This window comes from Gossypium hirsutum, chromosome D05, assembly GCF_007990345.1.
Source record: "Gossypium hirsutum isolate 1008001.06 chromosome D05, Gossypium_hirsutum_v2.1, whole genome shotgun sequence".
Taxonomy (NCBI): Eukaryota; Viridiplantae; Streptophyta; class Magnoliopsida; order Malvales; family Malvaceae; genus Gossypium; species Gossypium hirsutum.
In genome coordinates this window covers 26,170,519-26,242,607 of record NC_053441.1, presented here as the reverse complement: position 1 = coordinate 26,242,607, position 72,089 = coordinate 26,170,519, and the positions used below count along the sequence as shown (strand labels likewise).

At 33.0% G+C, this 72,089-nt stretch overlaps 6 protein-coding genes, 1 long non-coding RNA gene and 1 pseudogene across 8 annotated transcripts; 5 read left to right on the top strand and 3 right to left on the bottom strand.

Moving 5' to 3' along the window:
* The first annotated feature begins 7,910 nt into the window (after positions 1-7,910).
* On the top strand, positions 7,911-10,629 carry LOC107900796 (RNA-binding protein 38). The gene is made up of 6 exons (XM_016826509.2): positions 7,911-8,621; positions 8,698-8,821; positions 8,932-9,055; positions 9,366-9,402; positions 9,493-9,724; positions 10,388-10,629. Exons 1-6 carry the CDS (start codon positions 8,433-8,435, stop codon positions 10,459-10,461), a joined length of 780 nt encoding a protein of 259 aa, XP_016681998.1. The 5' UTR covers positions 7,911-8,432; the 3' UTR covers positions 10,462-10,629.
* Positions 10,630-11,791: 1,162 nt separating this feature from the next.
* LOC107905866 (uncharacterized) lies at positions 11,792-13,545 on the top strand. The gene is made up of 2 exons (XR_001686624.2): positions 11,792-12,093; positions 13,330-13,545. It is a non-coding gene; the product is annotated as an uncharacterized lncRNA (long non-coding RNA).
* Positions 13,546-20,980: 7,435 nt separating this feature from the next.
* On the top strand, positions 20,981-27,492 carry LOC107905857 (14-3-3-like protein; annotated as a pseudogene).
* A 2,702-nt stretch (positions 27,493-30,194) lies between these two features.
* Positions 30,195-33,663, top strand: LOC107900776 (cytochrome c oxidase subunit 6b-1). Of its 2 annotated transcripts, none has more exons than XM_016826485.2 (5): positions 30,195-30,520; positions 31,911-32,204; positions 32,295-32,377; positions 32,490-32,571; positions 33,307-33,663. In XM_016826485.2, exons 1-5 carry the CDS (start codon positions 30,479-30,481, stop codon positions 33,358-33,360), a joined length of 555 nt encoding a protein of 184 aa, XP_016681974.1. In that variant the 5' UTR covers positions 30,195-30,478; the 3' UTR covers positions 33,361-33,663. The 2 variants fall into 2 exon arrangements, with proteins under 2 accessions (XP_016681974.1, XP_016681982.1); XM_016826493.2 differs by having other exon boundaries at positions 30,302-30,520; positions 32,490-32,594; positions 32,650-33,379.
* A 173-nt stretch (positions 33,664-33,836) lies between these two features.
* On the bottom strand, positions 33,837-38,236 carry LOC107900767 (O-fucosyltransferase 7). Its single transcript, XM_016826473.2, has 12 exons — positions 37,845-38,236; positions 37,566-37,691; positions 36,943-37,042; positions 36,784-36,851; positions 36,225-36,313; positions 35,930-36,110; positions 35,696-35,824; positions 35,469-35,602; positions 35,078-35,291; positions 34,711-34,895; positions 34,506-34,601; positions 33,837-34,254 (listed from the first exon to the last, which is right to left on the bottom strand). Exons 1-12 carry the CDS (start codon positions 38,007-38,009, stop codon positions 34,053-34,055), a joined length of 1,689 nt encoding a protein of 562 aa, XP_016681962.1. The 5' UTR covers positions 38,010-38,236; the 3' UTR covers positions 33,837-34,052.
* Positions 38,237-45,116: 6,880 nt separating this feature from the next.
* On the bottom strand, positions 45,117-45,958 carry LOC107900788 (uncharacterized). Its single transcript, XM_016826503.2, has one exon. The coding sequence runs from the start codon at positions 45,867-45,869 to the stop codon at positions 45,396-45,398; it is 474 nt and encodes a 157-aa protein (XP_016681992.2). The 5' UTR covers positions 45,870-45,958; the 3' UTR covers positions 45,117-45,395.
* Positions 45,959-55,083: 9,125 nt separating this feature from the next.
* Positions 55,084-55,464, top strand: LOC107959762 (classical arabinogalactan protein 9-like). Its single transcript, XM_016895902.1, has one exon. The coding sequence runs from the start codon at positions 55,084-55,086 to the stop codon at positions 55,462-55,464; it is 381 nt and encodes a 126-aa protein (XP_016751391.1).
* Positions 55,465-66,303: 10,839 nt separating this feature from the next.
* Positions 66,304-67,544, bottom strand: LOC107905848 (blue copper protein). The gene is made up of 2 exons (XM_016832623.2): positions 67,291-67,544; positions 66,304-66,777 (listed from the first exon to the last, which is right to left on the bottom strand). Exons 1-2 carry the CDS (start codon positions 67,454-67,456, stop codon positions 66,428-66,430), a joined length of 516 nt encoding a protein of 171 aa, XP_016688112.1. The 5' UTR covers positions 67,457-67,544; the 3' UTR covers positions 66,304-66,427.
* Between the last annotated feature and the right edge of the window lie 4,545 nt (positions 67,545-72,089).

Sequence of the window (72,089 nt, the reverse complement as noted above, 5' to 3'; positions counted from 1 at the left end):
TCTCTAGGAGTGGCGGCTGAACTTGGATAGCGACCTCCCTCCACCTTTGTGCGTATTGCCTAAAACTTTCATTAGGCTTTTTCTCCATATTTTGAAGGGTAATTCTGTCAAGGACCATATCAGCTACATGACTGTATTGTTTCATAAAGGCTTGTGCTACATCCCTCCAAGAACTAATCTGGATACGCGTCAATTGATTGTACCACTTAGACGCTGCCCCTGTGAGGCTATCTTGAAAGCAGTGTATGAGCAGTTGGTCGTTGTTGACGTATCCGGCCATACGCCTACAGAACATAGTAATATGAGCTTCTGGGCAGCTGGTCCCATTATATTTCTCGAATTCCGGCATCTTAAATTTGTAAGGAAGCACCAAATCCGGAACTAAACTCAGATCTTTCGCATCTATTCCACGATAGCCGTCGATACTTTCTATCGCCCTAAACTTCTCTTCAACCCATTTCCATTTCTCCTCAAACTGCTTTGGTAACTCCTCCTTCATCTTGTCTTTCTCCGCTACTTCATCGAAGTCCGGGACAACCAGATTATCGTCAGGACTAGAACCAGATCTGCCCTGAAGGTTCTTCGGTATTGAAGCGTCACCTTGAAAGTGCTGAGGCCTAATCGAAACAGAAGATCTTCGTGGATGTGGTTCAATCTGAATTTGCGCTTGCGGAGGCGTGTATCCTAGAGAAAAAAGTGGCTCATCATTGTTTCCTTCTTCATCGCAAACCACAGGATTTTTCCTTTTATCCACTCCCTTGGTTATTAATTGCGTCAATTTAGTCATTAGTTCATCCTGAGACTCCTTCATCTTTTGTGCCATGTCTTTCTGGATCTTTTCCATATGTTCTTTCATTTGCACCTGTAACTGGTCTTGCATCTCTTTTTGCGTTTGCTCCAGTTTCTCTAATCTTTGATCCATTTCTTTGGCTTTGCGACGAGTACCGTAAGGATGTTTGGTTGATTGGTTTTCCAGATTAGCTGAAATAATTTTATATAATTAGGGTCACTTCGTGAAAATCTAATGCATATGATGCAATGTAATGCAGATGCATGAAATGAATGCCTAAAGAGACGTTGATTCTGATTCAATTACATTTAGGAAACTTTTCTATAAAGCAAATTCCCTTACATAAAACGGATACATGTACGACCTTACCCTCATATTCCAAGAAACAACATCGATTTTTTCTTCATCCGCATGTTTGAGGTAATCTCACCAATAGATGCCATTGCTAGCTCATTTTCTTGATCTTGGTCGCGATCCATCATCTGCCCATCTTCATAAGGCTCGTCAGCTTGTTGAAGGCTTTTGGACAATCGTCTCGAATCCCCAGGCCACCAAGCAAGGTCACGAACTCCTCCATCGCCATTCTTGTGTTTCTCAGAATATGTTTGGGAAGTCGTATTGTTTTCCACTTTATCAAGGAATTCGTATTCCATGACAAGCTTTCTAATTTAGTAATTGGATTTGAATCCATATCTCTTTCCTAAAATGCAATGCAATCATAATCAAAACAAAACAAGATCGGTTAGTAAAAAATAGAAGCAAACAAGGAAAACAAAAAGTACCTAATCGGGTAGATACTAGGGGTTTGGAGTGGCTCTACCTAGGTTAAGTTCCTAAGTCTACTATATGAGGGTTGGTTCTAAAGTAAGGGTACCCGAACCAGCAGATTCCTCGATCCTCACCCATTATAGGCTCATACGGACTGAGTTCAGTTCAGGGGAATACATTTCCCTATGGCCCTGCGGAGATGAAAATCTCACGAAGACATAGGTACGGATGTATCCCGAAAGCGATTCACTATCCCATGCGGAGGTGAAAACCTCACGAAGGCGTAGCTTCTCACTCCCACTTAAAAAGGGTGTGACCAACGGTCATGCAATGCAATGTGCAAAAATAAATCTGAACTTAAACACAGCAATTATGAATCACAATGACGAAGATCATAATAAAGATAAAAATACAATGAAAGGATCGTATATTTAAACTAAGTTTTTGATTTTTGACAAAAAGACAAAAAGTAATCAACTCATGGCTTGACTCTCGTGTTTCGTCCCCAGTGGAGTCGCCAAGCTGTTGACACCATTTTTTTGATGAAAAACGGGGTCGACTTGGGTTTTGACGAAAACGAAAAAAAACAGGAGTCGCCACCAATCCCTTTTTAATAGGTGTGATTGGATCACCTCGAAAGTGGTTGTTTTTAATAAACAATTTGATTTTATTAAAACAACAAGTTTGGTCCACGAAATTCAGAAAAATGGGTTCGGGAGTCGGTTACGCACGAGGAAGGATTAGCACCCTCGATACGCCCAAAATTGGTACCTAGTTGATTACTTAATGTCTTAATGTTGAAAATTGAGAACTTTGAAGAATTTCAAAAAATACGATCCTTGTATTAAAACGTTGAAAATTTTCAGGAAAAGAAGCATATTTTGCGTTAATCGAGAAAAAGAATCATATCCAATAAGTTAGGACACAATGTCTCGGACTCCCGAAACGCGACCGAATGCTAAAATTTGCTTATTTAAAAGATATTTAGCTATTTGGTTGAACGAGAAAAATCGACACCCAGCACCTTAGGGCATGTTTTCTCGAATTTCCAAACGTAAAACATTGCCTTATTTTAAAAAAATTTTAGAAAAAATTCTCATATCAGGAAAACAGCATGTCATATCCAATGCGTTAGGACACAACATATTGAATTCTCGATAATGTGCTTTTTATTATTTTTAAGAGAGTAATCTCGATTATTTAGATTCGACGAAGAAAATCGAAACCCAATACGTTAGGGCTCGATTCTTTCGAAGATTCAAAATACCGAATATTCCTTATATTTTTAAATTTTCTCTTTTTGAAATCTAAAAAATAGGTGTAATGGAATGATGAGGGTATAAGCAAAATAATACTAGCAACAATAAAAAAGACACATAAAAAATTTATACATGAAATAATGAGTAAATAAAAGAACTAAAGCATTTCATAATGATAAGCAAATAAATAAATATCAAATAAAACCATCGATAACAACACGAATTAAAAAAATGAAATATTTATGTATGTGCATTTATATTTAAATTATAAATTATAAATTATATGAATGTATATGCATATAAAAAACAAATATGCATATCTATGTATATATATAAAAATTATAAAGCATAAAAAACATAAGTATGTATATATATAGATATAAATTAAAAATATATACATATGCGTACATATATATGAACTGTAAAGTTTATATATATCATATAAGTATTTATCTATATAAAATAAAAAAGAGGTTATGTATGTATATATATTATAAATATGAATGTATGCGCAATTGCGCACATATATATATATATATAGATGTAAAAATAAAGCTAAAAATATATATATATTACTAATTAATGTATTGAATATAATAGTAACAAATAGGTAAAAGGAAAATAATAATAATAATAATAATAAAGTTAACAAAAATTGACTAAATAATAAAATATGCTAAAAAAGGGCCTTAAATCGAAATGAAATAAAACATATAGGGCCAATTCGAAATAAAGGAAAACGAAAAGGATCCAATTGCGACGCGCGTAAAAAAGGGAAGGACCGAAACAGAAAATAAACCCAAAATCCCAAAACGCAGCACCTCAATGGACTAAAATAAAACAAAAGTAAAATGTTAGGGCTAAATCAAAATAAAATAAAATACCAAAATAGGAGCAAATTGAAACACGCCGCGAATCAGAGGGACTGCGCGCATAAATTGCCCAAAAAACTAAAACACGCGGATCCTTCGGGTCGGGTCGGGTCGACGCGCGGATCCCCCTTTGCTAAAACGGCGCCGTTTTGTGTTTAATATAAATATAAAAAAAGGCTAAAAATAAAACTGTTTCATCATTTTGTTGAAAAAACAGAGAGAAAACTCTCTCTTTTTTCACTTTTCTCAGGCTCCGATTCCGGAGATGGCCCGGCCAAGGCTTCCGGCGAGTCTCCGCCGTAGAGCCACCGCGTGTGGCGGCCGGAGGTCCAAAATCGGACCTTTTCGGTCCCTTTTTGAAGCCTAGCGTCCCTAGGGTACGGATCTAAGGCCAAATCCCCGAAAAAGGAGCCGGAGACCCGAAGATCGAGGGGAAACCGCTCGTCTTCTCTCCTCCGGTGCGGCGCAGGTAAGGTTTTTTTGGTTTTTCGTTTGTTATTTAGTGTAGAAGATAAAAATAAACAATAAAAATAAACAGAGAAGAGATTCGGACACCAAAAGGGTCACCTTTTTATTTCTTTCTTTTTTCTTTTCAAAAGGGCTCCGAACCCCCCCATTTACATTGAAAATGAATGGCTCTTTATAGCCGATTATACAAAGTCCTATTGTTGTTTTGTTACTGTTTGCTGCGTTTCTGTTTCTGTTGCTGCTTCCGTCATGTTTGCAGGTGTTCAAGGAGGTGATGGGAGCAGGTGGAGGAGAGATGGCTATGGGACGGCTGTGAACAGAGGGCAGGTGAGGCGGCCAGGAGCAGGTGCGGCACAACAGGGGGCTAGGGTTTCTGCCCTAGTCTGACTGGGTTTGGGGCCGGTTGGGCTTATTGGGCCGTTTGGGCTCTGCCAATTGGGCTGATTGGGTTAGGCTAGTGGGTTGTCTTGAAATTCGAGAAAACATGCCCTAAGGTGCTGGGTGTCGATTTTTCTCGTTCAACCAAATAGCTAAATATCTTTTAAATAAGCAAATTTTAGCATTCGGTCGCGTTTCGGGAGTCCGAGACATTGTGTCCTAACTTATTGGATATGATTCTTTTTCTCGATTAACGCAAAATATGCTTCTTTTCCTGAAAATTTTCAACGTTTTAATACAAGGATCGTATTTTTTGAAATTCTTCAAAGTTCTCAATTTTCAACATTAAGACATTAAGTAATCAACTAGGTACCAATTTTGGGCGTATCGAGGGTGCTAATCCTTCCTCGTGCGTAACCGACTCCCGAACCCATTTTTCTGAATTTCGTGGACCAAACTTGTTGTTTTAATAAAATCAAATTGTTTATTAAAAACAACCACTTTCGAGGTGATCCAATCACACCTATTAAAAAGGGATTGGTGGCGACTCCTGTTTTTTTTCGTTTTCGTCAAAACCCAAGTCGACCCCGTTTTTCATCAAAAAAATGGTGTCAACAGCGATCATTTCTTGTAGAAAGCGGAAATTCCTTTTTACTTTAACCTGTGTAATCGGCCCCGCTTTTAGGGCCAGTAGTAACTTACCTTCCGTAAATTATGTAAAGAAAAAAAGCTCTTGGTCCGCCTTCGATTGGTCCCTCAGTTTCAGTTGGTGTGGAAGGGAAGCCCCAGTAGCCTATGGTTTATAGTAGTAAGCGGCTATTTCCTTTGTTGAGAATTGAAACCTCTTCAATGAAAAAATTGTCAAGTAGTGCAGTTCCTAAAGTGGGTGAAGCCTTGCCCAGTAGCATATAGATATGGAAGCTACCCTTGGCTTCCAAGTCAAACGGTTGTTCTTCCTTCCCCGCTCCCTCTTTTTCTACATATGCGGTGGCGGGGTACCAGAGAAGAGGGGACAACTTCTTTCTCCCTTGCCTTGCTCAACTTTCCTTTTCTGATTGAAAGTAGCAAGCCACTCCACTACTAGTACAGAGGCAATGAAACATGGCTTGAAGTTGTCACCACTGTTTCAACCACAAAAATAGCCATAGAATCTTTCTTGCCATAAAATATGTCAACAATAATTATTAAGTCAAGCTCAAGCTTGAGTAGCTCGAGCTATTTGTCAAGCCGAATTTGACTATATGTTGTGGAATTATTTGGACGAATTAAAGCCCAAAACGTGAATACTAATTGTCTTGAAATTGAAGACTTGAATATTGATGTCTTTCGATTAATTCATGTTACTTGCGAAACAATTAAAACCACTTTCTATAGTTGAAGACTTTAGATTACATCGGGACTCTTATGAAATTATTATTTTATTTTGATTTTTACCCTTACTTTATAGAAAAGTGATTAGATTACAACTCTTATGTAAACAAAACTTAAGTTTTGCCTGGATTAAAATAAACCGAGAGACTGAGATGTTAAGAGAGTACAATTTTGTTCAAGTTAGGAATGTTAATTTCTATGTGCGCATTGTTTCTGTAAATAATTAAGAGAGTCTCTTGAGTTGCAAAACTAAGCTTTTGAGAGGTATGCTTAGTAGGAGAGTGATCTAATCTTTGTATAACAGTGAGGTCACCAAATCGGTGAGTGTTAGACTAGTGTTAGGACATAAATTATTAGTTATACTATGAGAAAGATAGTAGATCATTGCTTTGGGCTAGGCCCCGCGGATAAACTGAGGTTGAGCTGCGTAAACAACCTTGGTGTTCTTCTTTATTGTTTTTGCACTTTTAGTTTTGTGGTTGAAACTGTAATCACAGTTCCAAACACTATCGCACCCATAATTTATGTTTTCAAAGCAAGTACCCCTCGTTTCTACAATTATCAAAACTAATTTAAGTTTTTCTCGAATCAAATTTTAGGACAAAGCCAGAAAATTACTTTAAAAGAACTAAAGATGAACCACATATTATTGAGGGAGGGAAGTATAATTTTACTATTATATTAATATATAATTTCATTAAAAAAAATTAAGAGATTAAATGAGAAAACTACCAACATCAACAAAAATCTGCATTATTCTTCTTAAAAGAAAGCGTATTATGATTAATGGGATGCAAATTTGCAATTTTTCAATATAATTATTAAATTATTTATAAATTTATTATACACTTCAACATCTACAAGTTACGGGACAGACGGCAAACATTTAAAACCATCGATTGGGTGTCGTTGACGGGTCTAGTTTTGAATATTGTCCTCTATTTTTATATTTCTATATTCATATCTGGCTGAGATTTTATATGTACTTACTTTCTTTTGTGTCAAAGGAAGAAATCCAGCTCATTATTGTGAATGTGTGATAGGACCCAACGTGGGGAGACCTGCCAGTTTACCCATTTCTTTTTCTCATACTACAACAAATTCCATTTTCATATTTAGCTCAAAAATTCCTTTACATTCCTATACGATAAATAACTGATGGTTGATGGTTTAATTCTCGTATTCAAGATGAAGTAGATTTGAAATTCTTTATCAATATCTATCAATAAGAAGGTTGGTTTTCCAAAAGTGATGTGATGACTAAAACCAGGGGCTGGCTGGGCTGGGCTTACAAAGAAGCCATAAAATGACAAACATGCGATTTTCCAGTAGGGAATTGCGCGTGGAACATGATCATGCTCTTCCATTAACAACTAATCCCCCATCTTTGTTTATTACGATTTGAGGAGATGAAAATGCCAGTTGAGAAGCTTTTTGAGATTTTGTTTCCAACGCTGCCGCCCCATTTCCATCTGGTTTGTGATCCTAACTGTTATATTCTGTGCTTATGATTAGTGGAGTTTATGAACATGGGTTCATGTGAGAATATGCATCCCTATACCCATAACATTAAGCACGATTTGGTACCAAAATTTATACATGTCATGATATAAATACATAAATATATGTCCATAAATACATGACATTTATTGAACAAGTCCTTTGAATGATGATTAAACAACTCTGCCAGTGCGTGCAAGTCTGGCTCTTTTATATTTTCTCAAGGAAATAGGGGCCACTATCACTATTTTTATTACACTTCAAAATGAACTCATCTATAAGTAATCACCAATTTAATTTCTTCTATGTTTGGTCAAACACACCAAATCACATAGAATAATATATTTCTTTAAATCCCAATTTGTTATTATTATTATCTGACAGATTGTTCGATTACATGAACAGTAAGAAACTAAAAATCCAGGATATATAGCCACAATGAAATTCACAATCTTACAACCTAAAATGAAATTCACAATGAACAGTAAGGGACCAAGGTGTATTGATTGTGGAGTTGGGAGGGTATATTAATGCAGAGACAGTGAAGGACAGGCTTGAGTGCATACAGTCACGGAGCTGTCATTCTTATTTTACCAACCCGGCCCTCTCCCTTTCCCCCACTTTCAACATCTCAAATAGTACTGTGGACAGCAAATTAACGTTAGCAGCTGTCTGGTCTCTCCTCTCTCTCTCTTTCCCTCTTACAGCAACAGCAACAGCAACAACAACAATCAACCAACCAACCAACCAACTTCCATAAGATATTTTAAAGTAAGCTTCATCATCCCATTCTCAGACCATCTTCAATGATTCATTTGTTGTGAGCTTATAGAGTGGGGGCGGCGCCTTTGGAAATGGATAAAGAGGCAAGTATCGTAAAGCAAAAATTAGCAAAAGTGATGAAGATCATCAACCGGAATTGCAGAAGCTTCAGCTTGTTACTACATCAATCTTGTCAACTGTAAATATAAATCCGAAAAAGGAAAGTTACCCATTTGTTTTTGTTTTGCTTTGTTTAAAAAGGCAATGACGGCTGCTTATCCATCTTACCGATCACCATTCGGTGACACGACGTTGACGAAAGTGTTTGTTGGAGGATTGGCTTGGGAGACACCCACCGACGACATGCGTAGGTATTTTGAACAGTTTGGAGAGATTCTTGAAGCTGTTATCATCACTGATAAAATCACTGGGAAATCTAAAGGATATGGCTTTGTAAGTATCTTTTCTCTAATTAATTTCTTCTTATAATATATATGTATAGTTCATTAAGATCACTGCATTTCTGTAGGTTACTTTTCGTGATCCAGAATCAGCTAGGAAAGCCTGTGTTGATCCAAACCCTATAATCAATGGAAGAAGAGCAAATTGTAACATTGCTTCACTTGGAAGGCCTACACCTTCACCTCCGCGAGGTTGATCAACTTTTCTTTTCTTTTTTATTTTTTTATTTTTAAAGTATTTCCGCCGGAAACCTTTATTCGAAACATATAATGAATTGGATATGGTGAATTCATATATGCAGGAAGTATTCAAGGTAGCAATCCTTATCAGGTTGTTGGACAGCAAGGTGCACCATCTTACAGTGGAGTTGCAGCACCACTGCCACCACCTCTACCTCCGGCTCCGGTCTTTTATGCACCATACGGGTATGTACCGCACTTATTGTTTTCATTCAAAGTGGTCCATGCCTTCAACACATTTCTTTTTTTTTCTTTTGCTTATAGATATGAATATTAATCAATTTGGCAAAACCGGTAAATTTTGCAGAAAGCATGGCTTTGCTTTGTCGGGCTCAAATGTGTTTGTCAAAATGGTCCCCCAAATGATGTTTAGATATATGAGTTTATACCAACGGACCCATTTTTAGGCTTTTAATTAGTATGTTCAGATTTTATGCATTCTATCTCATGCTTACCGGGTACTAATTAGAGTGTTTGATGAATTCTGTGTTTACAGGTACACAACTTACGGTCCTGAATATGGGTATCACCAAGTAAGTGATTATAAGTTGGGTTTTCTTTTGTTCAATATTAAGTCAAATGGTTCATCAGCCAACAATGTTGATTGAATGGTGGCATTGCAGGGTGTCTATAATCCACAAATTCAGCAGCCACAATACTATCATCAACTGTATGGATCATTGGCATCGTCATCATCAATGGGCTCCCCATATTATTATGGGTATTGTTTGCAACCTCCAAGGGGGACATTTTCTGTACAACGCTTCCATGGACCTTCCTATCTTTACTATCCTACTCCAATGGAGGGGTCCTTCTCCACCTATCCTCCTCCCCCACCCTTTCCCTCTTCCTCAGGTAATTATTTTCTAATATTATCTTCTACCATCGATATTTACCGCAATGATCAAGGTAGCATTCGTTACAGCCATGTGAATGAGCTGTATGTATTGTTGACTTATTGCCATTGCCCCAAATGATTGATCCATAGAAAGTCATGACCATGTTATGCACTATGTTTTTATTTTTTTAATATGCAAATGTGGAGAGCCCCAAATTACCATCATTTTTCATCCTGCCATCGTATTCTCACACACAAATGCAGATATAATAGATAAAAGTATTATAGAGATAACTTTATCAAAAGATAAGGATGTATTTTGGTCTTTTCTTTATTAAAATGAGAAAATTAGTTTTAGTACATTAAATCAAAGAGTAAAATAATTTTTTTATTTAAAATTTTTATTCCTTTCTACGGTTAAAAACTGACATAACTAACATACACATGGCGTGCTACTTGTACCGCATGTTATTGTACAATACCCAATTTTTAATAGTAGAAATGGGTAAAATTTTTAAACAATTCACTCTTTAATCTAATGTATAAAGATTAACTTACTCATTTTTTTAGTAAATAAAACAAAACGTATTCCGAGTCTCACAATAAACTTTATTACACTTTTACCACATATAACATATATGACAACATTTTTTTTTCCATTTTACTAATTTTGGTTGCAGATTCTCAGACTCAACAACATACCACAACAGAAACAGAAGGTGGTGCCACTACATCTGAAAGTCCAAAACCCTAAAAAGATGTTCAAACTGTATAATCTTGATGTTCTTCAAAATCACCTTATTTCACTCTTATATTTCTCAACAATTTAGCCATAGGTGGATACTGAATGCCCCCTCTTTGCAGTAAAAAGAGCACTAATCAACCACCCTATATATGCAGATTATTTTTCCCTCTTCTTTAATTCCCAAGAAAAAAAGGCCATTAATTCTTATATTTTTTGTTTCCCAAAGTTTAACACATCTTTTTACACAATTGTATGAACAGTAAAGGGAATTGGATTACCTCAATAATCATTTTTTGTTGTTGTTGATTAACAATTTAGCTCTCAACATGTTTTTTTTTCCGTTGATTTTAAAAATATTAGCTATATTTTGAGGACAAATTAGGTATTAAATATTGAGTTAATGAATTATGTCATTATTTTGTTAAAGAATTAACAACAGTTAAAGAACGAGTGATTGGAACGTTACAAATCGATAATCGTTTGTGATATTTTTATATGTTTATTTAATTCTTGTTATTAGATAATAATATGTTTTAACATTATAAATTGGGTAAATTACCATAATTAGTCATACAGGTGTTCTCATTTAGTCACTTGAACAAAATTTTAAATTTAACCATTGTTGTTAAAGAAATTGTATATTTTGGTCATTTTGTCGTTAAATCCCTAATGGATGCTGGCGTGATCTTTTTTATATTGGCATAATAACAAATTTAGATCTCAACATTTACACGCTATGTCAATTTGATCATGATTCTAAAAAACTCAACAAGTTTATCCCTTAATATTTACATATTCTGTCAATTTAGTCATCATTCTAAAAAAATTATAAAATATAATTATAAAATATTTAGAAATTTTATATAGAAAAGAAAAATACATAAAAAAATTAAAATCCACGTACAAATCAAGGTTTTCAGGATAAGATTGGTGGTCCAATTGGTCAAACTACCAGTTTGTTGATTAGTCTAGTCTGGACGATTCAATTAATAAATCATTAAAAATCATAAAAAATTAAAAAAATTTAAAAAATATTAAAAATAAGTTCAACATGTTTTTTAACTTGATTCAAGTGGTTTGTATTGGTTGGCGACTCAATTGGTCTAAAGTCTTTCTTCGGATTGATACCTTGACTAGTTTTCAGTCCATCTAATTCGATTTAGATAACTGTAACATCCCAGTTTAGACCCTAGTCGGACAGTAGTTTCGGGACCATAAATCCGAGTCAGAAAAATATTTTAATATTATTTTCCGTGCTTATAGTATTTGAAGTGATATGTGTGAAATTTTCGTGATTTAATTTATCCGTTTGCGTGCTTAATTTGTGAAAAGGGCTAAATCGCATAAAAACTAAAAGTGACATTCTCATTATTAATATGCTAATTTGTTATGATTTAATTTATGGGAAGTCTTTAAAAGGTTATCATGCCATTATAAGGTTAGCGGATATTTATGTCCATGATTTAAGTCATTTATATTAATATATCATTAAGGTTAAAGTAGTAATTCATTAAATCAAAATGAATAAAGTAAATAAAACCAAAAATGCTCATCATTTCCAAGTGTTCTTCCACCGAAACTAGAAAGAAAATAAGGGTTTTAAAGCTTTTATTCATTCGACCTTATTCAAGCTTAATCAAGGTATGTTTTTGTTTCGGATTTTGATAATTTCTACGTTTTTGTGATCGTTGCTTTGTGTTCTAGCTAACCCATGCTTTAATTTTTGAAAGTGTTGATGATTTTGAAAGTTGTCATTGATGAATGCATGTGTTTTTGGATATTTGATGATGAATTATGAAAGCTTAGTGATAGATATCTAAGTTTTGTAAAGTGATTTTTGATGAAAATATTAGTTAGGGATTAAACTGAGAAAATGTGAAACGTAGTGGTTAAAAGTGTGAAATAAATGAAAATATGGGCTGCTAGGAAGCTATACAAAATTCGGCTAGCATGGGTTGTCTCTAAATTTCATGAATTTATAATTTTATGAAATAAAGACTAAATTGTGAAAAAATGCAAATTTCAGGGGCTAAAGTGTAAATTGTCCTAATTATGAGTTTATTTCTTGAATTGAATAAAATGTGATATTAAATAGCTAAATTTGAATTTATTTAGATCAAGAACAAAAGAAAACGGAATTAGAATAGGGAAAGTCAAAAGTGGTCTAGTAGTCGATTCCATCCGTTTGTCTTCGTCCGAGGTAAGTTCATAGTAATTAATTGTTGTTAAATCCATATAGAAATGTATTTAATTGTTCCAAATTGAATTATTGTAATTATATATGTGTATGTCGAATTGATTTAAGTATGGGAGAAGTGATTATGAGCTTGAATCAATGGATTTACGATGTCCGAAAGCCCTGTACGAACCATAGGAATAATGGGGATATATATATGTCATGACATAAAATTCTGATATGAGTTATCGTGTAAGACCACGTCTGGGACGTTGGCATTGATTTGAGATTTACGTATAAGACCATGTCTGGGACAGTGGCATCGATGTTTGATTACATGTAAGACCACATTAGGGACGTTGGCATTGTACGAGCTTTCCAAGTTATTCTAATATCCTTATTGACTCCGAATGGTTCAACGGGCAATATTGAGGAATGAATGATTATGCAATAAATGTATCCGATTCAGGTACGTTAGGTTTGTTAATATAATTTAGAAATGAAAAGTGAGTATGATTTAAATGACTATATTGAATTACATGACAATGTATGATGCCTATGTAGTAAGTGAATATATATATTTGAAATGGTTGGTATTCGGCTTATTTGAATTGAATTGTTAACAATCTCAAAATGATTTATTTTCTATGACTTACTAAGCTTTTTAACCTTACTTTGTGTGTTCACTCGGTTTTTTATAGATTTTGGAAGCTAGTTACGAGCTCGGGGATCGTCGAGAAAATCCATCACACTACCGAACACTATTTTGGTATTTTGAAAGCTTGAAACTTAGAACATATGGCATGTATAGGCTAGCACTTGTTTTGGTTGGTCTTGACATTTGTATATATTTAGCCATGCGAAAATGGCTCAATCTTTATACTAATGATCTAATGTTTAAGTAATTTTGGTCATGATATATGCGTGTAGTAATCTTGATATATAAATGTGTTTTGAATGTCAATGATGTTCATGTTAATGCATTTTCAGTCATGGTATAGATTATGTGGCTTATGATTTGTTCACTTTGGTATTTGCTTATTACTTGAGCTTATTATGGAAACAAAATGTCCCATTGTATATATGCTTGTGATTTTTTGAAATATAATTCAGTATTAGACAATGAATAGCTTGGTCTATATTCGGCTATGAAAATAGCTCACTTTAAAGGTGTGTTTATGGTATATGAAACATAGGTTAAATTATGGTTATGTTTTTTGGTAGTTTGGTTTGGTCTTATGAGTTTGAATTCAGGAACCGAATATATAAATAATGAAATGGTTGAACATATGTTATTTGGTTGATTTTAGTTTATGTGAATTTGGGATACTATTGATATGTTCATTGTGGCTTAGTTATTTGGATTCGGTTTGTGGTGTCAAATATATACATATATTATATTTGAATGTTTAGTCATGTAAGTTCGGTTGTTAAATGATAAGTATTGAATATGTTTCATGATTGTTTTAGTAATTGTTTTGGTACAGATCTAAATGGCAAGTGATGATTATGATTTAAGTATATTTTGGGTAGCTTAAATGGATAGATTGAAAGTATTAAGTTAATGTGAAATTTTGAAAAATAGGTATGCGCATATGTGTACTTGTAAATTCCGTTTTGATATGTGGTTTTTGCTTTTAGGGAAAGATGCGTATTATACATATACATATACATCCATAATATGTTCAGCCAGGTTGCATTGTTACTAAAGTTGCATATGAGATTGCATAATAATATAGTAATTTAGTTCGAATGACTTTAGTGTTTGCGTGTATAGAGGTTATGGAAGGTTATGTTGATATTTAGCTAATGAAATAAATGAATGCAGTTAATATTAAAGTTATGTGGTTTGAACATTAAACTGTATTAAATACATGAAATTTGGTTTTGTTGCATATTAGTTAAATTCGAATATGTGGTTATATAGATTATATTAATAAGGTTGAAATTTGAAGCATAGTTTGTATAAATCATGACAAGTTTTATCTGGTTACGTGTTCCATGTGTATAAAACTGATAAATGACTACTGATCTGCATTTTGTCCGGTAATGCCTTGTAACCCTAATTCGACGACTGATACGAGCTAGGGGTGTTACAATAACCATGATGCAAATGACGATAAGACACTATGTTTAGATTTATAATTGTGAAGGAAAAGAAAGTAAAAGAAAGGAAAGAAAGGAAATGATTAAATATTATTTTGTTTGGATAGCTAAAATTAGTAAAGGAAATTTAAAAGTTTTTTATTTGGTTAAACTGTGAAAAGGGAATGAAGGAATATAATGATCTATCATAATATAATTATGTAAAAATTAAATAGGGTAAAAATGATATTTTACATCTTAAAAATATGTTTACTTTCCTTTACTTAACTTTCCCTCCAATTTGGGGCACATAAAAATTGAACATTTTGAGAGAAAGTATGGGATAATCGCATTCCTTAGTTTTTGCTTAAAAGGAAAAGGATCTTTCTTTACTCAGCTTTGCTTTCTTTTCCTTTATATTATGGGCCAGTTCTTCATTACTTTTGAAAAGTGTTATGGAAAAGTACTTTTGAGAAGTACTTTTGAGAAGTGCTTTTGAAAAATTTGAGTGTTTGATATTACTGTCAAAAAGTGCTTTTTAAGAATAAAATGTCCATTTTAGACATGATATTATAAAGTAACAAATATGTATTTAAATAATGTTCAAATTAGTTAATATTATGATATTTTAGCAAAAATATAAAAAATAATTTATTATAACTTATTGTTAATATTTTAATATATAATATTAATTTTAAATATTTTAAGTAATTAATATTAATTATTTATTAAATTTAATTAGAATATATAAATAATATTTAAATATTTAAATATAATAATTAAATATTATATTCCAATAGATGAAAGCAAAGAACCAGAGATGAAAGCAAAGTGCTTTTTGGATAATATTCCAATAGATTAGTTATCCACAGGAACAAAGATGGTTACGGTCAATCTCCAGGAGAAAATGTAAAAGAATCAGTGTGTGTGTTGGCTAAAAAGGTAAAAGACCAGCCCAAAAACACTTTTTGGCTGAAAAAGTTTAAAAAATTTGCGTTTTCATCCGCCCAAAAGCACTTTAAATAAGTTAAAATTTTACTACCATCGAAGTTTGTTCTTTATTACTTTTCACCCAAAAGCACTTTTATATGTAAAAGTACTTTTCAAACGCCCAAAAGAACACAGCCTACCTCAATCCAAACATTGAGTTATTGTAAATATAATGCGAGGTTGGCTAAATTAAGCTTTATTATTTTATTTTAGGTAATCATTCGATATTTAAGTTTGACATTTTTTTAATGTAGTACTTATATTTTTTTGTCCAATATGGTACTTGCATTTGACAAAAATTAGACATTTTGCTACCCAAAAGTAATGGTGTTAACTTTTTAATTTTTAATTTGGATTTCAAGGAAGCTTTGATGAAAATTCACAATTACCTAATAATATTAGCAATTAACTTTCGTAAAATCAACCCTAAATTCCAAAACAAGAATTGCAGCCATCAAACTGTATTTAATAAATTAAAAACAAAATTAAACAAATTCACATTTAACATTAAATTTGTTCTATTAACAAAATCATGAAGTTTCAAACTTAATACATTTAACAATTGAATTTCATCAAATTAACCTTAAAATCTAAATTAAACACTAAAAATTAATATTGATACCTTTAGTACTACAACAAAAGAAATTTATAAAGGCATTTTCTTTATATCTTTAACAATGTTTATAATCAACACCAAAAGTTTAATAGCACGGACTTGAAGTGCCGCAAAAAACGTTGCAAATTTCGTCTTTTCTACTCTGATAATATCAAAAAACTAATTAAATACCAAAATGGTATCCCCATGACCTTATTTACCAAAATTAGGTGAAATGAACAGTGCCTAGGGGTGGAGGGAGAAGGGGTGGCGATACCACCCATTTTTTTCTGCTCAATCATACCTCTATCATTAGCCTATGATATGTTTAAAAATAATAATTTTTTAATGATGGAGGGACATTATACGACAATATCGGTATATAAAACAAAATACAGGACGAAATATGAAGCAAAATACGGGTAAAAAGGGGAGGAGGATGCTAGACTGACGACACCTCTTGTCCCTCCATTCTTTAGCATTGTTCATTTCACCCCATTTTAGTAAATAATGTCATGGGGATACCATTGATTTGTATTTGCTATAGACAACTATATTCTTCAAAATTCTTCTATAATGTACATATATGAATTCAAAATTAACAAAAGTTAAGCTTGGGTACTACTTTGGTTAACTATAACAAAAAATAAGCACTTAATTGGAAAAAAAAACCAGGTACCACATTGAACTTTCAATTCAAACTCAGTTATCATTTGGTAGATTAACCTTTTTATTTTTACTTAATATTGATACAAAGGAGTGGGTTAGAGGGTGAAGACTGCTCACTTGGGGTAGAGAGTCGTACAATGATGTTTGGATGTTGGTGGAGAGCCATAAGAAGGTCAATTGGAAGTGTGGTTCGGACAAGTGTGTACACAGTCTTGACGTTGGTCGACATAATGATATTTAAGGCAAAGTGTTTATTGAAGATTGAGAGCTTACCGCGTGCATGCTTGAGAGTTTATGTGTAGGATATGAAAGAGAAGGGTTGTCCCTTGACGAGATGTTGGTGCGTTGCTAGATGTATCTAGTGAGAGAGGTTCTCCCAATGAGGTGTAACTATATAACAATATTTGATACACATCATCTTAAAATTTTAAAAGTAAATCCACTAACATTAATTAAGATAATGCATTATTATTTAGTTCACTAATAGCGCATAAAATTATATGAATTATCCTTTAATACACAGATGGTGGAGTTTTTTTTAACTAGTGAATAAAAGATTTACATGTGTCTCATATATATTTTTATTTTTTAAAATATCAGTTAAGGCTATTTGTCATGCAATATCCTAAATTTTTTATTGGACACGTGGTGCAATGTCGGTATTGAATAAGTTAATTTACATGAAAATCTGGTAAATAAGTAAAAAAAAAGAATATTTTGAAAATAAAATGATTTTAGATATGTGAATTTATAGAAAGAATTAGAAGTGAAAACACGAGAAATGGGCCAAATAAAATTTTTTAAAAAGTTTGAGAATTAAATTGCAATTTTGACAAAATAAAAAAAAAGTGAGTTATTAGTTTTAGATTGACATAAATATAAGTTTGAAATATATATTGGCACGATGAAAATTACTTTTAGGATCAAATTGAAAAAATTAGAAAATATAAAGATTAAATTGTAAATTTCTAAAGTTTACTGAGAAAATAGTAGAAGCACAATTTTTATCATATTAGGGTCTGTTTGATTGCCAGTAAAATATTTTCCGTAAAATGATTTCTGGAAAATATTTTACTTTTCTGTAAAATGATTTACTGGAAAATATTTTCTGATGTTTGATTGAATCTGTGTAAAATATTTTTTGTTATTTGGCAGATTTCCTGAAAATATTTTCCGAAAAAGTTGTTTTTGCATATATTAATATGTATTAATAATTTTTTATATTTTAAATTGTTTTTACATATATTGCAATGATTTATTTATAATAATACTCAATTATTAAGCTACAATATTGATCGTTATAAATTGAAAAAAACTAATATCAAATAAATTATTTGTAATTGTGTTAAAAAACAAGTATTGAATAATTAAAAAAACAAGTTATTGGAAAATCGATAAACAGAAGCAATTTTCTACCGAAAATGAAGGAAGGAATGAAGGAGGCGCTAGAGAGGAGAGCACGGAAAATGTCTTACGGAAATTGAAAGGGTAAGACATTTTCCCTAAAATGTAACCCATTTTCCCTTGTTTTGGAGTTCATTTTCCAAATGGAAAATGTTTTCCGCCAATCAAACGCTGGAAAAGTTGGAAATGATTTTCCGGAAAATCAATTACGTCAATCAAACAGACCCTTAATGTTTTTATTATGAATTATGAACTTCAATAGAAAGCTTTTCAATATAGTATGCCCCCACCACGTATTTCTTTATGTATTTTATATATTTTTCTCATTTATTCTTTTCTTCTCCCTTCCTCTCATGTCTTTTTTCCTTCGATCCATTTCTTTGTTTATTTTTCCATTTTTCATTTTCTACTCTCTCTCTCCTTCCTCCGCTTCTTCTAACCAAACCCTTGCAAACCCTAGTCCACACCTCTATCTAAGCTCCAGTGTGATTGTTTGGTCGACATAAAGCCACTACTTATAATCTTCTTTTCTCCCCTTTTTGTACTTCTTTCTTTTTCTTTTTTTCCTTCAAAATCCCTAAATGAAACCTAGCCCATTTTTTTTTTAAAGTTTTTGCCACCAACACTTTTTACTGGAGCTGTTACGGCCGTAGTTGCTTCTCCACTCTCTAAGGCCATCAAATGCTCTTTTTTTTTTCTCTTTGCTTTCTCTTTCTTTATCTCTTTTTTCTAAAAGCACTTAAGCTGTCAACCAAAGTTCGGTTTGGCGAGCTTCAAGCGTCAATTTGAGTATTGGAAAAGTCAGAAGTTGATCACTAATGTTAGGAGCGACATAGCTCGAAACCAGAACCGATAAGACGAATTGTAGAGGATATCTAGGCTTGGGAAGTTTGAAGCTTTGTCTAGATATTCTCGTGTGTGTGTGTGTGTGTGTGTGTTTTGAGAAATATAGACTAGTGAAAAAAAAGAGAGGAGAGAAAGGATTTTCTTTCAACAATGGTATTAAAGGCCGAAGAAGGCATAAGAGTAGTTGGTTGCGACTTGGAAGTAGGGGGCAGCTAAGGTTTCTATCATGTGAGAGAAGAGAAGATTTTTGAGAGGATAAGAAGAAATAATTTGTTTTTAAAAAAGATTTTTTTGGTTTTGACTTTTGGTTTCTAAATTAATTAGTAAAAAATATTTTAGGTTTTTAATTCCATTTATTCTGATTTATAATTTTAAAAAATATAATTTAAATATTTGGTAATGACATGACATCTACCTAGGCGATTAACCTTTTAGAACTTGCCACGTGCACTTTCCATCAGGCCTCTGACGACGTGTAATGGAATAGTGACTAATTTGTTACAAAACAATAATGCTAGTGATCAAAGTGTTACAAATTAAAGTTCAATTACTAAAAAGTAAACTTAACAAAACATAAGTGATTATTTTTATAGTTTGTCCTTTTTTATTTACAAAAAGACCTCATTTAAAATATCTCATAAGTTCTTATGCTCTTCACAATTTTGAAATATAGTCCTTGTACTTTTATTTTTATGAATTTGACGTAATTGATTTTCCGAAAAATCATTTTCAATTTTTCCAGCGTTTGATTGGCAGAAAACATTTTCCATTTAGAAAATGAACTCCAAAACAAGGGAAAATGGGTTACATTTTAGGGAAAATGTCTTATCCTTTCAATTTCCGTAAGACATTTTCCGTGCTCTCCTCTCTATCGCCTCCTTCATTCCTTCCTTCATTTCCGGTAGAAAATTGATTCTGTTTATCGATTTTCCAGTAACTTGTTTTTTTAATTATTTAATACTTGTTTTTTTAACACAATTACAAATAATTTATTTGATATTAGTTTTTTTAAATTTATAACGATTAATATTGTAGCTTAATAATTGAGTATTATTATAAATAAATCATTGCAATATATGTAAAAACAATTTAAAATATAAAAATTTATTAATACATATTAGTATATGCAAAAACAACTTTTCCGGAAAATATTTTCAGAAAATCTGCCAAATAGCAAAAAATATTTTACACAGATTCAATCAAACACCAGAAAATATTTTCCAGTAAATCATTTTACAGAAAAGTAAAACATTTTCCAGAAATCATTTTACGGAAAATATTTTACTGGCAATCAAACAGACTCTAGTATCTCTGCTTTTTAGATTTTAAAATTTAAGTCTAATTGTTAACACTATTAATTTTTTTTTTAAAATTATTGGTGAGATATTTTGACATAAAAAAAACTCACTTACTAACCATGTAACTAAAAATATGGCATTATAATGAATTTGAATTTAACAAAGTAATATTAATAGTGTTAACTATTAAACTTAAATTTAAAAAATTAAAAAATAAAGAGACTAAATTTTAAATTTATAAAAATACAGGGACTAAATATTAAATTTATGAAACATACAGGGACCTATGGAATCTTTTAACAAAACTCATAAGCATGTGTTTTAATCTTTGTTTTCCCTCTTAAATCCAACGGTCCCTGTTTGATCCCACTTTTTCCTCTCCTCCCTTCCTCAAACGCAATCATCGCCCCTCGCTTTCTCCCACCCTCTCAATAAATTCCCCCCAAAATCTCAGATCCAAAATTTTCAAAAAAAGGAAAAGACAAAGAAAAACTACTTTTCTTTCCCTTCCCCTTCTCTCTACACTGATTCGAAAATTCGACAATGGCGACGACGAAGACTCCGTCGACTCGCGAGGAACACGTCTACATGGCAAAGCTGGCCGAGCAAGCCGAACGCTACGACGAGATGGTCGAGTTTATGGAGAAAGTATCGGCTTGCGCCGAAAACGAGGAACTCAGCGTCGAGGAACGGAACCTCCTCTCCGTCGCTTACAAGAACGTCATCGGTGCTCGCCGTGCTTCTTGGTGGATCATCTCTTCCATCGAGCAGAAAGAGGAGAGCCGCGGTAATGAGGAATACGTCGCGAAAATCCGTGATTATCGCGCAAAGATCGAGTCCGAGCTCTCCTCGATCAGTGACGGGATCTTGAAGCTCCTTGACAAAAGGCTTATTGTTGCGCGGAAGCGTGTGAAAGAGTAAAATTATTGTACTGAAAAATCACACTAAGTTCAATTCCCAGGAAAGAGAGGTAGATCACGAAGATCACTTAAATACCAAGTCTTTCCTAGCCAGAATATCCCTCTATCGTAATTTAATAGCACAATAAATCACTACAATCACATTCACAAAATATGCAAAACAAATAATAAAGAACACCAGAATTTTAACGAGGTTCAGCAAATTTTGCCTACGTCCTCGGGCACTACCAAATATATTTCACTCCAAAAATTACAAGTGAAATTTACAAATAGAGAGAGAGAATAATGCCTTAAGTAGAGAATGGCAATTATGGGATGAAGAAAGTAAGAAATGGTTAGGCCTATTTATAGTTGAGGTTCAAGGATCAACTTGCAATGTCCCTATACAATTAGGGACCAAAATTGCAATTATCCCATGCCAACTTTTAACCCAACTTGCCAACCAATTTTACTTTCTACTTTCGGTGCCCACCCTTTTTGACTTTTCAAACAATGGGTGGGTTCCAATAATCTCCACCTTGAAGATTTGATTAGGATAATCTTATCTTCACACAATTCTTTCTGCCTTTGACAACAATACTTGATAGTGCCTTCTTCAACTGTTAAACTTGCAGGATATTAATCAAGTTCAAACAATGTTCGAATTTGGTTGCTGTTACCACCTTGGTCATCATATCTGCGGGATTATTTGCAGTCTTGATCTTCTGAAGACAAATTTTCCCCTCTTCAATAATTTCCCGCACAAAATGGAATCGTACGTCGATATGTTTTGTACGTGCATGATAGACTTGATTCTTTGCTAAATGAATAGCACTTTAACTATCACAATACACGTTAATATGCTCCTGAACCAACCCAAGGTTTTAGCCATACCTTGTAACCAATTAGCCTCCTTTACAGCCTCTGTTACAGCCATGTACTCGGCTTCTATGGTTGACAATGTAACTGTAGACTGTAGTGTAGACTTCCAACTTATTGGTCCTCCAGCAAGTGTAAACACATAACCGGTGGTTGATCTTCGCTTGTCCAAATCACCGGCATAGTCAGAATCAACGTACCCAATAACACATTTACCAAGTGTATTATCCTGCTTGAACAGTAATCCAACATCCACGGTCTTCTGAATATACCGTAGAATCCATTTCACAGCTTGCCAATGTCCTTTTCCAGGATTATGCATATACCTGCTCACTATACTAACTGCCTGTGAAATGTCGGGTCTTGTACACACCATTGCATACATCAAGCTACCCACTGCATTAGAATACGGAACTTGCAACATGTATTCTCGTTCCGTATTCGTCGAAGGAGATAGTTGTGCAGAAAGCTTGAAATGAGAAGCCAACGGGGTACTTACAGGTTTGGTCTGCTCGTTCATGCCAAACTGCTGTAGTACTTTCTTCAAATACTGCTTCTGAGACAAGCTAACTCTGCCATGAGCTCTATCTCTACATATTTCCATGCCGAGAATCTTTTTAGCTTCTCCTAGATCTTTCATCTCAAACTCGAGATTGAGTTGAGTCTTCAATCTTTCAATCTCAACTTTGCTCTTAGATGCTATTAGCATATCATCAATATATAAGAGCAAGTATATGAAAGTTCCTTCTTGTAGCTTCTGAAAATACACGCAATGATCAAATTTACTTCTTGTGTACCTTTGCCCTTTCATGAACTGATCAAATCGCTTGTACCACTGCCTCGGAGATTGCTTCAATCCATAAAGCGACTTTGTCAGTTTGCAAACCCAATTTTTTTTTCCAGCAACCTTGAATCCATCTGGCTGAGTCATATAGATTTCCTCTTCCAAATCACCGTGTAAAAACGCGGTCTTCACATCAAGCTGAACTAGTTCAAGATCATATTGCGCAACCAAGGCTAGCAAAATCCGAATAGACGAATGCTTCACAACTGGAGAAAACACTTCATTGTAGTCTATTCCTTCTTTCTGAGCGTAACCCTTTGCTACCAATCTAGCCTTGTATCGAATTTCATTTTTACCAGGAAATCCTTCCTTCTTTGCATATACCCATTTGCATCCAATTGCCTTCTTTCCCTTGGGCAGTCTCACCAACTCCCAAGTCCTATTTTTATGAAGAGACTGCATTTCTTCATTCATAGCTTGCTTCCACTTTACACCATCAGAGTTACTTATTGCTTCTGTGTAAGTGGAAGGAACATCATCATCTGCAATTGGAAGTGCATAGGCCACCATATCATCAAAGCGAGCAGGCTTACGAATCTCTCTTCTTGGCCTCCTATATGCAATTGAATCTTGTTGCTGTAGAAGTTCTTGGGTCGAAACTTCATCATTTGTTCTTTCAATATTAGCTGGATCATCATTAACCTTTTCAAACTCCACCTGCTGCAAAGTACTACTGGTTTTGTCATCCTTTTGTGAATCCTCGTTCTTCATCATGGTTGATTCATCAAAAGTTACATCTCTACTGAAAACAATCTTCCTTGTATCAGGACACCAGTGACGGTATCCTTTTACACCACCAGTTATACCCATGAATAATGCTTTCTTTGCTCTTGGGTCTAACTTAGATTCTTTTACATGATAATATGCAGTGGAACCAAAAACATGTAAAGAATCATAATCAGTAGCAGGTTTACCAGTCCACATCTCCATAGGAGTTTTTCCATTTATTGCAGCTGATGGCAATCGGTTAATTAGATGGCACGCATATGTAACTGCCTCAGCCCAAAATTCCTTGCCCAATCCAGCATTGGACAACATACATCGAACTTTCTCCAGTATAGTCCGATTCATGCGTTCTGCCACCCCATTCTGCTGTGGTGTATCTCGAACAGTGAAGTGTCGCACAATGCCCTCATCTTGACATACTTGTAGAAATGGATCATTTTTATACTCAGTACCATTATCTGATCGAAGTCGTTTGACCTTTCGACCTGTCTGAGTCTCCACCATCTTCTTCCACTTCAGAAATGCATCCAAAACTTCATTTTTTCTTTTCATTAGATACACCAATACTTTTCTTGAATAATCATCAAGAAAAGTGACAAAATAGTGCATACCTCCCAAAGAAGCCACTTTGGTAGGTCCCCACACATCACTGTGAACATAGTCCAGAATTCCTTTCGTATTGTGAATTGCTGAACCAAATTTTACCCTCGTCTGCTTGCCCAGAACACAATGTTTACAGAATTCCAATTTGCAAGAATTTGCACCTTTCAACAAGCCTTGCTTCGCCAAAGTCTGCAAAGCTTTTTCACCAGCATGTCCCAATCGCCTATGCCATAACCTGGTAGCCTCTGAATCTGCATCTTTCGCAGAAACTGTTGATGTTGATCCAATAACTGTACTTCCATTTAAATAGTACAAGTTATTTCTTCTAGTGCCTTTCATCACCGTCAATACCCCAGCTACTACCTTTAGTAATCCATCTCTCAAAGTGATTGTGAGCCCTTTAGATTCTAGGGCCCCTAATGAGATGAGATTTTTCTTCAAGCTGGGTACATAGCGAACATCTGTCAGAACTTGGATTGAGCCGTCATGGTTCTTCAATTTGATTGTACCTACACCCATTGTCTTACAGGCACTATCATTGCCCATAAAAACAACTCCACCTTCTAGTTCTTCAAGACTAGAAAACCAGTCCTTATTAGGACACATATGGTAAGTACATCCCGAATCCAATATCCACTCATCCGTTTGACATGCCATTGCCATGCCAACCAAGCTAAAGTCTGACTCCTCATCATGCTCCGCTACACATGCATTAGAAATAGACTTGCCCTTTTGTAACTTAGGACAATTCTTTTTCCAATGCCCTTTCTCACGACAAAAGGCACATTCATCTTTGGCGGGTCTCCCTTTGGACTTACCCCTTCTACCAGGTTTGCTGCTGTGTGAACGACCTCTTACTTTTAAGACTTCTGCAGTTGTATCTCTGTGATCTCTTTTATCTTTCTTTCGAGTCTCAGATCTATACAACGCACTACAGACTGCATCAAATGTGATTGAATCTTTCCCATGAAGCAATGTGGTGGTAAGATGATCATATTCATCAGGAAGGGAATTCAACAACAATAATGCCTTGTCTTCATCTTCAAATTTCTCATCCAAATTTAGCAAGTCTGCTAAAATTTATTGAATGAGTTCACATGGTCATTCATCGACATAACGGGTGCATACGTGAACCGAAAAGTTTCTTTTTCATATAAAGCCTATTTTCAAGACTTTTCGTTAGAAACTTTTCTTCCAATGTATCCCACAGCTTCTTCGCTGATGTCTCCCTCATGACGGAGTACTTCTGCTCTTTGGCCAAACATAGGCGGATTGTACCACATGCCTGTCTATTGATCTTGGCCCACTCCTTGTCATCCATCTTGTCAGGTTTTTCTTCAAGGGCTATATCCAGCTCTTGCTGACATAAGACATCCAGGATCTCACACTGCCACATACCAAAATTATTGGTACCGTCAAATTTCTCTACTTCAAATTTTGCATTTGTCACAGTAGTCCTTGCTGATGACGATGCTGCTGCCATTTTTCTCCTCAGTCCCAACTACTGTATACGTGAACAGTATCGTATACGTGAATAGTGCCGTATACGTGAATAGTACTGTATACGTAAATAGTGCCGTATACGTGAATAGTACCGTAAACGGTCGTATTCCCCAAGTACGAACCTGGCTCTGGTACCAATTGTTGCGCGGAAGCGTGTGAAAGAGTAAAATTATTGTACTGAAAAATCACACTAAGTTCAATTCCCAGGAAAGAGAGGTAGATCACGAAGATCACTTAAATACCAAGTCTTTCCTAGCTAGAATATCCCTCTATCGTAATTTAATAGCACAATAAATCACTACAATCACATTCACAAAATATGCAAAACAAATAATAAAGAACACCAGAATTTTAACGAGGTTCAGCAAATTTTGCCTACGTCCTCGGGCACTACCAAATATATTTCACTCCAAAAATTACAAGTGAAATTTACAAATAGAGAGAGAGAATAATGCCTTAAGTAGAGAATGGCAATTATGGAATGAAGAAAGTAAGAAATGGTTAGGCCTATTTATAGTTGAGGTTCAAGGATCAACTTGCAATGTCCCTATACAATTAGGGACCAAAATTGCAATTATCCCATGCCAACTTTTAACCCAACTTGCCAACCAATTTTACTTTCTACTTTCGGTGCCCACCCTTTTTGACTTTTCAAACAATGGGTGGGTTCCAATACTTATCCCTGCGGCTTCCGCTGCAGAGTCCAAGGTCTTCTATCTTAAGATGAAGGGAGATTATCATAGGTATTTGGCTGAGTTCAAGGCTGGAGCCGAACGCAAGGAAGCTGCTGAGAGTACTCTCTCTGCCTACAAATCTGCTCAAGTAAATTTCCCCTCATTTTCTTCGAGACCTGTTTTTTTTTTTCCGTTAATTTTATTTTCCCGATTCTCAGGACATTGCCACCGCCGAGTTGCCGCCAACTCACCCGATCCGACTCGGACTGGCACTCAATTTTTTCTGTTTTCTACTACGAGACTCAATTCTCCCGATCGTGCTTGCAACCTCGCCAAACAGGTAGGTCAATTATTTATTCTTTAATAAAAAATAAATTGTTCATAAATACAGTCGATTGACGTGTCGGCTTGTTCATTGAGTAGGCATTTGATGAAGCAATAGCAGAATTGGATACTCTAGGCGAGGAATCATACAAAGACAGCACCCTTATCATGCAACTCCTCCGTGACAATCTCACTCTCTGGACCTCCGATTTGCAGGTAAATTTAATTTCACATTTTAATTTTAAATTAATTTATTTCTTGCTTCTTTTTTTTCAACATTTGAATTTAATTGTGATAATATATTAATTATTAATTAGGATGATGGAGCTGATGAGATTAAAGAAGCAGCGAAGCAGGAGGAAGAGGAGAAGCAGCCAAAGCAGTAGCGACAAGAAGTGAGACTCTGCTGCGCTTTCTTTTCTATTACAACTTACCAATTTAGGGTTTTTAAATCAAAATTAAACTTTTGTTATCTCTTTGCTATCAAATATTTTAGGCAATTATTGTCTCTGTTTTTATGTGTTATTTATTTTTGCTTAATTTCTGTATTTGAAAATTAATTGTTTTGTGTTAAGTTACCTGAGCAAATTTAACGTTACACATTTAAATCTGTACAACTTGTCTGATCATTTCCTCGATCTAACTTTTCGTTGGTCCGATATTTCGAGCATCAAATTTAACCATTTAACCATAATTTATTCTCCAAAATTTTATATTCTTTATATATTTAAAATTTAATTATATATTTTAAATAATTTTAATAAAAAAATATAAATTCAATTATTAAACTGTTAATTTTTTTATTAAATTTATCGGTATGAGATTTAAAAAAAATACATTTGATAATCATGTAATCAAAAAATAATATTGTAATAAACTTAAATTTAATAAAAGAGTTTTAATTGTATTAACAATTGAATTTGTAGTTTTAAATTTAAAAAGTAGGACCAAATTTTTAACAGTAAAAATAGAGGATATATATTCCAAATGTAAAAATAATATAGATTCTTAAATATATTTATACTGTATATATAAAATAGTTGATTGAGTTAATTTTAAAATGTGATTTTGCCTCTAGGTTACTTCTATATTTTAATATTTTGATATTATTTTGGAATATAAAATTACAAGGTGATGGAAATTTTAGTATGTAATTTAACAACTATTAAGGATTCCAAAATTTCAGATTCTTTTGTCTCCTATGAGTCGATCTCCAATATCTTATTGGATTATACTAAATGCGCGATTAAGGCTATCCCTTGTCCTTATGTCGGATGTCTTGAAATCCAAGATTTGTGCCATTGGGGTTTTGGAAGTACTGAGAAATATTCCGTGGATCGGTTCATCTATTACTCGCAAAGGCAGATTTTGATTCTCAGCCATCTCAGAAGCTTGATTGAATATGCCATTTACAATGTTTGGAAAGAATTAAGTTTTTTTTTTTGTCTGTTGAGTAATTTTCGGTGTGTCCTTCAGATGACGTAATTTATCTATTTATATGATGTGATATTGTTCATTGATAAAACATATTAAGTAAGCTTCATGCACATAGAAATGTATCTAACTCTAAACTAATCACATGTTACATGGTTCCAAGCCCATGCATTTGGGACCTCACAGTACAGGGGTTGAGTTTGGCTCGCCATCTTGCGAACTCACCCTGCGAGCCTAGTTCTTGGGTCAAGCCTGCTAGTCTGCGAATTCTTTAGGATCTGGCCCAGGCTCAAATCTAAGACGGGTTTGAGCCAATGAGAATCATGCTAACAATGTGGGCGATGGTTTTGAATCAATTAAATACTAATCCGATACAAGAAAGAAAAAAATAAAAATTAACGAATGATGAAGCTTGTGCAAGTTGCGGCTATATTTTGCGCGGTTGTCGTATTACCCACTAAGTCCGGTCGGAAATGAGGGTCGTATCGTATGCTTTCAATCTGACTTTTTTTATGTCGTTTACTCACTGGTTGGAGTATAATTTTACTAGGAACTTTTCTTCAGTTCATTTAGTCCCTTGGGGTATTCTATTTACCATGGTTTTATGGGGTCTGTGGAAGGGTCGTAATAGCTCAGTGTTCAAAGGAGAGGATCCTTCACCAGTGTAAATTCTCGCTTATGCAAGGAAGTTTGCGCAGGATACTTGCACAGGGAATCACTTATCTGTGGCTAAAATCCATCGTGGACCAACATGGGTTCATTGGCGGCGTCCTCCAAATGGTTGTTTTATATTAAATATCGACGGTGCTGTAAAGAGTAGCAGTGAGCACTAAGTTAGCCTTTGCAGGTGGTTTGATTCGTGATGAACGAGGGGATTACGTATGGGGTTTCATGCTGAAAATCAGCTACACGGATAGTCTCCAAGCGGAGCTGTGTGGCGTGAGGAAAGGACTTCATTTGACAAGACGGTTGGGCGTTTCGAAACTGATTATGGAATTAGATGTTATGCTAGCTGTTTGTTTTCTGAACCACCCGTTTGATGATATTCATCCTTTGAGTACCCTTGTTCGTGATTGCTTGGCTGTTGTTCTCGAAGGCTGAGTAATCGAAGTGCGTCATACTCTTAGAGAGGGAAACTGGTGTGCCAACCATTTGGCAAACCCATTGCATCACTCCCTTGTTGCAGGCCGATGCCTGTTCATTGATTCTTCTTTGGTACAAAAACTTACATTTGTAAGTATCAAACTTAGAGAAGCAATGGGTTGATACTCTATGTTGGTATCTTAAAATTCAGAAAATACTTTGGCAAGCACATTCTTTCTCTAATTTAGAATGTAACCAAAAAAAATTGAATACATTAAACATGTTTAAAGTGTTTAATACATAAAACAATATTAACTTTTCACACTATCACAATTCTTTGAGTAAGAATATTGTCACGCCTCATTTAATTATTAGTGTAATAATTTAATGAAAAAATTTATTTATTACATATGTATTACAATAATTAAACATAAAATAAAAAGTAGTTAATAAAAATTTAAACTAGAAATTAAAAAGTTAAGTAAAAGAATCTTATAAAAAATAAGACCTCTTTAAAATATGAAAAAGATTTCCTTCTCGTTTTCAAAAATAAATTATATAAGTAGCTAAAAATTAATTTATTATTAACTCTGAACAAATATTACTTTTACCAATTATACCCTTTGCATGACAAACAAAACTGCTTACAAAAATAATGGGCCAAAGATAAAAGGCCCATAACTAGGAGCCCACTCGCCACCCCCAAAGTTGTCGAGCCGGCGACCTCCCAGTCAGTCCAAAAACCAAGGAAAAGGCAGGCCTAGCGAGTGGCGCGCAGCTTCTAAAATAGTATAACGACAGCTCTCCAAAGAATGTAACACGTGGCGCACGCTGCGTGAAGTCAATATCTTTTCGCTTACGACTCCTCAAAAATTCTGACCTAACCTAAGCTAACCAACATATTTCTATCTCAAGCCGTTTTATCCTTGATTAGCCGCCTTCTATAGCTCGCCAGTCGCCGGTCACCATCAGCTGATCGCCTCCTCTTCCAGCAATGGCGGAAGCTCAAACAGAAACTCCGCCTTCCCTATCTGAGGTGCAATTATTACTCTTTTGCCTTTGCTATTTCTTCTTATTTTTTTATTAGTTCTTTTAACTGTGTTAGATGTTCAATTTCGGTTTTTTAGAAGTTAGTTTAAATTGGATCGGAATGATCTTTGAGGTGCAATTTTCCTCTCGCTGCTTCAATTTCCCAATTCATTTCTTCCGAAGCAATAATCGTAGGTTGTTTCAATCCTTGTAGGAATACGATCTCCGTTGCTTTTGCTTTTTTTTTTTGTTCCTTTTTTTTTTCAATTTTTGAACTTTTTTGGATATTTAATTTTGGTTTTTTAGAAGTTAGTTTAGATGGGATTGAAATCAGCAGATCGAAATGAGCGGATCGGATCAAGTAATAATAGATATCATTTCTGAAATTAGAATTATTTATTGACTAGATCATGTCGGCTTTTTGAAGTTTCGAGATTGCCGTTTTGATTACATTTTGATTGCCGATGCTTGTTATCGACTACAGTTAAGTCCTATTTTGTTCAGTATCATATGAACATTTTTGTTTCGAAATTCATTGCAACTCTTTTTTCTTTCTGTATTGGTCCGTTGAAGCTGCTCTATGATCTCCCTTGTGATTATACCGATTTGAGTTTTATGTGCATGATATTTTTTCTTGTCAAAGGGTTCATTTCTAACAGAATGTCAAAGAAATGTAACATTTCAAGCAAACGTTCATTGTGTTTATCACTAGTTGTGGACTTCTGGTACTTAACAAAAGAAACTAATACTAAGGCATGATCAGATGAAATTTTTGAGTTGAAGTTTGTGGTTTAAATCAGAAGGTTTTGAGTAAGGGAAGGTAAGGTTTCACTGGTATTGTAGTCAAAATGCCAACTCAGATATTAGTATTGCATGTACATTGCACTTCTTGAACTAAAAGCAAATCTACTCATGATTATTTTGTGTGAACAATAATGTTCATCTATACTGTAGAATGATAAATTGGGTTTTCTTTATCTTCTTTCAAGCTTGTTTTTACTTCTTGGACATCCCATTCTTGCTTAAAATTAGCTAAGATGCAAACTTGGTTGCTAAATTTTGGCACTGATAACATCAATGAAATCCCTGCTTCTCGTTCTTGTAAAACGCTTTGTGTATTTGGGCTGATACTAAGCTTTGTAATTCATAGTTATTTGCTATGTTACTGGATTTTGGGTGTTAGTATTTGATATGTATTTGTGCTTGAAACAGTATGGTAAGATTTTTTTTTCTTTTTTAAGTTTTTTCCATGTATTTGGAGAATCCTGGAGGTCATATCCCCATTTCAATGTGGTGAACATGAGTGTCAGATTCGGGTACTTCAAGAAAAATAAAAATCAGAGCAAAAGAGGTTATTTGACCAGAGTATGTTTTTTCTTGAATCTTTGGACATGCAGCAATATTCACTGAAGGAGAAAGCGGAGAAATCAGATGTGGCTACAAAAGTAGCTGACGCAGAAGAGGTCGAAAATTCAGCGAGTACTTCTTCCAAGGAAGTGGTGACCGAGGAAGTTGAGACTCCTGCTCCTCTTGTGGAAAGTACTGAGGTTCCTCCTGCTGTTGCTGAAGAAAACACCGAAGCCAATCCTGTTGCTGAGAACAGTGTTGAAGATGCTCAAGTTGCTGCGGAAGAAAGTAATGAACGTACCAAAGAGAGCTCAGGTGATGCTGAAGAAACACCGGAGATAAAGGTAGCGTTCTCAACCGTTCATTAAGAACTTAATCAATGTTGCCTGTTAGATTGCTTCACTTACATACTATGGTGCATTCTCGGCATTCAGCTTGAGACTGCTCCTGCAGATTTTCGCTTCCCAACTACAAACCAAACAAGGCATTGCTTCACCCGATATATCGAGTACCATCGGTGAGTTAAACTTTGTTTATGAATTATATTGTATCTTATGAACATAATACGGTTTGTTTCTTCCAGCAATGGCTCTTGACATTTAAAAAAAAAATCTTTTCGTCTTATGTAGTTGTGTAGCTGCAAAAGGAGAAGATGCTTCAGAGTGTGACAAGTTTGCCAAGTACTATCGTGCCCTATGTCCGGGAGAATGGGTGCGTATTTTCTTCCAAGAACTGTAGTACATTTTATCTTCATCGTAACCAGTTGCATAATGGTTTTAACTTTTAAATAAGATCGGATTAGTTCTTTTTGTTGCTCTACATGCATAAATCAAGGAATTCCATATGGCCCCACGTCATTTTGAGAGATCAGTTGCTAAATTAACTCTAGAATGTGAATATTAGTTGGGGACAAATATCAAAATTATACATGGATTTTGAGTCATTGTGCAATTCGATACATAAACTTTGATTTGGTGCAATTATACACATGAAATTTTAATTTTGATTCAACCATACAGATTTAAATAAATATATAGATTAATTTATTTTTATATGGATAAATATAATTATTTGTATATGCAATATATAAACATAAAAGATGCTATATCAATAATTGTATTAATAATTTGTGAGAATTGGATCAAATCAAATTTTCATTTATAAATTTTGTGATTTTTAGATTTATCCATATTAGTTATAGATGATCTGATATTGAAGAGCGGTCAAACAAAAATATCTAATAGGGATTGAGTGAGTTGAAATGTAATGCTTGATTAATCCATTCATCCAGACTTGGTCTAAATAATTCGAATGTTTTGGTTAGTGTTGTATGGGTCTTAAAAACATGAATCAAATTCGATTAATTTGTTTGTGTAATTTGTGAACCAATTCTGGCATTTAATCTTGTTCCTTTTGTGAATGATTGGTTACTCTTTTGTCCTGCAGATAGATCGATGGAACGAGCAAAGGGAGAACGGTACTTTTCCAGGTCCTCTGTAAGATGGTACATTTCGGGAAATCCAGTGAAGTTGTCAACTGAGAAACGGCATTTTCAGGAAATAAGAAATTTTGGCATGTACCCGTTTTGACTGGATCATGATTGATAAAATGGAGTTATATATAGCCTATGTTACATGGGTTCAAGTGTTGGATATTGATATCTGTCCGACACCAATAAGTTTAATTTCTTTTTGAGAGCTATGCCCTATGTTTTTGTTCATGTTCAGATGTGTCTAACATGAATATACAAGTTCTTCCAGCAATTTTAAGAAATTAAGAAAATCAGGAATCTTTACAATATTATATATATAGCTTTTTATGTTATAATAATATGAATATGTATATAATCATGTTAATAAATGTATTTTATGGCCAACAATCAGTTTTATTATTATCTTCATCCTTTACAAAATGATGATCGTGCTTATAAATAGTGCAAAAATGGAAGAAATTGAAAGAATGAAATAGAAAAGATGTCGCTATACAAATGCCAAATTAAAAATCAATAGATAAACGAGAATTGGGACAAATCATAGCCCGAGGCAATATGAATTTCCCAGCTTCAGTTTTATCCTATGTTATACTTATCCGGGACGACACAATCAGGCGTCTTATGTGTTGAAATGGAATCAATTTCCTAAAACTCGAGATATACATACTCCGCAATCCCCATTCGTGTACCATTAAACAATTTAGAGGACCTTCAATTGCTCTTTTTGCATCGACCTATCTACCTTTCTATTTGATTCTCTGATAGATGTATTTACATTCTGCGATGCCCTCTGGCACAAACAATCGGGTAACGGATTCGTGTAAAACGCTTCTTCGGAATGAGTACTCTCCATGCTCTTTGTTCCTGGAACAGAGCCTCCTCTCCTCCGAGGTGATCCTTGCCTGTAAAATCCATGAAACAATTCATAAGTTTAGATGAGCTAATGCGAGTGCCTGATACAAGCACATGTTTGACATGTTCAATTTTTGAAGGTTCTTCTACGTATTTGGCGAGGCATTGGACGAGAAGTTCAAGAAAAATGAAGAGTTAAAGAGTAATATAGTGCTTGATTATTCCATGATAATGGAGTCCCCTCTTTGCAGAAGCCATTATTATCTTCAGCATATAATTAACTAAGACAAGAATGACATACAAATTTTTGTGTATTTCGATGATCCGGTTCGAAAGCTTGCTGCCTTCCTTCAATAAACCCTTCTCGATTTGTCCAAATAGATGAACGAGCCCTCTCCTAAAGGAGAAATTTCAGTGACAACCTCAGTACGAAACAAAATATTAGAATAGGAATATAGATAAGTAACTCAAAATGGGTAGGAGTCTTAGAAAATGAATCAGCTCACCTGTCAGGAGAAATAGTTTTCCTATGTCCCAGAAAACGGCGATGTCCTTCAACTGCTCTCGCCATGTTTCCGGAGTAGGATGGAATGAAGACATCACTTTCAACAGATACAATGTAGTCAAGAGCAGCCATTTGAGATGAATGGTTGGTGAATGGTTCGAGCTCCGCAACAGAAGCCAAATTTTCCTTCAAAATCATCACACGTTATAAGAGATTACATTCTAACTCCATGCTCGTCCTTATTCCATAAAATTCAACATTGTCATAAAAATTTCACCAAGTTCTATATTAAGTTCCAAATGTTCAAATCTTTGTTTCTTCAATCCTGGAAATGTTTAAATGTCACCCAAATGAGTATCATATTCTACCTTGCTCATTAACAAGGGATAGCGAGATCGTAGATCAGCCATATGAGTAACCCCCCCATATATCTCTCCTGCAGCAATGTATATGGGGGTCTCTGACGGGAATCCGAGAGCATTGAGAAAAATTCCAACCTCTTTTGGGGTTAAGGGGCATTGTCCTCTATATCTCTGTTCCGTGGCATCAATCTCTTTGACTTTCCAATTGGCAGTTTCATCTCTGCACATTCAAAATGAAAAGTGGTATAACAAATAGTTAATCTCGTATACAACTCGGTGACGCTTCTTTTTTTCTCTATGATCATATGATGTGCATTAAAAACAATTTTCTCCTATGTTATCTTTTGATTTTCTTTCAACTTCCACTGGACAGTATAAAGCAAGGTGACGTTTATACCTAATTGTCTCCAGCTCTTTAGCTTCAGCATTAGATAAACCATGCGTGCATCCACTATAGGCAAGCATGTCTTTCTCGAATCGTAAATGCAATGCGATGAAATGACCATAAGACCTCATCCGGTCCACCAACACCTGCAATATCGGAAACTTAATAAGTACGATGAATAGAGAAAAACATGCTGAAGATGCTAATAAATGAATTGATATCAAGGTCAAACTGATCACTTTTCCCATTGCTTCGATTTGGGGTGCAAAACGAAGTGCTTCATAGCAAGCACGGCAACGAAGCTTTTGTATATCTGATGGCAGATCGTTATTCGTTAGGCGAGAATCAAATTTAGCAGCTCGAATAACCTGGTAAAAAACAGGAAATACACGTGAGAGAGGTCTTCCATCAGGTAAATAAAATAAACCAGTTATTTAATCCATTAATCACAATAAAGATGTCAACAAACAAACCCGATATTCTTCCCACAGGCTACCTATCACATCCCGATAGTACTTGAAACTAGACATGCTTTTAAAATGCTTAACGATTTTGGTAGCAGAAGATAATTCCTTAGGAAGTTTTTTCACAACTTTAACATCGTTTGCCAGAGCATTAATAAAATGGTCCTCATCAAAAATATCAGAGAAATTGCTGCAAGTCAACAAAAAAGCAAAAATAATATTAATCACTGGGAAACTCAGCCAGAGATAGAAAGTAGTAAAGTCGTACTACTTTTTGCAAAGGATAGAATTTAGGAGAGGCTACCTAGTATCTCTCCAAAATGATCGTTTATCAAGTTCTGGAACTACAAGTGTAGCATTTATTATGCGGGCTACAGCTACCATGTCACATATCTGCAATTCAAGAATGAGAACCCAGTCAGCTAAATGATCAAGAAAAAGTGATACTCGTATTGGAGAACATATTACAATGGCTTGCTTGCCAATACATGTAACATTTTAATCTTTTAGTATCAACCCATAGCCATAAAAATTTTAATCAATATTGTGTTTAGAACCATGTCTGTATCTGTTGAGAATAGGTTTCTCAATGTATTCATCTCCATCAGGGAACATGTCTGATGAAGGAATACATCAGATTCAGGAATTTTAATTTTGACAATACTATAATCTTCAAAATTCCATCATAGAATGAGGAAATCAAGTAAGATCAAGATCCCAACAAGAGGTAGTGAAAAAGCATGTAACTAGTATGATAACAAGTTTCATGTTCCCAAGCATTGGCACCCAAAATTAACAGATATGGCTGGGACCAATATTATCAAACTAGAATTTCAACCATGAAAAGAAAAGAAGAGATATACCCCAGTTCTCATTTGGTTGAGACCGCCATTTGTACGAACTAGAAGATAACCTCTTGTCTTATCAGGAGCTGAATAAAAAAATGAGAAATTGAAGAATCAATTTACAAGTATTTTGTCGATACTTTGAAAGAGTAATTTCAAGGTTAACAACTTTTGTACTTGTATAATTAGAACTAGGCTGTATGCAGGGCACAAAATCACGAGCTTCTGGTAGCTTCCACAACTTCTCGGAATCCAGATTTCCACCGGCACCATTGAACTGTCAAATCTAAAGGAGTGAAAAACATGAAAGACGCATGACGGCTTCGCATCAATAGAGGTCTATGCTGCTCCGACTCTTCATTTTTGTTGAAGTACTCATATCTAACACTCAAGTCTGACACATGGATACGGAGATATGACCTCCAATAATTCTCCATATACATATAAAAGTTCAGAAAAAAATCTGATAATACCCGTGTTGGGCATGTATGATATACTATATCCAAAACTTACACTCGAGTCTTAAGTAATGTAGGTAAAGGTGTATACTTCATTTGAGCCGCAATTCTCACGACAACAACAGCAAGAAGCTAGCAAGCAAAATAGATAGTAAACAACAGTAGAATTTTACAACCACCAATCAACTTTCTCCTAAAACGGCTTATAGAAAACAAGCAAGGCACAATGTGAAGGAATATAATCCAATAATAACATTTCTTTCTTTTTCTCTCTCTCTCTTAATGTTTCATTTTCTCAGCAACCAAACAGATAAATGAATCAATTAAGATAAACACAAAAACCTTGTGCAATGAAACAGGAGCCTTGGGAAGATGCGGCGAAGATTGCTGTTCTGATAAATGAGGCGGAGCCACCTCCTCCGTCCACTTTTTCTCTGCACTCAACTTCTGGTAATTAAATTCATGTTGCTACAAAAATTAAAAAAATAATAATAAATTTCCACAACTTATACCTTAACTCAAAACAAATAAGGCGGGCAATTGAAGAACAAAGAAAAAAACCGTAAATCAAATATATGATATATATATATAGAGAGAGAGAGAGAGAAAGAGTTGAGTGACCGTAGGGAGCTTATGAGGATCAGATGAATTAGATGCTCGGGGAGAAGGGAAGACGCGCACGTATCCCGTAAGCAGTCCCACCAATGCTATGACGCATGCGGTGCACACTAGTATCTTCCGTGGCTTATCAACCGCCACCATCCTCCGCCTCCGCCGCTGTATCATTTTCTTCCTCTCCGAATAGTGCAAACAAAACAAGAAACACCGTTCTCCTTTTTTTTTCTATCTTTAAAACGGAAAGGCCGAGAAACAATGTACATACACCGCCATTATTAAAGGAAGCAATCGCATTGAACAAAATCTCACCTCTCGCTCATTTTCATTTTTTTTTTCTGTTTCTCGTTGTCTCTGTGATATCGAGAGAAAGATACAGCAATAGGCTACAGTTATTTTCTTGTTTTCTATTTTTGTCACTACCTATTTTTGGTTTATCCACAGACTATAACTATATTTATAAAAATTTATATAAAAGTTTTATACAAAATTTTGGTTAAAATATATGCGCTTAAGCTTTTGGTGATTGCTCTCGTAAATTTTCAAAATAGTTAAATAGGGGCTTAATCTTTTTGAAAGAGTTTAAATAAGGGTCAATTTTTTTTAAAAGTGTTCAAAAGGGCTTTTTCAAATGTCGTATATCAAATTTTAAATTATATTTTAACTGTTTTTTAAAATAATATTTATCTAATTTTTTTACAAGTTCAATTGAAGTGCGTGAAAACTCGTTATTTAAGCATTTTTATAAATGTTAAACCCTTATTTAATCATTTCGAAAGTTTTGACCTTTATGTAAGCATCCTCTAAAAGGCTGAGGCCTAATTCGAGCATTTGCCCTAAAATATAAAATAAAGCTTTAAAAAAAACTTAAAGATAAATTTAGCCCCTAATATTTCTTCATTTTGTCATTTTGACCTTTGTTTTTTTATTATTTTGGCTGTGACACCCTAAAATTTGGGGTTAGAAATTTTGAGATTTGTGTTTAGGGTCAGTGAGTAGGTTGAGCAATTAGGTTGAGTTTTCACGTTTTAAAATTAGAATGAGCCTGCTGGTTCAGTGGTTGGATGTATGTTAGTTTACCTTTAGGTTTTGGGTTCAAATCCTCATGTGTGTTTAAGGAATTAATTTTATTTGAATTTTGTTTTTTAAGTTATATATATATTTATTTATTTATGTTATTCATTTTATTGTAATTTTATTTTTGGAAAAAAATGAAGTTGTTTCTAAAATTCTTTTGCATGTTTTCTTTCCCTATTTTTTTTTTAGTTTCCTCTCTTTTTCCACATTCTTGCTATTCTTTTTGGTTTTTCTACCTTTCTCTCTTTCATTGTTGGCGAATTAATTACCGCCGTATTTTTGTTCTCCAAACAAATTCTGGGTTTTAGTATTGACGTTGTTGGCTGATTGTCCTTGTGTACTACGTTTGATTGGGTGCGAAATTAGGTAAGTTTTGTCTTTGGAATTAAAGGAAGAATTGCTTTGATTTCGTTTACGTTGTTGGATTGAATTCTAATAGTTTAGTTGCGTGTAAAATTGAGGTTTTCGAATGGTTTGGTGGAGCAAATCGAGTAGATCTCAGTGCTTGTTATCGCATTCTAAGGTACATGTTCTGAAACTGTTCAATTTCGGTATCGAATTGCTGTTGGATTCTATGGAATTCGACAACTTCTTGTATGTTCCTGAAACTGTTGATTTTGGGTATTGGATTGCATGCTATTCTATAAATTCTAGTATCGTTTTGAGTCACCATTAGTTGGGGGCCGTTTTGATGTCAAAACCATGATTTTTAGCCTGTTTTGGCGTGGTTTCGTGACCACACGGGTGGCCATACGGGCATGTGCCACACATAGGAGATCCATACGATCGTGTGAAATTGAGAATTAAGGTTTTGGGGTAATTTTTGGTGCCACACAGCCGTGTGGGTACGATATGAGGATTTTGTCGATTTTCACACGGGCGTGTGAGATTTTCACATGGTCGTGTCTACTCTGCATTTAATTTTAGCACTTTTGGATAGTGAGTTATACGGGTTACTCACACGGGCGTGTGTCCCCTCCACATGGGCGTGTGTGGCCTTCATATGGGTGTTTAGACCCCCCCACACGGCCTTGGCACTTCCACACGACCGTGTAGCCTTATTTCGCCAATTTTTTTATTGTGTCTATTTTTGTTTTGATTATGATTCTATGTGTTTTAACCCTTGGCTAGGTCTTAGTAAGGGTGGTCGAAACTTTTTTTCAACCTAGACTTGTGCATTATTCGCAATCATAGCTCTAATTAAGCAATTCGATTGAGTGTTAATTGATGTTATGTTATATCTTATTTTGATTCTGGGCATTTGAATGTGTGCATTTCTGACTTCGTATTCTATTTTTGTAAGTTTGTCTATGAATGATGTACATTTTGCATTTGCATTAATCTTTTTGGGTTGGGTTGTAAAGAGAAGGAAGACTGATTTTGATCTGGTAGTTTAACTGCAACTTATTAGTACAACGATTTACCGGAATGCACTGTACTGCATATATGCCAGCCTTGCTACGTATTATTATCTGAGTGACTTAGTCCACATACATGGTGTATAGGGCTGGATGGGCCTTTCAAGGTCCTATGTGGTGTCTTTGGTTGGATGAGCTTAAACAGCTCTTTTGGAGTGTGATTGGGAGACGGTGGTGCGTTTCAAGGTCCTACGTATTACTTGTTGCATTCATTCTGCATTCTGTCTATTTATCTGATTGCGAGACTAGCTATTTATAGATCGAGGTGTTTCAGTATTAATACGTTTGTGTAGACTATTCGTATATCGGATTGCCATTGATATATTTTTTTTATTGTGACACTTTGGTGTTTGTTTTTCTGTCATTTTTGAACTCATATTGAGCCCGTGTAGCTCACCTCCCTTAGTTTATTCCTTTGTAGGTACCTTCATTTTTTGTAGTTGGACTTGGTATGCCGGAGGTCTCAGAGTGATATGTTTTACACGGACTAATAAAATGACTTTTCAGACTTTTTAAATTTGTGAATTGTTTAGGACTGTAAACATCTATAAAGATTGTGGTCTAATCAAATTTTAGATTTTCGTAAATAGTTTTGTTTTGAATTCTAGAAACTCAAAACTTTACTTCCGAACGCTTTCGACGTGACTTGAATTCTCTGTTTTGAATCCTAAAAGGGTTAAACAGTTTAGTTCGATTTTAATAACTGTGTTGGTATAAGATTTTAATAACTCGTTTGTAAAATTGTTTCAGATCACTTTGGTGATTAATGTAACCTCTGGGATTTGGTCTAAACTTCTAGGTCAGTTTTAGATCGTTACATTTAGTGGTAGAGTCAGATTTGCAAAAACTCAGCCTGTGTTTTTACGTATCCGTTTGCGCACGTATTTGTTTTTTTTTAAGTTTTGATAAACCGTACCACAGTATTTTGAAATGATATGTGTTTTACTTATTTTAAGGAGATAAAATGTCTGAGACTGATGCTGGTCTAGGGTGGAAATTCAAAACTGTAAGATTAGAAATGTAGATTTTTATATTTATTTTGTGTTTGTTTTCTGAAAACGTAAATACTTTAAGTTAGTCATAAGACCGATATGGATTCTGATTGTAAGCAAGATCATGAGGGTCAATCTGGTGAGACTCTCGAAGAGTCGTTTGCTTCTCTGGGACGTGTATTTGTTCAAGAGTCAAAAGTTAATGCGGTTTCGCCAGTTTCGAGTAGCGATAACCCGGAGGTTGGTACCGAGGCGTTAACTCGGATGGTGAGTGAGGTGTTAGAAAAAGTCTTCGAGGCTAGTTTAGAAAGGAATAGAGAGTTAGTTCAAGGAATAGAGAGATTTCAAAGATCTAGATCAACTATAAGCCAGTACTTCACAATTGTTGATAAAGTTTCAAAGTTGACTGTTGATATAATTGCACCAAATGATTAAACTTTTAGTACAATACCTGAACAAATATGTAATGATTCAAGATACAAGTTGCATTTTAAGGTAACATATTCAAAGTATCATATTTTATTTTAATATACTTATTATTATTGAATATACCTATGTACTAAATATGATTATTTATTTAGGATTGTATAGGTGCAACTGATGGTACGTATGTTGTGGCGATTCTTCCACCAAATGAACAAATTCCTTACATCGAAAGAAAATGTGGCCCAACTCAAAATGTTATGGTTGTATGTGATTTTAATACGCGCTTTGCATTTGTAGTGGCTAGATGGAAAATATCAACACATGACACTAGAATATTTCTTGATGCAATTCGAGATCCAAAACTCAAAATCCACACCCACTGAATGGTAAATTATTTCATTCATTCATTTATAAAAAGTATAAGTTCTTTAATTGAATGGTTATCATCTTATGACATGTATGAAAATATTATGTTGATGATTCTGGATATCCCCAATTGAAAGGGTTCCTTAGACCTATGGAGGAGAGTAGTATCGTTTACCTGATTTTTGTATTCATTATTTGGTAGTGATTGAGAGAACTTTTGGTGTACTTCAAAAAAATGGACCATTTTAAGGGATATTATGCCAAGTTATAGTTTTAAAAAACAAAGGTTGATTATTGTTGCTACAATGAGGATAACAATTTTATCCAAAAACATGAAAATTTAGATGAAGTGGGTTTTATGGAATTTGAAACTAATGATAGAACATATGAAAACGTTGCTGAGCTAGAAGATATACATGATGGAGAAAGCGGTGCTGACAGTAAATTTGACAATTCATATGGTTTTGAAATGGAAGCTATAAGGGATGTTGTTGCTTGTAGTTTAATGAATTCATTTCAACTTAGATACACTATATTGTATTATATTTGTAATATTAATTGTTATTATCAAAGTAATAGTAATTGTTATTATATTATTAATATCTAATATATGACTTATATATTTAATTTAAATTACTTAAAATATTATTTCAATTAACTAGCTTAAAGTATTGTTTGTATAATTGTTATTATAGTTATTACTTTTTCAATGTAACGTCTAAAATAGACGTTTTAACTTTTAATCTCAATTTTTGACAATAATACCGAACACTTAAAATTAATAAATTATAATTTTTCACCCTACTTTTCCATAATATTTAAAAAACATTAAAAATCTGGCTTAATTAAAAAATGTGTTTGAAAAAGCTTTAATTCGATGATTAAATTAAAACGTAACCATCATGTATATGAAATTCATTTCCATTCCAATCAAATCAATGTCTGATTCTGGGTATCTATTATTGTTCAGATACTTCAGAGAAAAAAACAAGAAAAAAAGAAAATCCAGAACCAAGGAAAGACAGTGATTTGCAACGATCAAAACCATGGTCCATGGAGTTCAAAATTCTGATGCTTTGGTGTCACCTCTGATGATCACATGATGAAATGAATCTGTCACAAATTATGAATTTAATATCTTACGTAATCTTCCCGATGTGTTTACTTATCACCATTTTCCCAATAATGTGGTTTTGCAAAATTTGGTTCCATTTAAAAATCATATTCATTGTAATTATAGACTCAAGCTGGAATTTATATTTTGCGGTTCAAGCTGGGTTCCTTCAATAATTGAAATTGTTCGGCTTCAATTAATTCATAATCACGTTTGAATTTTTTTAAATTAAACTTTACTACTTTGTAATCACAAACATTTTAGTTTTCACACACTTTTTTGTGTTTGGGTTAAAATTTTTTTTAATTAAATTATCTTAATATGTGTGGATTGTGTCTCGCAATATTTATCGAATTTTTCGTAAACTATTAATAAGAGCAATTGAAGAAGGCCCAAAACAGACCCGACGCGATGAAACCCCAAGTTGAACATGGCATCAATGTCGTGACGAGGAGAGCATAAACGTCACGACGTTTTCCCAACTTATGTAGTCGCGTTTTGACAGTTCAATAGGATTTCTTTTTCCCAGTTACACCCTGATTACTCTAGAAATATTTTAGTCATTTTAGGACTTTAATATTAGCCTATTTAAAGGGTTTTGTAACCCTATTTTAGAGTGTTTATAGAATATCTCTTATATGAGATTTGATGAAGAGTTTTTGTGAGAGTTTTGTATTTGGGTTTGGGTTTTGCTTTTTTCGGGTTGTTTTCTCCATCTTGGACTCTCATTCGTTTGCTTGTTGAGTGAAAAGTCGAAGCCTCCATTTGTCCGTGATTTTTTATCCTCTCCTGAAGGTTTTTCACGTAAAATTTTTGTAATCAATCTTCTCTGCTTTCCTATTTCGTTATTTATACAGGTCGATCCCCAACAATATCTAACCACAAATATTTTAATTTTCACATTTTAATTTTCAAGAATTAAATATCTTTACTTTTCAAATATAAAAATTTAGATATAGTTATTAATTGTATGTTAACCATTTTTAAGAATTCACATCAACATTTTTATCATAATAAAATATCTATGTTAATTGACATTATAAAAATTAAAATGTGAAATCATGTCAAAATTAAAATATAAAAATAAAAATTAAATCTAAAACTATTTTTATATAAATTAAAAATTAAAAACTCAAAATTAACTACCACCTTATGATGTTAAAAGAAGAAAAAAGGCAATGAACAGGTGTCATGTTATGCCTTCCATAGTATAGAGTGGTAGGTTAATAGAATAAAAGTTTGGTTCCAAGATATTAGTTTAAGCTAATTTTAAATTCTATGGTCAGTTAAGATAACATTAGCTAATCTATCTTTGACATCTTCTTCTTCTTCTTCTTTGTTTTATTAGTAGAAATATATTCTATCTATGAGTTGAGTTACTCATTTTAAATAAAAATACTAAATTTACATGTATTTGATCTGAATTTTTAGGGTTTATGGCCAGCTGTTAATAATTTTGTAGAGAGAGAGGCAGATTCAAAAAGGTTGAACTGGCTGATGATCATCATATGGAGGAAGCTGCTAAGAAGCTGGAGACATGCATGTGGTATTAATTTTACCAAGCTGTCAATATAGGCTTTCCTATTTTATTTGATTTTTATATTTACTTTGTAGGCCCTGTTCCATTACGTCAAACCATGCTGCATTCCTTCTTTTGAATTTTAGCAAACCCCATGAAATTCCTTGCCTGTATTTATGTTCTTTGATTTTTATAAGGTTTTTTTCATATATATATTTATGTTTCATATCAAATATTTCAGATTCTTTCCTAATTTTCAACTAGACATGCAAGATACTATAATGTTATCTATTTTTCGTATTTTATAAGTTAATTAAGAGATATATGCTAGTCACGAATTTTAAAGCTGATATGTAAGGAAAAAACTTAAAAGAAAAACTCGAAACCTATAGAATAAAACAACGTTTTCCTTCCCATGAAAAGAACAACAAATGGGAATAATAAAACATTAGTGAAATAAATGTTTGGGAAAGTAGAATACCTTACATATAATATGCTAAGATGAATCAAAATACGAGAATCAATATATGCAAAAATATATCTAATATATTGTAATTGATCTTCTGCTTTAATATAATCTCTTCTTACTACTGTAATTTATCAAGAAAACTGGTGCATGAAAACAAATAAAAAAACCCACCACCATTAATGTATAAACTTTGACAAGAACCCACCATTGATCTTCTTCTTCTTCTTCTTCTTATCATCATAACCGTTGTTTTCGATTCTCGAAACAAAAGCTACTGATCTGCTTTTAGTGAGTAAATTCTTCCCACTGAACCATAACAAAGAAAACGAAGAGCCCGCACCCCGATCTTTACCAAAACGATAACGATGCATGGGAGATGAAGAAGAAGAATATAAAGCTGAATCTGAAGCTGAAGAACAGGGAGATGACAAAGAAGAAGAAGATGATGATGGAGAACAATTGGAATCTGCAAGTTTAGTAGCAGTACGAATAGTGGAAGTGCAATGAGGTGGTGATGGTAACTTAGAGAGTTTGTCGACTAAACAAAGTGAACAAACCCCCGGAGATTGGCGATGCTTTGGGTGTCTTTTGCAACCTTCATTGGGCTTGGATCGCCCACCCTTTGATGATGATCTTCTTAATAACTTCATTTTTCTTAGGGTCTTCTTAGCAATGATGCCTAAACTATGTATTTATGGAACCAAAACTTGGGTTTGGGTGAGGTTTCCTAGAGGTTTCATCATGGGTGAAGGATATTGAGGAGGTTTGACTGTTGTGTGCTATTTATTTATTATATAGAAGTATTTATGTTTTATTTGTGTGTTACTTTAAGCGGGTGATGGAAAAGGTTTGATATGGAATAAATGAACGGCTGTGATTGATAGGTAGGTGGAAAGGGTCCACATATTGCTGAGTCGGTGGTTAAGATGGTTTGTGTATAAACCGGTGGAGTGTGGAATGGAACAAGCTTTCTGTGAGGTCGGCGTAGAAAATCACACAAATTAATAAATAGGGCTCCATCCTCGATAAAGTGAGAGTTCTTTTTTTTATATATTAATATATTAATATTTATATTATGCACATTTGAGTTTTAATAAATTAAAATAATAAAATTAAATATTTATCGATAAAAACAATTAAAAAAATGTTGAATCGATTCGAAACTTTACTCATATGATAATAATAATTATATTTATAAACTGATAAGCTTAATAGTTTAATTATTAAAATATGTAAAAGCTTTTATCCAAGTATATCTATGCTATCCTCGTACTATAATAATAAATGTTAAAACATTTGAAATTAAACAATAACACATATATTCTTTTGTTAAAGTAAAGCAGATAAAATACTTTAATTACATAATAATTCTTTGAATAGAGTTGCCACTTGTTTGAGTTATAAGAGAAAGTGCGAGCACCTCTCTCAAAATCTCATAAAAAATCTTCAATTTTTGGTTTGTATCAATGGCTATCTTGGCCAAGTAGCCAGCAGTTTTATTGCAATCCTTTGGAAAATGTTGAATACCCTACGAGCTTGCATTCAACAGCAGATGATGAATGCCTCTAATGAGGGCAGAGTTCGAACTTGACAAAAACGAATCCTGAATGGCCTTAACCACCTCCAAGCTATCTATTTGTATTAGCACACCATCATAGCACCTGTTTTGAATGAGAGCTAAACCGTCAAGAATATCCTACAGTTCAGTGTCAAAGACTGAGCATTTGCCCAAATATCTATTATATCCCATAATCCACTCCCATTTCCATTCCTTATGACTCCCCCCGTTGCAGCACCACCTGAAACTATCTGGACAGCCACATCAGTGCAGAGATTGATCCAACTTCTCGACATCTCGGCTATTGAAATTTGTTCCTTCTGTCTAGATACGTCCTCTCTGGGAAAAGAAACAAACTATTTTGCCCATATATGTGAAATCTTAATAACCTCACATGTGTTCCAGGAGACGTCCTGAAAAAGAAAAAGGTTCTGATTCTTCCAAATTCGCCAGGTTAGTAAACCAGATAAACATAACCAATTTACCTTACCGATGACTAGTTTTGTAAGGCTCTGCAAATTAGACTTTAACCATTGAAGAAGGTCTCTTGTAAAAAAGCTCTCATTGGTTTCATCTAGGATAACTTGCCTCTAAATTTTTTTAACTATCGGACGGTCTTGGAAAACATGCAAAATATCTTCAGAATGATAACCACATATACCACACAAGCTATTATACCATGTTCCCTGCTTAACAAGCTCCACGTCAGTCATCAGCTTTTATTTAAGAACAAGCCATGTAAAGAATCTACCCCTTTGAGGTCTTTGAAATTTCCATGGTATATTTCACTACCAATCCTTCGATTTTCAAGACTTTTCCTGTAACACTTCTAACTCATATCCGTCGCTGAAATAAGGTTACAGAGCATTACTAGAATTTACAGATCAAATACAGACATTTTATATCATTTCACATTCATATCAGAAACCAATCATAAATCAATCATATTGTCCCCTATATGAGCCATCGAGGCTCAAAATACACATTCGAATCAAGTCAGGACTAAATTGTGAACTCAGAGAATTTTTCGTAAAATCTCAAAATTTTATCAAGGTACAGAGGGCACACGCCCGTGTGGTCAGGCCGTATGGCTCACACAGCCAAGAGACACGCCCATGTCTCAAGCCGTGTGGGCATTCGAAGTAAGGCACATAGCCATGTCCCAACCTGTGTTCATACTTGTGTAACTCTCTGACTTAGGTCACACGGCCAAGTCACACGCTCGTGTGCTAGGCCGTGTGAACATAATAATTTTCATTAAATAGGTTTAGGGGTCATACGACCAAGCCATGCGCCTGTATGCCAGGTTGTGTGATCAACTTTGAGCATCTATTTTGAAATTTTTAAGATGCAGGGAACACACGGCCAAAATACACGCCTATGTGCTAGGCCGTGTGTCACACGCGGTTGAGACACACGCTCGTGTCTCTGCCTCTGTGGACGAAATAGGGCTATTTTCAAGCCATATTTCTTACCCAAATTTGCTTTCCACCTACATAAACACTTAAACATATTTTCAAGTCAATACAATACATCCAAATCAAGCCAATATCAAGTATCAAATAGGACATATTGACACATATGACCAAGTTTTCATTTTTATCAAGTTAATCTAATACATATAAAAACATCTTTGTACTAAATATGCCATTTCATCCATTTATCAATTTATCCATATGATTTCCACCACTCATCCATTTCAAATACATATCAACTATGTCTAAACTCTTATATACTTTTCAAAACATATCTATCACTAAAGGTTAGTTACAACCAAATCCCATACATACCATTAATGGCCCAATTCAATCTCTACATGCCATTATAACCAAAAGTAATTTACTAATTATATCGAAATGAGCCGATGGATAGTGTGATGTTGCTCCAACTAGCTTCCAACCAAATTGAGCTTCTGAATTACTATAAAACTGAGGAAATAAAAACAGAGTAAGTTTTAAAGCTTAGTAAGTTCGTATAACAGGAATTTAACTTACCAATTAAATTCACATTTAAGGTAACCAAATAAACATGTTCAAACCAATTTGGTCAATTGCCTAGCACATATCCTCATCGAGCATGTTAGTCAAGTAATTCACATAAATACCAAGAAACATGAATGAGCTCATCAATATTCAATTTCCACATACATGTATTTATCACTTCAAGTGTCCATGAACATGTACATATCATATCTTTGTATTTCAAGTATTTATCATAGTAATTCATCTTGAATTCATATCATCTCACATCAGAACTTTACCCGTTGAATCATTTAAAATATCGATGGATACAAAGGTAGTACACATGAAGTGTACGAATCTGAAATCCGTCAATTCATATTCGGGTGAGCACTTAAACGGGAAGCCCTCTCTCGAGCCATATAACATGAAGCTCATGTGTGCCATGTAACGGAAAGCTTATCTGGGTTGTATAATGGGAAGCTCATAAAAGCCATAATCGGGAAGCTCATGCGAGCCAATAATGGGTAGCTCCGAAGAGCCATTAATTAGGAAGCTCCAGATAGCCATATATTAGGAAGTTCAAGCGAGCTATATCGGGAAGCTCCAGAGAGCCATATATTGGGATGCTCATAAGAGCTGTGGTGTGTCCACAACACATGCAGGATTACAACCAATCAGGATCCGAAGAGCTATTAACGGGAAGCTCGCAAGAACCATATAACGAGAAGCTCAAGAGGGCCATATATCGGGATGTTCATAAGAGCTAATAACAGGACACTCTTTCAAGCTATGGTGTGTCCGCAACATATAGAGGACCATAACCAATTCGGGAACCCTGTATCCATCGAATCTCCTTTATCCAAACGGGACTTATTATTTATCGGGCATTATCGGATATGTGATCAATTTCATACATATGGCATATATACAATTCACATATACAAAAGAAACCTCATTTTTTATCATTTCGGCTCCTTAAGCCAAATCTAGGGTCGTTTTTTAGAAACTAGCCAAAAAATCGCCAAAAATGCAAAGAACCCTTCGGCTCCCAACGGCAGAAAACGAACACCAAGTGAGTTTTTTTTTATTTATATATATAATAACATATTCAAAAAAAGAAAAATAAAAAAGATTACTTTTGAAGTTTTTTTTTCAATTTTGTATTTTGATTGCTTTGTTTGTGTTTTTTTTATTTCGATTTCTATTTCAGAAAAAAAGACCCCCTAAAACATTACAAAGATTCGGCTTTTATAGTCGTTTTTAGATTAAAATCTCTCTTCTTTTTCTTTTTTTTTTATCCCTGCTTGGCTACTGTTATTTGCGTGTTGTTTGCTGTTTTTTGCAGGTGGTGGTTGAAGAGCAGTTGATGGTGGCAGAGGCTAGGAGCGATGGCGGTACAGTCTAGGGTGCGACGCGAGCTAGGGTAGGGTTTTTGTTTAGTCTGAAACAGTTTAGGTGTTTGGGCCATTTGGGCAGTTAGGGTTTTTTTTTAATTTTGGGTCGTTTGGGCTTGTAATTTTGGGCCAATAATTTGTTATAAGTGGACTCTGGACTCTAATTAATTTTGTTTTACTTATTTTTTTCTGTTTGGTTTTTTTGTTTAGGCTCGGACGAAATTAAGTTTTCACAATAATCAATAATTATGAGTAATTACACTCAAATTTAATAACCCAATAACTTTTCAAACACTACCTTAACGATAATAAAGTCCGAAAATATCCTTGAAATTACACAAAAATGTCAACAAAAAAATACGCAAAACTAATTGTACAAATAAGTAACCATTGTTGTTTACACCGACAAAAAAAAAGTTGAAAAATGGAATTCCATTTAACTGTTTCTTTCAACGGCTTTGAAAGAAGTTGATGATAATTCTAAAATTTTGTTGAATTTGCCTACCTTTTGCATTTGCATGTTTTCCTTGCAATTGATTGTAAAAGTTGGACATGTACACGGAAATTGGTTATGCAATTTTTTTAAAGGTTTAATGATAAATTTAGTCACTAATGTTTGTATATTTTGTCAAAATGGTTCTAATTGTATTTTTGAGTCTTTTTTGGCCATCAACTTTTGTTCTTTTTTTCAATCTGTTTTTTCTAACAGATTTAATGAAAGTACCATTAAAAAATTTAACTGGGATGATGTGAAATTTCATATGTGAAATATTTTTAATGAGATGTAATTTATTACTTAGACAACCCAATAAGATAATTACTTGCGGAAAATAATAAAATAAATAATACATTAAATTTAAAAAATAAATCTTAATTTAAATAAAATAAACGTAATTATCTAAAAAAAATTAACTCGGTAGAAAAACTTCTCAATAAATAAACGCATAAAAGATTGTAAACCTTTTGAAAGAAAAGAAAATTTGAAACCTTAAATTTATTCATTAAATCTCTTAGAAAAAGCCGATTGAGAGAAAAAAAAAAAAGAATAAAGGTTGATAGCCAAAAAAGGCTAATACATACAATTAGGGCCATTTTGATAAAATATGCAAATGCTAGTGACTAAATTTATCATTAATTTTTTTTAAAAGCTTAGTTATAAATTGAACATGAATCTATTTAGTGCAAAATAAAATTATATTATTAATTTTAGTTAATCAGTTAATTAAACATCGCCAAGATAATTTTTCTCCCAAGTTACAAAAATGAACATTACATGTTTGTCTACAGTAAAATCTGTACTAAAAAAGGTTCCTAACAATAAACGAAATAAGTGCTCTCTCACGCTTCTCCAAAATATATAAAAATATAAAATATTTGGAAGCTAGGAGTGGGCTTAAGATGATTTTGCAGCCTGTAATGTTGGTTCCCCAAATTTCTTGGCCAGCCTGGTTGAGTTTTGATTTAAATATAACATTTGACATCACTTTAAAAAATAACATGTACTCAACATTTCCTACATTCACCAAAACCCAAATAAAATATTTAATTTCCATAAAGAAAATAATGTTAAGCGAATTTGCATTTCTTAATTAAGTCTGATTTAACTCGATTTTGAGCTCAATTAGAACATATATGGCTACTAAGAGGTCTTATACCAAAATATAATAAATTGATTATTTATTAATTAAAAAATTTAAAATAAAAAATATCATAAAATGACTTAAATATGATGTAAATAAAAGAAGACATTAAAACAAAATTACTTAAATGACATAAGAAATTAAAGTAGTAAACATATAATTAGACCTAAAATGAAATTAACTCAAAATCTATATTTCGAGATGTACTCCTACGGGAAGTTTCATCCTTACTCTATTTTTTTATTTTCACTTTTTTTTTAGAAAAAAAATCCTTATTTCCTCTAAAGCTATTCATCTCCTAAAAAAGAATAATCACTACGGTAAATCATCACCTTTGACTAGCAAACTTTACTTCTCTTTTTCGATCTCATAACTGTCTTTCCCGAAATCAAACTAAAATCTAATAAAAAAATATTAAAAAGTTAAAAATGGTGGTATTCCATACAAAAGAAATTCATTTGTAGATAATGTAAAACAAAGTAATAAATTACATTAGGAATTAGTGTGCTACACATAATTACATGTATAGAGAAAGAGTTTATAATACTCAGAATTTGAGTAGCTTATTTCAACAATAACTAACAGCTTTATATAAAATGATATCTAATAAAAAAAATAAACAAAGTCAAATAAAAATTATAATTGATTGTAAAATATAATTTAAATTTGGTATGTATTACATATTTATGCTCTTTACATTCTATGTTGTAGAGTTTTTTTTCTTTTTTATCTTCAATAACATGATTTATTGCCACAATTAAGAACGAGGAAATTGTATTCAATTGTGTTTTTTTAATAGTTTTAGTGTATATGTTGTGATTCAGTGGCAATTGGTTACTCGGGTTCAATTGCAGGTTGGGTAAATGTTCTGTTTTTGAAGCTGAATTGTGGGGCATTCTCGATGGTGTGACGTTGACACAAAATAGAATACATGATAGAATTGTGATATAGATAGACAATATGGAAGAGATCAAATTCTAGTGTATCTTATAGCTTTTACAAAATAAGGAAAATTGGTTGATTGAATATATTCCTAGAGACAAGAACGGAGAAGCTAATAGTAATACCAAGATGGCCTGGCAGGAAGGAGGGTGTACAATTATATGAAACTTCTCCTCTTGAGATTTTCTAATATTTTGTAATAGTTCTATTTTATTTTCACCAAATATATATATATATATTGTGATTCTGCAATTTAATTTACTTTTTTAAATTTGGACATTGAATTATCTTCATGCTTAGAAGGAAGGGAAAAAATGTAATTTTAATTAATTCAAGGGTTCATGGGAATTAATTTGGTTTTTTTTTTATGCATCAGTAACAAATTTATTTAAAGATGGAAAATAACTATCCAGGTTGATTTAAAGAGTTTGATTAATTTTTACTACAATTTTAACTGAAAAGTATGATAATTTCACTGAAACTGTAAAAATTAAAAATTAAAAGTATGACCCATTATATTATATATAAAATATGATAATTTCATGGACTTGTACTTGCTGATGTTTGATAATAAGAGGTAGTAGCTTTTGGACCGATTGACAATAATTAATTTAAACAAAAATATAATAGGGATTATTGTCATATAAAATCATTTTTATATAAAACGCTTGTCATATTAAAAATATTATTCTCACATTATTATAATTATACTAAATATTATATAGTTTTCATTCTAGATTCCATAGCAAACAAATATAAATTTAAATTATTATAATATCTCGAATATCTTGAGCTTGATCAAGAGATTTTGCAACCTATATATAGAAAATCTAGTTCTTTAAAAGTTTAACACGAGAAAGATCACATATATAAAAGGTTTTATTTTGTGTATTTTGGTAAGTAAAAATGTTAGAAAGTGAGGAATTATTATTAAGTGTATATATTATTGTAGGAACTATTATTAAATGCATTGATTATTGTCGACTTATAGTTGGTAAGTTGAGAGTTAAAATCGTTTTATTACACTGTAATTATCCAAAAATTAGAATATATTGGATTTAAATTAATGCTCGTATCGCGAGCTTAGTAATAGAATTCGTTAAGCTCCAATTATGTAACTAACTTTACGTGTTTATTCTTCTTCTTCTTTTTTATGTCTACTTGTGTCAATACTTATGTTAATGCTTGCCTACTTTCAATTCTAATTTATAGTTATATTTTGATAATATTTAATTAACTTAACAAAAAATTAATTATTAAAAATATTATCTAAGATATTCTTATAATTTTTTTAAGAAAAAATATTATGATATTAAAATTTCAATGATAAATAATAAGATTATTATCGGACACATTAGTGGTGGAGATTTTGTAAACTCCATAAGTAGGTTAAAAAACTATCATCTGTTGTATATCTGATTTTTTAAACAACAATTAAGGTTATGTGGTAGTTTTTAACAATGTTTGTAAAATTAAAACATCTTACTACCAATCTATCAAATAACAAAAATTATTTAATGGGTAATAGCCATTTTTGTTTGTTTCATATTACATTTTAGTTATTTATGTTTGAAAAATCATTCGTCTCATTTTTCTTTTAGTTTTCTTTTCCATTTTGACTAAAAAAACTATTCTCATCCCAGTTGGGCATCCAAGTTGACATTTAAAACCTATTTGGACTGCCACGTAGGGTTGTCGTTAGAGAGGTAACGGAATGGCTGATTGACTACTTCGTAGCAAAATGATAACGTAAATGACTAAAACGTAACATTTCAAATATAAATGACTAAAATGTAATCCGGGGCAAACAAAAGTAACTATTTTTATAGTTTACCCTTATTTAATTTGGAATTTTTAAAACTTCGCACAAAAATACTATAAAAAAATAAAGTATTAGAATATACACAATATTTGAAGTATGCTTACGGAATTAAAATATTTTACAATAATGTATCAAATATTAACTTACCAAACAATTATCTTAAATATTTTATTTAGATACAAAATCATAAACAAAAGTAAAATAAATCTACAGTTCATCAAGCCATTTCTCGCCTCAACCCCCTAATTTTTTTTTATAAAAATTTATACATTGAATATATAATTATTTATTATATACATAATTTAAATTTAATTAATATAAATTGTGCGTTAATGGAAATTTTTAAATGTGACAAAATATTTTTATAAATAAATTTATTTAATCAAAGTTTTTCAATTTTATTAGATTTTGAAATTTAAAATGATAATAATCCATTTTAGTTAGTTCAAAAGAGATTCCACCTTTTATATATATATATATATATCAGCTTTCATCTCCTCTTCTCGTCCGCCTCTGGACTGTTCCGATTTTTTTTTTAAGCTTGAAAATGTCGAAATCCTTCGTTTGCTTGGTTCTTTTGACTCTAGTAGCTACCTGCGCTCTCGGCAAAGCTCACAGCAATACGCCAACCAAGTCACCGTCATTTCCCTCTCCAACCACCGCTCCCACCGCTTCGCCACCAGCTTCTCCGCCGTCAACCGCCACTCCTTCTCCTTCTCCTTCATCCCATGAATCTTCTCCGACTTCCTCTCCTACCAGTTCTCTTTCAATTCCTCCTTTGGCTCCCACTACTATTCCTAGCATTGTTACTCCCGCTTCCTCCATCAGTCAGACACCAGATTTATCTGCAGCTCCTCTTTTGAACGTCGCCATTGGATTGGCCGTTGCAGTTATTTTGGCAGCTCTTCATTTGTTGACCAAGATTTGACTTTAGAAAAGTGTTTTAGATTGAATAAAATATTAATTTTAGTAGAAATTTTATCAGGATTTCTTATATATATACACATATATTTTAATGGTGCTCATGACTTTTTGTCATTTTGACGGCTGAGAGTTATTCGATTATTATTATAGTTATCTATTTATTATTATTCGGGTAAATTTGATTTATATGCGAATTTTATAAAATATTTAAGGTTTTGGATCAGTTTTTTAAATACTTTAAAAAATAGGTTAGTTTTGATTGTGGATATTTGTAATCAGTACAATCACTGGATTCACTCAATTTTTTAAATGTTTTCATTTTGTTCATTTTAGTCAGCAAAATATTAAATCTCTAAAGTAATTGACCGTTCATGCGATATCATCCTTTTTTATCCTACCACTATTGTTCATCATCTTCTTCCCCACTATGCCACCCCTGCCTCCATCATTCTTTTTTCTTGGCTCCCTGCTTCTAGCCACCACACCATATCTTCACCTGCTGTTGGGAAGTGGGCCACAGCTTGAGAATAAAACAAATGAAATTGCTAGCATTAATGGCACTTCAGCAGAAGTTGCAAGGGAAAAGAAGGAAACCAGTACAAAGTTATAGTTAAGCACGATGTCTTGCAATTAGATATGCATTTTTGGTCATTCTCAGAGAAATAATCGTCAATCTATTCAGTTGAGTTAGATATTTACTATGATTAACTTTGGAACATGGAGAAAAAGAATCGAAACTTGCCTTTGGAAGAATGAAGATGGTTTTTATGATTCCCATTGTTGAGGATTTCAACATTGAATTGTTTGGGAATGGTGTCCATTTTAGGGATCTTGTAATCACTAATCCATCTGAATTTGTGGTGTATTCCTCAAGTAAAAAGAACCCAATTCCTTGAACATAAGATCCTTCAATCTATAGCCAAAAGAGAAAAAAAAAGGCTTAGTTTCTTTACTATCACATATATGATGTTCAACAACGAACTTGATAGAACAATCTCAAACAAAACTTTCAGACAAAAGACTGTATCCTGGCTAACCTGTCCTAAATCGACAGCATGATAAATAACTTCAAATATATGAAAAATAGACCGTCAATAATGGCTAAAAATCGAAAAGAGAAGAAGAAGAAGATACAAAATTTTACGTGAAAACCCTTTTGGGAAAAAAACCACAAGCAGAGAGAAAATAATTTACTATGTCGAATTCAAATAATACAAAAGGAAAGACGACTACATCTATTTATAGATTTGTAAAACAATATTCTATTCAAAGTCAAATAGAAGTAATACAATAAGGTTAAAACATCTTATTCTTATCAACATCAAATAGAGAAAGTATACTTCTATACAGATGCCACTTGTAAATTCCCCTATCTTGCCACTTATATTTTATTTTCACAAGAATTTGGGTCACACAATTCTAACAATCTCCACCTTGACACGAATTCTCAACGGACAAGTTCTTCTTCACGAACTCTCAACAAACAAGTTCTCCACCTCTCCCATGAAACCTCTTAAGAGTTTATCTTCAACAATGAACACCAATCAAGTCTAAGCAATGCTCAAACTTGATTATAGGAAGTGACTCAGTCACCATATCTGCAGGATTATCATAAGTATTAATTTTGCTCACAACAATATCGCCACGAGTAATAATATCACAAACAAAATGATACCGAACATCAATGTGCTTTGTTCTCTCATGATATATTTGGTCCTTCGTAAGGAAGACAGCACTCTAACTGTCACAAAATATTGTACTAATTTGAAAGTCTTCATTAAGTTCACTAAAGAGCCCCTTTAACCAAATAGCTTCTTTACAAGCCTCAGTAATCGCCATGTACCCAGCTTCAGTGGTAGACAAAGCGGCAGTAGTTTGTAAATGACTTTTCAACTGATTGCACAACCCTCAATTGTAAAAACATAACCTGTGAGAGATCTTCTTCTATTAAGGTCTCCAGCAAACTCAGCATCTACATACCCAATGACTCCATCTCTAGTTCTTCCAAACTATAAGTAAACATTAGTAGTACCTCGTAAGTATCTCAAAATCCATTAAACTACTTTCTAGTGTTCTTTACCGGGATTCACCATGTATCTGCTAACTGTACTGACTACATATGATAAATCTAAACATGAACAAATCATAGCATATATGAGGGATCCCACTGCACTAGAATATTAAACATGTGACTTGTACTCAATCTCATCATCTGATTGTGGAGACAAAGACGATGAAAGTTTGAAATGGGCTGCTAAAGGAGTACTAACAGGCTTAGGATTATGCATATTGAACCTGCAAAGAACTTTTTCAATGTACGTTTTCTGACTGAGGTACAATTTACTTACTTTTCTATCTATGAGAATCTTTATAGCAAGTATCTTCTTTGCTGGTCCCAAATCTTTCATCTCAAATTCTTCACTAAACTAGGCTTTGACCTTTCTTATCTCTCATTTATCTTTTGATGCTATCAACATGTCATCAACATAGAGGAGTAGATATAAAAAACAACCATCACTGTTTTTCTTAAAATTAACAAAACTGTCAAAGCTACTTCTTTTGAAATAATGAGAAGTCATAAAGAAGTCAAACCTCTTATAGCATTGTCTTGGTGACTATTTCAAACCATAAAGAGACTTTTTCAACAAGCAAACATAGTCCTCTTTTTCTGAGGCTATAAATCTCTCTGGTTGTTGCATGTAGATATCATCCTCAAGTTTTTCATGCAAAAATGCAGTTTTTACATCTAACTGCTCAAGCTCTAAATCATACATGGTCACAAGATCAAGTAAAACTCGAATCGAACTATGTTTTACAACTAGAGAGAACACATCTGTGAAGTCCACACCTAGAATTTGACTGTAACCCTTTGCAATAAGCCTTGCTTTATATCTAGGTTCTTCAACTCCTGAAGTCTATTCTTTCTTTTTAAACACCCATTTACAACGAACAATCTTTTTTCCCTTAGGAAGCTTCATAAGATTCCATGTTCTATTTTTATGGAGTTATTCTATCACCTCTTGCATGACAATATCCACTTTTCTAAGTCTTCACAGCTAACTGCCTCAGAATAAGTAGATGGCTCTTGGTTCGCATATATATCTTCAACCACATTCGTAACGACCCAAAATCCGTGGGCACCAAAAAAGTGTGTTATTGGGCCTCTGTCTTAGTAAATCGAGTTAGTAAATAATTATTATGAGTAATTAAAATTATGATTCTGATAGTGTGTTTAATTAGATTTTTTTTAGTGAAGTTAGTTTAATTTAAAGTAATTAGGAAAAAGGATCAAATTGAATAAAGAGTGAAAGTCTAATTATAGATTAAAAGAAAGTCAAAAGGACTAAAATGGTAATTAAGCCATTTAGCATAGTTGAGGCGGTATAAAGGGAATAAAATCTAATATTTTATTTGTTTTAATTATATAATTAATGATAATTAAATTATAATGATATTATATTATTAAATAAATCAAAATATGTCAATTGTATGGATATGATAAAATACATGTGTAATATATGTATTTGTATATTTGTAATATAATTTTATATTTTCTTAAATTTTAAGTAAAAGAAATTTATTAATTAAATTATTATATTAAAAGATTTTATTTATTTGATAAATTAGTTAGATTAAGACAAATGTAAGGTTATGATATAGTACAAATGTATTAATTATATTTGTTATTAAAATAGATATTTTATAATTATTAATTAACTTAAGTATAAAATAAAGTAAATGAATAAAAAAGAAAAGAAAACATAAAACAAAAGAAACAAAGCTAAAAGTAAAAGAGGCCATTTCAAAACAGAGCAAGAAAGCAAAAGGAAAGAAAGAAGAAAGGGAAAATTTGGGTTTTAAAGCTTGAAATTTAATTGGTAAGTTTAATCAAGTCCTTTTCTTATAAATTTGATGTTTTTGGAATTCTAGAGTGAAATACTCTTGGATTTAAGTTAAAATTTTGAAAGTTAATAGATTTTTTAGTATGGTTTATGTTGAAAAAAAATGATGGAATTGAGGGTTTATTTGATAGAAATTTTGATTGGAATTGAATAAAGGATTGAATTGTAAACTAAGCTATAAGTTTTGAGTAGGGATTAAATTGAAATAAATTCAAAATTATGAAAATATGATAAAAATTAGATAGTTAAATGTGAGTTTGGCAAGAAATTGAGTAGCAAAAGGGTATGAATTGAGAAAGAAAAATATATAGGTTTAGTTAGGATTCAAATTGGAATTAAAGTAAAAGTTAGATAAAAATTTCAGCAATTAAACTGTGTTGTGCTAATGATTGTGAAATTATTTTAATTGTTCGTAGCTAATATCGAGCCTGAAGCATCAGCCCAAAAAGGAAAAGAAAAGATCGTCGAGGATTAAATCCGAAGAGAATTCTAGTTTGTATCACTACAATTCAAACTTTATCATTATTATGTTTTTAATTTACTAATTATGTGTGGTAAGTATTTTAAGGTAAGTGTTTAGTAAAATAAAAATTTATGATTGGGTAATGAAAGTGAGACTGATAACGAACTGCATTATGGAATACTGAATATTGTTTTTGAGTACTAAATTGAATTGTGAAGTTATTGAATATTGCTATGTGTACTGCATTGAACTGTGAAATTACTAAAGTAATGAGTTACTGCAATATTGTGAAACTGATTGAAATAAGAAATTATAATTGATACTGAACTAAGATGGAAATTGTATTGAAAAGTGAATTAAATACCCTATTAACTAGTCGGGCTAGTCGGATACAGTTGGCATGCCATAGGATATGGAAGAGTATGGATTTTTGCCAGCTTACTGATCAAGCATTTATATGCCAACTACTGTTACTGTTACAGATTCGACACTTTGTGTGTCGAATACTGTTACTGTTACTATTACAGATTCAGCACTTTGTGTGTTGAATACTGTTACTGTTACTGCTACCGTTACTAATTATTGTTTAAGTGCTGTGTGCCGTTAAGGTACAATGTGTAGTACTGGTGTGTTGGTTGGAATCTGTGTATCCGTCGAGTCTGAGTCAAGTTAATAGGGGCAAATGAAATAAATTTACTGATAAAACTAAATTTGATATGACATATGTGAAAGGTGAGAATTGAAATAAAGAAATAAGAATAATATAATAATCAAATGATAATATAAAAGATTGAATTGTTCATTAAGTGATGATAATTGTAATGTAAAAGTATGTGTGTGTGATTTAGTGTATTTAAATATAAATTGAGTTATAGTGATACCACTGAGTATATGCATACTCAGCGTACGGTTGTTTCCGTACGCAGGTTGTAGAAGTCAAGTACTGAACCAGCATCCAAAGCCAGACCTGACTTCAACAAACTTTTGGTGATGTACATTTTCTTTTGGTAATATGGCATGTACATAGGATGTATATAAAGGTTATTATGTTTTGAATATAAATGGTTAAAAATGTTAATAGTACAAGTCTAAGAATTATAATGAAAGAAGTTTATCCGTTTCAATTTAATTAGTACATTGATAAATTTAAAATTGATATTATATTGAATTGATTGAATTGGTTATGTTTGGAAATAGATACGGTTTTAATTGCAAGGGGTTTTATGTGAAAATAAGCAGAGGTACTGTCGAAAAAAAATTCGGAGTACTTGAACAAGTCTCATTTCACTTTTAATACATGTTTTAGACTTCGAGAGTTCATTATAAGGACTTACTTATTCAATTATACTATGAATGTCATTTTATTTATGAATTATTCGTAAGTTGTCTGATATGTTCGGTAATGCCTCGTAACCCTGTTCTGGCGACGGTTCGGGTTAGGGGTGTTACAACATTTAAAGCATAAGCAACTAGATCAGCCTCAGCATAATTTTTTGGAGGTTTAATCTCTCTTCTAATTCTATTTTTTGCGATAGAGTATTGTGGTGAAGAAACAAGTCTATTTTAACTTTCTATACTAGCTTGAGAAGTCAACTTTGTTGTAGATTCTGGATCAATTTGATGCCCCACTTGATTTTGTTGTTCTTTATTGGAAGAGTCTTTAAAAGATAAATTAGACATCATAGCAATTTCATAAAAAAACATTTCTACTAATCACAACTTTTCTATTTTCAGGACACTATAACTTATACCCTTTTACACCAGCTTTATAACCAAGAAAAACACATTTAACTGATCTCGGTTCTAATTTCCATTATCTACATCAGCATACGCACGACATCTAAAAATCTTTAAATCAGAATAATAGTATGATTACCAAACCATACCTCTTGTAGAGTCTTTTTCTCAATGGCAACAGATAGAGATCGGTTGATCAAAAAACATGCAATAGAAGTCACTTTGGCCCAAAATTACTTTAACAAGTTGGCATTCGACAACATACATTGAACATTCTCCATGACCATTCTATTCATTCGTTTTGCAATGCCATTTTGATGAGGAGTATGACGAATTGTCAAGTGTCTCATGATCCTTTCTGACTTGCACAGTTTATTACACTTATCAGAATAAACCTCTAAGCCATTGTCTGTGTGGCGGTGTTTTATTTGTTTTCTTGTCTTTTCTTCAATCATAGTTTTCCAAGACTTAAATGTGAAAAACACATGGCTTTTCTGCTTCAAGAAAAACGCTCAAACTTTTCTGGAAAAATCATCAATAAGTATGAGTATGTAATTAGCTTCACCTCTTGAAGGCACTATGGATGGCCTCCACATATCAGAATGAATATACTCCAATGTTCCCTTTGTATTATGGATTCCTCTGATGAATCAAACTCTCTTTTGCTTTCCAAAAACGCAGTCCTCACAGGACTTCAGTTTGCAAATCTCTTGCCCATTAAGAAGTCATCTTTTATTCAATTTTGTCATGTCTTTCTCACTCATATGCCCTAAACGCATATGCTAAAGTCTAGTAACATCATCATCTGACAATGATGAGGAAGCGACAATTGCATCACCAGTAATAGTAAAACCTTGTAAAACATATAACTTGGCAGTCTTTCTCTGCCCTTTCATCACAACGAGAAAACCTTTGGAAATCTTCAAAACCCCACTTTCAGCTGTGTATTTGTACCCTTTTGATTCAAGAGTGCTTAACGAAATCAAATTTCTCTTCAATTTTAGAATATGTTGCACGTCACTAAGTGTTCTAACAACTTCATCAAACATCTTAACTTTAATCGTTCCAACACCTGCGATTTTACACAAAACATTATTTCTCATCAAAACAACACATTCAAACATTGTTTCGTAAGTTGTAAACCAATCCTGATTGGGACACATGTAGAAGGTGCAGCCTGAATTAAGGATCCACTCTTCGCTCACTTTACAATTATTGACAGAAGTGACTAGAAGTTCACCATCACTATAGCCTCTACAACATCAGCTTCACCGGATTTTTCTGGTTGTTTGACCTTTTAATTCGTATCCTCCATTTTGATATTATTCTGCAGTTTAAAACACTCAGATTTAATCTGTCTCTTCTTCTTATAGAAGTTACAAGTTTTACGTCTGTTTGAAGACTTCGATCTCCCCTTATATTTACCGTGAGGATTTCGTTCTTGTGTCCTTCCACGATCATCATCAAAATTTCGATTTTGTCTCTCACAAACAAAGAGCCCTCTCCCTGAGAGTCGGGTTTAACCACAAGATGTTTCATCTTATCATACAAGGTTAAAGAATCAAAAACCTCATCAACCGTGATAGGCTCGCGACTATACAAAATCGTGTCTCTAAAGGTTGAATAAGACTGGGGCAATGAACAAAGTAGAATCAACCCTAGATCTTCTTTATCATATTGAACCTACATAGCCTCAAGATCCAAGAGAATTTCTTTAAACATTGTTAAATATTCGTGCACAGAAGAACCTTCTTCTAAATGATGAGCATAAAGACGCTGCTTCATATGTAACTTGCTGGTTAGAGTTTTTGACATACATAGCTGCTCCAACCTCTTCCATAATGCAGCGACGGTCTTTTCATTCATCACATCCTGTAAAATTTCGTTAGACAAATGTATATGTAACTGTGTTATGCCTTTCGATCTTTACGCATTTTCTCTTTCTCTGTCAATGTTGAAGGCATTTTATCTACCCCTAGCAGGGTATTCTCCAAGTCCATCTGTGTAAGAACTGCCTGCATCTTTATCTGTCACAACGCGAATCTAGTGTTGTGAACCAATAGCGGAATTTCATACTTCAAAGACATCATTACCGTGATCGAGATGAACAACCTAGAAGCTCTGAACCAGTTTGTAAAAAATAGACCGTTAATAATGGCTAAGAATCGAAAAGAGAAGAAGAAGAACACATAAAATTTATAGGTTTGTAAAACCATGGGAAAAAATACAAGAGGAGTGACGACTACGTCTATTTGTAGGTTTGTAAAATCATATTCTAATCAAATTCAAATAAAAGTAACACAATAAAGTTAAAACACATTATTTGAATCAACATCAAATAAAGGAAGTAAACTTCTATACGGGTGCGCCACTTGTATATCCCCCGATCTTGCCAGTTATATTTTATTTTCACAAGAATTTAGGTCACACAATTCTAACAAAATATATAAACCAGACATTGTTTGAATATCTATATATTTGAGCTCCAATAAACAAACATTAGTTATCTGCTACTCCTCCCTACTAATTATTCTGGTTTACTTAAACAAGATAATTTTCACACTATTTGCAAGTTTGCATCATTATATGCTTTAGCTGTCATTGTTAAAATAAAAGTTATTTAGCATTTTTGAAGAAGAAGAATAGAGCAAATGTGGTTGAGAAAATGTTGCATATTTTTAAACCTATTTTCAATGTCCGTAAGATATGGCAAATAGTATAGAAAATGATACAACAGATAGGGGTGAAGCCAAAATAATTTTTTAGGGGGCCGAATGAAATTTTAATTTTTTATAGTCTATATCTTTATAATTTTTAAAGGATTAAATCAAATTTTTATAATTTTAGGAGGGCAAAGTGCAATTTTACATTTACTAATTTAAAAAATTAAAGGGCCTAAATAGTAATTTTCCATTTTAGGGGGGTCGGGGCCCCTGTCACCCCCCTAGATTCACCTCTGACGACAAATACATCAAAGTAATAATTCATGGCGTTATGCGTGCCCTAGTTTTTTGTCTTTGGAACAAATTCAATAAATTTTAATTAATTGAGAATCAATGCCCTCGATGATGATGGCAATGGGTAAAGGAAGAGATGGTGCGGTGACTAAAAATAAAAAAAGAAAGGAAGAAGAAGAATGGTGAAAGCAAGGGTAGCATAGAGGGGAAGAAAATGATGAACAATAATGGGGTAAAAAAAGTCAAAAATGATGATGTGACATGCATAATCAATCATGATTAGGATTTAATTTTCGGGTGATTAAAATAAAAAATTATTCTAATAATAATGATCAAATTGTAAATATTTTTATTTGGGTGACCAAAATGAAAGTATCCAAATAGTTGGGTGACCAACTAGTTAGTATACCCAAAAAATATCAAATTGTAACCTTTTAGAGATCAACATTAATTTTGTTTTTGATTAATCTTATTATAGATTATGATCATATCTGCTCTTTTTTGACATAATGTCTAGTTCATAGTCCCTCCTTAACCCATAAATAGGAGGATGATATGCTTCAGCGTACTCGAACTCACGTCCTTTGCATTGACAATAATGTTCATGCCAATCAAGCTAAGACTCAATCAGTTTTGTTATTTGGCATAATGGTTAAAAAGCCTTCAAACTTTTTTAAAAAAAGCAATGAAGCCCCCTTTTTTTTGCACTCAATTGAATACTTGAATTGTTAAAATGCATCAAAAAGGCCTTTTGACCGTTAATTTTAACATTTGACCATTAAAGTTAACTGCCTCTAATTGTTTTTCTAGTTAAAGTCACCCCGTGTCACAACCATAGCGTGACATGTGGCAAAAAATTATAAAAAATAAAAAATTTTAAATTTTAATAAAAATATTAAAAATTAGAATAAAAAAATTATAAAAATGTATCAAAATGCCCTTTTACCATTAACTTTAACTGTTGACCATTAAAGTTAATGACCCCCAACTTTTTCCAATTAAAGCCATCATATGTCGCAACACAGCGTGATATGTGGTGAAAAATGATAAAAACTAAAAATCAATAAAATTTATGGAAAAATTATAAAATATTTTTTTGGTACGATAATTTTTATAATTTTTTTACGAATTTTATATTTCTTTACATTTTTCTTAATTTTCTTATGATTTTATAAAAATTTTCTATATTTCTATATCTTTTATATTTTTTACTATTTTTTTAATTTTTTTCTAATTTTAATTTTTTATTAAAAATTAAAAATTAAAATTTTTTATAACTTTTATTAATTTTTATTTTTTATCATTTTTTGCCCAATGTCATATCGTGGTTGTGACACATGGTGGCTTTAACTAAAAAAAATTAGGGGTGGTTAATTTTAACATTTAAATGGCCTTTTTGATGTATTTTGACAATTCAAATATCCAATTGAGTGCAAAAAAAAAGGCAACAGTTTAATTGCTTTGTTTGAAAAAGTTTGAGGGGCCTTTGTTCAAGTACCCAATTGGGTGCAAAAAAAAACAGGGGCTTAATTGCTTTATTTTAAAAAGTCTAAGGGCCTTTTTGATGCATATTAAAAGTTAAGTACCTAATTGAATGAAAAAAATAGGGACTTAATTGCTTTTTTTAAAAAACTTTGAGGACTTTTACATCTTTAAACCTATTTATTTATGTATGATTGCGGATGCTTGAAACTTGCCTTATATATGTAATTAAAATGTCAATGAATGTCCACATTGAACATGATAAAATGAACAAAGTAACTTACTTAATGCACTTAAAGCCATGAGAAAAGCAACCATCTCATTCATAATAAAGATAACTATTATGATGATCCTCAATAAAAACAAAGTGTATATATATATGATAATCCTCAATAAAATCAGCACTGCCTCTATCCTGAACGATGGCTAGAACTCTTGCCATAAGCTTACATTTATGACCAAAATCACAATCAATGCAACACAAGTTATGAAAGAAGCCGCAAATGAGGAACGATTCGATGAAGAATATGAAAAATCTGGGTTTGTTGTCGTTGTTGTTGCTGTTGTTGAGCTGCTGGATTCGACTTTGACAGCGAGCTTCATGCCGTTGCCGCAATGGCCAACAACACCACAAATGAAGTAATGAGTTCCGGCAGCTTTGAGAGTGACAGTGGTGGATCCACTGTTATCTGATCTTATTGCATTGCCCACAGTGCATGTACTGTAATCACTAGAACTTACTTCGTCCACTGTATGAAATGTTGGGTACTTGAAAACTACACAACCCAAAATTTCCATTTTGTTAATTGATGGATCAAAATTTAAGTATCATGAAAGGTTTAAATAGAAATCTGAGTTTAATTCGATTCGTACATGTAGTTATTCATAAAATATTTTAATCGTCATATTTGAGATTTGAATTTTAACATCTGCAATCTTTTTTTTATTATTTTCTTATTATAAACTCGTTTGTATATAAAAAAAAAAGAAAGATGTATAAAATAGGCTTAATGGAATTAAAGTTTATGAAACTACTAGACTTTGAAAACCGAAAATTTGAAGTTTCATGGATCAAATATGAATATAAAATGCTTAAATAGAATCGGGGTTTAGTTCAGTTGATTCATGCAATCACCTTTAAGAGATGATATTTGACATTTTTAATTATCAAATCTCGATATCTACAACTTCTTTCTTATTTCCAAACTACAAACTCATTTATAAATAAAAAAGAAGAAAAATCTATATAGATAAAATAGATTTATGAGATGGGGATTTAAGAACCTCACCAAGGGTATCACCAACTTTGAAGGTCTTGCCTTGAGTCCATGTGCTATAATCAATACCAGTAGTCCACCCAGAGGTGTCACCAACAGTGTAAACTGCGGCCAAACTAGGCACAACCATGCACAAAACTAGCAAAACACAAGCCACTCCCACACTTAAGCTTGCCATTTCACTATAAAAATTACAGAGAAACTTTGGTCCACTTAATAATTTCCATAAAGACCAATATTTGTGAAAAGCAATTCATTCCCGAAGGATATAACTTTAGGGCAGTTCATATACCAAATGCAAAGGATTGTGGGTCTCTAATCATGATCCTCATGGTGACTATGATTTTCTTTTTCCTGCAATTTTTATTTTAAATAGCAGTGATTACAATCATTATTTTATGGATTCAATTCTTTTTCTTGCTAATATTTGGTTACGGCAGAGATTCTGGGTCTTGAGTATTTAAACTTGAAGCCTATTATACATAATTATATGCGTGGGTCTCCGAACCCCCATCATGTGCAATTATTATATGTGGGTTTTAACCTAGTTCATTGGTTTTAGTCTGGATTGTACTAAATCTTAGTCTGTTTGTGGTGTAATAGTTTGATAACTCGAACATATATGTACTTGTAAAACTTCAAAAAAAAATACTGTTATCAACCCCTTAAGCTTACAATAGAATAAATATGATATTGAAATATAATTATAATTACAAATCTTTTATACAATTTCTACTACTACCTATAATCTCCAAAACCGTAAATAAAAGATAATTATATGCGTTTAAATACGTTCAAATTTATGAACCCCAGATGCTGATGAACTTTCGCTCAAATTCTTTTTGCATTTCTTTTGTATTTTTATTATCAAATAGTAATTCATATTTGGAATTAGTCCTAATTACAAAAGATAGTGTCCAATCGGATAGTTGGAGAATGAAGGTAGTCCAAAAAGTCATCAATTATTCATTCAATATAAAGTAACTCCATTGACTTATATATGTTTTAGTATATTTGAAGTGAGGTTTTGACCAATTGAAAGGGTGGATTGCGAATGAAGAAAAGCTTGAATGTTTTGTTTTAATTCGTTTTTTGAAGACATCAGTTATTGTGATCATAATGTGGGTGTCCTGTAAGATGTTATTGTCAAACAGATGAAGCAAGGTTTCAATCACCATGAAAGCAACAAGGGAATGCAAAAAAATGGTAGTTTTGCTTGAAGCCTACTCAAAACAAAACCTAGCCATCCATTTTAAAAGAGACTAAGGCCTCTTTCAGAAAATTTAAGTCTATCATCCAACAACCCCATCTTTATTGCATTCGTCTAAAAATAAGATATGGGATTTTGCTCTTATTTGTTCATTTTAAAATAAATATATTTTTATTTTTATTTTTTATATTTGAATTCAATATATATAATTTTTTTCAAAGATTCATCAAATACATATAACTCTTGAAAAAACGAGATAAAAGATTAAAACAAAAAAAAACCAAAAAACAAAAGGCTTAAGAGAAAGATGTAGTGATCTGAACATTCCACCTAACCTGAGACTAATGGTCTTCATGGGCATGATTTATAGTTAAATTGACTATGGCCATGATTTAACTCAAAACAAGAGTCATTTCATTATTTACCAAAGCAACAAAACAGCCAAAATCACCCAAAGCGCAAATAAATTTGGCATGATTAGGAGGTGGTTGGGTTAATGGGGTTCATATGGTTTAGCCCAATTGATTATAGGATCCAACTCGCTGTTTGAAACTAGGATATTGCTACTCACAAGTCAGTACACAAACCACAGGCACTATTGCTTCAGAAAAGCTCTCTGTAAATCCACTTCTAACACCATCATTGATGCTAAGAATAATCGCTGAAAAAGAAGTTAGAATGTTAGCAATCCTGGAGTCAGGGAGTATTATTATATCGCAAGGGTGACAGAGGCTTCGTTGCTGAATCTATATCAGTAAACTCAATCTTCTTAATCGGACAGATTGTCTTCGAGCTTGATTTTCGCTTGTTTGCCTGAAAGAGAATCAAGCAAATAATAGCATCAATGAACTTGTGACAATCAACAGAAGACATGCAGGAACTGCAATTATTTTTTACTTCTTAAAACAAACACTCTTACTTCTTAAAACAAACACTCTATGCGAAGTGCATCTATGTTTACCCAGACTTGAGTACAAGGATCAGATAATGATATGTTTAATTCGAAATGAGTGGTGCATATCAATAGGTTTGAGAAAATTTACCTACTTAAGTTTAGTAATAACATAATTTACTTAAATATTAGTTACATGGTTAATTATTAAAAAACTCTATCTTGAATTTTATTATTATAATTTTTTAAATACCTTTTAAGGGCCATATATCATTTTGCAGCCCAAAGCTATATGGCCCAATTACACACAATTGGGCCATCTATCTTGGATAGGTTCTTTTTCCCTCCAAATAAAGGTAAAATTTTATTAGTTTTTTACTATGCATAAATTACAAATTTATTCTTCATATTTTTAAAATTTTAAAATTTTAATATTAATCAAATAGTAGCCATTAAGTTAGATCTTTGTATTTTTAAAATTTTATGTTGCAAACATATTATGTCAATTTATTATTTTTACATAATACTCACAGAATACCAGCAATAATGACAACAACCAACAGTAAACTCGTTACAAGAAGGAAGAAGAGGTAGAGAACCAAAGAATGAAACATATAATTAGTATTGGCGTGGAACAAATGAATGAGTAGCTCGCAATACTCTTGATGCCACCTTCTTATGTTGAAAGGGGCGAGTAATAATGTTATTAATGTTTAATCATTTAATTATACCATGCATTCTGCATACATTTCATCTTATATACAACCTTGAAGGGCTTTGCCAAGGGAAGTAACCAAAACCAAGTAGCCACATAATCCAACAATAGCTGAAGCACTTGAAGAGCTTTGAAAGCCATCGACGTGGTTCAACAAAAATGGGATTCACGTACATAGCCCTTCAAGTATTCTGGACTAAAAAACATAACAGATATATACTTTAGGTACCAAATTAGTAGAAACGGAATTAAAAAGTTTTTTAGGGATGCTGGAATTGAATTATAAAATTTTTGAATGATCTAGATGTAATTTTGTTATGTATTAATTTATAATCACATTATTTTTTAAAGGATTAAATAGATTTTTTTTTCAAATTTAGGGGGTCAAATTTTTTTTATTATGGATTAATTTGTAATTTTATTATTTTTAAAAGGACTGAAGTGATGTTTTTGGGGCCAAGGAGAGTCGCCTCTGCAAATTGCGCCAAAAAAAATGGGTACGAAAATGAAAGAATATATTTTCGCTTCAACTTTTATAAGCTACTATTGTTCGTCATTTCCTTAAGGATTGACAGGCTGTTAACGAACTTGTTCCCAATTAAACAGGAGAATTGAAAGGTTGAAGGAGATGAACCCCACCTATGATGCCTTGAATGATTTAATTAATACAAAGTTAGAATTGAATATGGATATTGATAAGGAGGTATTGGTTTAAGTAGGGTGATGTGATGAAATAATGCAATGATGGATATATAATACAAATAATGATAGATGGATCATTGGGTTTTGTAGTTATTTGGGTAATTGCACGGTTTTGGAGGCTAAGCTTGGGGATCTTAAATGGTTTAAACCTTATTTTGAAAATGTATCAATTCAAATTGACAGTTTAGATAATATAAACGTTATTTAATATGGTTCTTCAGGAAACTCTATTTTTGCCATAGTGAGAAGAATTTTTCAAATTTTGGACATGGTAAAGCAGTAGAAGATTATTCAACATATACCTTGGGAAGATAACTCAATCGCTGATTGTCTGGCCAAGTCAGTTCATTCTAAACGACTAGAATCCTTTGAAGGTCTAGTTCATTTGTTTTGTAATTTTTCTTTTCACCAAAAAAAATATGGCCCCAATTTTAATTTTAAAATATTTTAATTGAGTTAATAAAATATCAATATAATATTGATATAATCATTCTATCGACCTATCCATTAACCTAGGTGTTAAACGTTAGCTTAAATATGAGCCTATTTAAAGTACACAGGTTAAATTGTAGACATTTATATAACTAATGCATGGATAATTTAAATTTGATGTATGTGTGTGCTAAAAAAAAGAAATAATCCTCCTAAATTTTATTGATATCGTTTGTTTTACATATTAAGTTGTTCATATGGCAGGTACACACATGTTTACAATTTTATCAACGTGTTTTAAATATGTTCCACGTTAAGCTCAAATAGACATTTAACGTGTAAATTTGATGACTAAACCAACAAAACAATTTGATGACTCAATTAGAATATCTTAAAGTTTAAGGATTAATTTAAATTTCATGGATACAATTAACCTAAAAACGTGTATGCTTCATATTGCTTTAAACGAATATGTCATATTCAAATATAATAAAAGAACCTGATGACTGAATTTGAAAATCTTAGTCTAAAAATTAATTTAAAACCTAACTATTAACCCATAAAAAATCATACTCATAATCCCAAACCAACTTTTCTTTTCTACCATTCTTTAAAAACAAAAAAAAACACCTTTTGTTTTCTATAGAGGTGTTCATGGGCCGGGCAGCCCAGCCCGGCCCAACGGCCCTCCCGAAATATGAGAGGGTTCGGGTAAAAATATAGGCTCAAAATATGGGTTTGGACAAAAAAATGAGGCCCGTTTAAAAAACGGGTAGGGCCTCGGGTACGACTTTTTTTGCCCGGACCCGGCCCGGCCCGAATATATAATAAAAAATATATTTTTTATATTTTTTAAATTT

Bases quoted from the DNA above. Each gene is read 5' to 3' on its own strand.
- LOC107959762 (XM_016895902.1), top strand. From the start codon at position 55,084: ATGTCGAAATCCTTCGTTTGCTTGGTTCTTTTGACTCTAGTAGCTACC.
- LOC107900788 (XM_016826503.2), bottom strand. From the start codon at position 45,869: ATGAAGTTATTAAGAAGATCATCATCAAAGGGTGGGCGATCCAAGCCC.
- LOC107900776 (XM_016826485.2), top strand. From the start codon at position 30,479: ATGGCGGAAGCTCAAACAGAAACTCCGCCTTCCCTATCTGAG. The intron at 32,205-32,294 runs GTAGCGTTCTCA...CTCGGCATTCAG, and splicing joins AAGAAACACCGGAGATAAAG to CTTGAGACTGCTCCTGCAGA. The intron at 32,572-33,306 runs GTGCGTATTTTC...TTTGTCCTGCAG, and splicing joins CCCTATGTCCGGGAGAATGG to ATAGATCGATGGAACGAGCA.
- LOC107900796 (XM_016826509.2), top strand. From the start codon at position 8,433: ATGACGGCTGCTTATCCATCTTACCGATCACCATTCGGTGACACGACG. The intron at 9,056-9,365 runs GTATGTACCGCA...CTGTGTTTACAG, and splicing joins GTCTTTTATGCACCATACGG to GTACACAACTTACGGTCCTG. The intron at 9,403-9,492 runs GTAAGTGATTAT...GTGGCATTGCAG, and splicing joins CTGAATATGGGTATCACCAA to GGTGTCTATAATCCACAAAT.
- LOC107900767 (XM_016826473.2), bottom strand. From the start codon at position 38,009: ATGATACAGCGGCGGAGGCGGAGGATGGTGGCGGTTGATAAGCCACGG. The intron at 36,852-36,942 runs GTACAAAAGTTG...TTTTTTATTCAG, and splicing joins GCCTAGTTCTAATTATACAA to CTCCTGATAAGACAAGAGGT. The intron at 34,896-35,077 runs GTAGAATATGAT...ATGATTTTGAAG, and splicing joins ATCCCTTGTTAATGAGCAAG to GAAAATTTGGCTTCTGTTGC.
- LOC107905848 (XM_016832623.2), bottom strand. From the start codon at position 67,456: ATGGCAAGCTTAAGTGTGGGAGTGGCTTGTGTTTTGCTAGTTTTGTGC. The intron at 66,778-67,290 runs GTGAGGTTCTTA...TGGGTTGTGTAG, and splicing joins CAAAGTTGGTGATACCCTTG to TTTTCAAGTACCCAACATTT.